This window comes from Oryza glaberrima, chromosome 11 (assembly GCF_000147395.1).
Source record: "Oryza glaberrima chromosome 11, OglaRS2, whole genome shotgun sequence".
Lineage (NCBI taxonomy): Eukaryota > Viridiplantae > Streptophyta > Magnoliopsida > Poales > Poaceae > Oryza > Oryza glaberrima.
Genome location: NC_068336.1, coordinates 215,848 through 266,631, shown reverse-complemented (window position 1 = coordinate 266,631; position 50,784 = coordinate 215,848). Strand labels below are relative to the sequence as shown.

General features: G+C 41.7%; 4 protein-coding genes across 4 annotated transcripts; 1 reads left to right on the top strand and 3 right to left on the bottom strand.

Annotated features, from left to right (window-relative positions):
• Nucleotides 1–393: 393 nt before the first annotated feature.
• LOC127755573 (clathrin heavy chain 1) lies at nucleotides 394–10,706 on the bottom strand. The gene is made up of 30 exons (XM_052281253.1): nucleotides 10,510–10,706; nucleotides 10,205–10,409; nucleotides 9,132–9,220; nucleotides 8,945–9,023; nucleotides 8,704–8,831; nucleotides 8,398–8,496; nucleotides 8,199–8,307; nucleotides 7,880–7,959; nucleotides 7,569–7,796; nucleotides 7,427–7,492; nucleotides 7,174–7,290; nucleotides 6,525–6,722; nucleotides 6,295–6,411; nucleotides 6,143–6,202; nucleotides 5,944–6,030; nucleotides 5,758–5,841; nucleotides 5,503–5,637; nucleotides 5,361–5,423; nucleotides 5,177–5,281; nucleotides 4,974–5,086; nucleotides 4,634–4,886; nucleotides 4,409–4,545; nucleotides 4,012–4,290; nucleotides 2,906–3,908; nucleotides 2,325–2,810; nucleotides 2,067–2,237; nucleotides 1,791–1,976; nucleotides 1,319–1,441; nucleotides 1,127–1,237; nucleotides 394–1,036 (listed from the first exon to the last, which is right to left on the bottom strand). Exons 1-30 carry the CDS (start codon nucleotides 10,552–10,554, stop codon nucleotides 866–868), a joined length of 5,127 nt encoding a protein of 1,708 aa, XP_052137213.1. The 5' UTR covers nucleotides 10,555–10,706; the 3' UTR covers nucleotides 394–865.
• A 2,243-nt stretch (nucleotides 10,707–12,949) lies between these two features.
• LOC127755079 (xylan O-acetyltransferase 3-like) lies at nucleotides 12,950–17,535 on the bottom strand. The gene is made up of 4 exons (XM_052280715.1): nucleotides 16,863–17,535; nucleotides 16,412–16,783; nucleotides 16,130–16,285; nucleotides 12,950–13,620 (listed from the first exon to the last, which is right to left on the bottom strand). The coding sequence occupies exons 1-4, from the start codon at nucleotides 17,360–17,362 to the stop codon at nucleotides 13,233–13,235; spliced, it is 1,416 nt and encodes a 471-aa protein (XP_052136675.1). The 5' UTR covers nucleotides 17,363–17,535; the 3' UTR covers nucleotides 12,950–13,232.
• Nucleotides 17,536–33,739: 16,204 nt separating this feature from the next.
• Nucleotides 33,740–37,481, top strand: LOC127754012 (fatty acid desaturase DES3-like). Its single transcript, XM_052279466.1, has 8 exons — nucleotides 33,740–34,234; nucleotides 34,340–34,429; nucleotides 34,846–34,912; nucleotides 35,738–35,830; nucleotides 35,972–36,157; nucleotides 36,288–36,365; nucleotides 36,554–36,691; nucleotides 36,808–37,481. The coding sequence occupies exons 1-8, from the start codon at nucleotides 33,933–33,935 to the stop codon at nucleotides 37,006–37,008; spliced, it is 1,155 nt and encodes a 384-aa protein (XP_052135426.1). The 5' UTR covers nucleotides 33,740–33,932; the 3' UTR covers nucleotides 37,009–37,481.
• A 347-nt stretch (nucleotides 37,482–37,828) lies between these two features.
• LOC127754010 (protein DWARF 53) lies at nucleotides 37,829–43,285 on the bottom strand. Its single transcript, XM_052279465.1, has 3 exons — nucleotides 41,627–43,285; nucleotides 40,221–40,467; nucleotides 37,829–40,094 (listed from the first exon to the last, which is right to left on the bottom strand). Exons 1-3 carry the CDS (start codon nucleotides 42,805–42,807, stop codon nucleotides 38,136–38,138), a joined length of 3,387 nt encoding a protein of 1,128 aa, XP_052135425.1. The 5' UTR covers nucleotides 42,808–43,285; the 3' UTR covers nucleotides 37,829–38,135.
• Between the last annotated feature and the right edge of the window lie 7,499 nt (nucleotides 43,286–50,784).

Here is a 50,784-nt window from a genome sequence, read left to right as displayed (position 1 = left end):
CAGAAACTTATTGTTTCATCCAATTTTTAAGCCAGGAAAAGGATTATCGAGCAACTTCGACGAAAAACACCATCCTCTGCCGTCGTAACCCTCTCTACATATCGATTCGTGACCAAGCGACATGCAAACGCGTAGATTTTGTTCGGATAACCAGCTTCATAACAAACCCAACTAGCAAATCACATGCAAACGCGTCGATTTTGTTCGGATAACCAGCTTCATAACAAACCCAATTAGCAAATCAGTGAATCACACAGCATGCAGTGCAAGGGTGAAGGCTGCAACAAGGCAACCGATCGAGGAACACTTGCATTGTTTTGTTGTACACCACAGCAACCAGGGTTGGCAAATGCATTTATTTACTCAAAGAAAAACCCATATAATACTGTAGAATACACAAGTCACTGGCAAGAGCGAAATATTCAAATACTCCATCTTTTTGTCCAAAGAAAAAAATATTTCAGGTACAAAATTCAAACAGCTGGACATGAGACCGTAAACAAGTAACATACAGACAATGGTGTTCCTGTTTATGGCTGCCAACGCCAACCACTACGGCAAAGTGTACATGCAAAATGTCTACAGGCTTTTTTATCACACAACCTATACAAATAATGGTACCAGCCTTTGCAGCTCCCGCTCAACCTAACAACCATCCCTCATCCTATCCCATCGTAATATAATATATATAGCAACCAGCAATTAAATCGACCTGGCTAGAGATTTCACTCGCCAAAATTGTCCTGGTACCAAAAGAATCAGTTTAAACAACCAATAATAGCACATCTACAACTTGAAAGATGCCTCCTCTTCTCTGTAAATTGAAATTCTCATCTAAATGAACTCTTCACAAGTGGATGATAACTCAGTAGCTTCCCATTGGAGGCATCCCATATGCTGGCATAGGTCCAGGACCCATCGGAGGCATCCCCATTCCGCCCATCGGAGGCATGCCCGGCATCCCCATTGGCGGTGGAGGACCGCCCATACCAGGAGGAGCAGGCAAGGCAAGAGGAAGCAATTGGGCATACATGTTCTGCACCATACAATGTAATACCACTCGTCATGCTGCCTACTAAATAAAAACAGAATGATAACCAAAAGAAGAGCAATCTCTATAGATTACCTGCTGAGCAACAAGATCTTTTTCTTCCTTCTCTTTAGCCCTTACTTCATTCTGTGATTCAATCCTGTCCTTCACTAGCTCATCAACCTTGCTTGTGTACTCACGAATGAACTGCACGCAAAGTAAGCTTTGTTGTCATGGCAAACTGTACGTAAATGAATAGTCCCAAACACATGAACGGAAACAAGATACCTGTAACAGATAGGGGAATGCAAAGTCCACCATGTTGTTCATCCATGCAAGCTCAAGAGCAACATCCGCACGGATCAAGTCATAACAAATAAAGAGACAAGAAGCAAAGCATTCTTTCTTTCCCTGCAATACACAATTATAGATGTTACTCATCAGAATGCAATACAGATTATGCCTAAATAATAATAAAAAATCAGGTGAGCTTGCTTGTTTCACTTCAATTGGAGTACAGCTTGTCTATTTTTAGATGGCAATGCTACAGAAACTGGATTTCTGGATGCATATTTCCACACACTACATTGCTAGCTCTTAGATATCATCGAATAGAAAATTATGCCACTAAAAACAGCAATAAAAATGCATGGTCTGCATATAACTAGAAGAGATGGCAATGTTACAAGTTAATGCAGCATACTACATGCTAAATATTCAACACAAAAATAAGATAGAAATTTATGGGCTTAAATCAAACCTGTTCAATGAAATAGACAAGCAAATCTTCTGACAGCTCGCGGTCACCAGACTGTGAGCATGTCTCCATGCAATCCTTGTACATGTTGTCTTTCTTCGACAGGGCAATAGATTGCTTCCATCTGCCAGCCTTCTTGTAAATGTAGGCAGCGATCCTCCTCATCTCAAGCAATTCATGCTTCTCAAGCTGATCAAGGCATTCCAGCCATTAGTTATTCAAAATAAAAAAAAAGGAAAAATAACATCAATAAGCGGTACAATCATCTAATCGCTTTACCTTCTGGGCAAGACCTATCTGATCAAAGTTGTCATGCATATCAACCGATTCACGGAGTCTCTCATAATCCTCCTCTTCAACATAAAGCTCATTCAAAGCTTCATTCACAGCAGAGACATTGTTGCTCTGAACTGCAACCATGTATGGTTTCACAAGATGCAACTGACCAGCCTGTACAAAGAATAATGAAACAGTTCAAAATTTTGAAACGGAGCAAAACTGATAGACCAATAGAAGGCCCTGCCATAAGAAACAAACCTTGCGCATTATGTCCACGACTCTTGTATGATCCAAACGAAGCGCGAGTACATTGAGAAGGTCATTGATGAGATCAGGATGCTCTTGCAGATAGAAGTGCACTGCCTTGTAGTATAGCTCAACATTTGCAACTTTAACAGCAACATCCTTAAATTGCATATGATCCCATGCATCTGGAGAATGGTTCATAATAGTGGTGGCAGCATTGTCAAATTCATCATACTGGATGTATAGGTAAGTAAGCTCTTTCCAGTGCTGCTGTTCATCACAAGCACGGATAAGCTTAGGAATGTTGAGACGTGTGGAGAAAAGTTTGATGTGTTCCATGAGCTTCTCAGGGCGATATCTAGCATAGAGGACTCCTAATTCTGTGAAGATGCCCATGTGAGCACGCTCCAGTCCTAGACCACTTTCCATGAGGGAAATAAGTTCATTGAAACATCCTCTGTTCTGGTAGTATTCACTTACTTCCTCCAAATCATCAACCTATACAAAAAAAAGGGTGTTAGAAAAAATCTAGATAAGAAAAGACTTGTACTGAAATATGTTTTAGTTCTAACAGGTTGGTCCTGTATATATACCTGGACAATAATATTGAGACCACATATTTGTGCTAGCCGGAACTCCTCGGCATCAACACAAGCAAAGCAGACTTCCTTCCATGTTTTAGCACTGTTAGCCTTGCGAGCAGCATCCACAGCACCTTGGAACTGCTTCAGCTTAACAAGGGTAACAGCCAGCTTAGCCCAGTTTGAGATGAAGGCATAGATGATCTTTGCTGCTTCATAAAGTTCTTCATCATACAGACGATCACCAACATTTTGAAGATTGGCAACATTTGGCATGAGAATGAACTCTTCAATATCACTGAGTCTATCAATCTTAGCATACGCAAAGATGAGTTCTCCATCAACTTTGGGTTCCCTTGCCTTCTGCCTTACCATAAGCAAGTACTTAACTAGATCATCGTATACATTAGCTTCCTCAGCAGCACGGATGACGTCGAGGAAATGTGTTGCATCATCTGCACGAATGAAGGACTCAATTGCTTCACTAACCAAACCTTCACGCAACTGGGCCTTGGCAACCTGGCTCCAAACAGCATCTTCTTCAACACGGAATGCAAACTCTTCAGCTCTTTCTATGCTTCGGATGTTGTCCAATAGAACATTGACAGCCTGCACATTTAAGTTGAACTTCTTGAAGATAGCGAAAGCCTCCTCAAACAGCTGTGCTTCAACTGCTACTTCTCCAACAGCAGGCCCATCAAAGTTGTCCAGCCTGTTGACATAGTCCATGACCCTGGATGGGTCAGCCTTGATGGCTGTCAAGATGAGAAGGTTCTGCAGATTGAAGTTTCCACTGAAAGCAGAATTCTGAAGGACGATCTTTTCAAGAAGTTCAATCAGTTCATGGGGAAGATCAGCTGTCATGAAAGCCTTAACGGCAGCAGACACTTGCTCGGGGCTCTTGCTTTCAGGCAAAGCCGTAGAAACCACTTGGTCAATGAGTTGCCTTCTATATTCATTTTCAGGCTGTAGAACTTTATCCCACAGATCACCATCCATTCTTTCAACCACATACCTGGCAATTCAAATCGATTTCTATGTAAGCAATCAATCAATGGATTTAAAGATTCAGAAAAAATAAAATTAAAAGGTATGAAGAATAAAAACAATTTGCATACCTAGCTTGCAGCTTGAACAGTGAGTTTTTATTGGTGACATTAATAAGTTCATCATCACACTGTCCACGTCTGTAAGCAACAACAGCAAGGGTAGGATCCCGCTTTTCACAGTATTTACCGACCACGCGAGAGTCATAAAATGGATTGGTGGTAAGGAAGTGCTCAGGATTATTGTTGCTGTCAATGATGATTTTTCCAAGAGCATTGTGCACATGGACATCTTGGCTACCCTCGCTCACTAAGTGCTCCAAAAATTGTGTCAGCAACCTTAGGCGGTTCCTGAAAAAAGAAATATAAAAGATGAGGTCAGCAACAAAACAAAAAAGCATATGTTTGTGTGCGTGTGCACATGCCCTTAAGCTGGCTGTGGAATACAAGATAATATAAAGAATCATACCTCTTCTCGCATTCATCAACTAGTGGCTCAACAGGAAGGAGAGAACGGACAGACAGAATCAAACCCTTAATGAAATCTTCAGGGCACTCATCATCAAGTAGCTGTCCAACAACTAATGGAGCATTTCCAGGGTTCACCTACAATATAAAGGAAAATAAGCATTTAAATACATAGCACATGAGAATGATGATACTCCAATAACACTGAATTGGAAGAGTTGCATACTTTCTGTACATAGCCTTCAATATAACGAAGCATATTATTTGTATATAGATAGTGGGTCAAATCTGGAACAAATCCAAAGCGGTCGCAGACATTAATCAGCGGACGGGCATCAGGCAGTTTCGCTTCCATTAAAAAGTTCTTTGTCTTCTCCGCATCATAAAAGTTGGATTCCCTGGTTACACGTTCAACTTCTTTGATCTGTCCAGTCCTAGCAGCTGCCTCTATGTATTTGAAATGAATATCTGGATCCTCACTGTTGAATGTAAAGAACGATATTAAGGTGCGCCACGTTAAGGACAAAATTGCTTCGCACATATCAACATCAGGAGTAATTAACTACCTGGAACTCAAATAAGCTCCCAAGAAAAAGTAAAGGCCCTCGTAAGATTTGAATTGCTCAAACAGTTTTATGCAAGCATCAACCCCTAGCTGCTCAGAGTATTCTTTGGCAGCCTGCAGATATGACACATGTTTCGATAATAATCAGAACCAATGTGAGAAGTGACAAAAAAGGGAAGGTCAAACTAAACGTAGCAAAAATACCTGTACAACAATTTGAAGATTCCCTCTTAGATTGACCAGCAGAAGGTCCTTCATGCACTCCAAAGCCCACTCTCTTGAAAGAGTGCCAAAGAACTCAACAAGTGCCTGTTCAATAATGGTGTAAATGGACCACCCCAGCCAGTAATAATAGACAGGCAACAAAGCATAACTTAAGATAACAAACCTGTGGCTCAATGGCATGGGTATTCACCATGACACGCTTGATATCTGGTAATTCTGTGTAATGCTGCATCACAATATAATGTTAATTAAACAGACAGGCAAAGAAAAAAAAAAGTAAACCAAAACAACAAAAAGGTACTGACCTGGAGGGCTCGCAAGTACAAGCCAGCCTTTTCACAAAGCTGAGCAACACGAGGGCGATCATAATGACTGAACATACCATTAGCAAGGATGGCATCAGCAACATTTGGGTAAGTGACCAAGTTGATCTCTAAAACCTACAATCAATTCAAACAGAAACTACTGAGCAACACAACAGTATAAAGGTAAAAGAAGCCACTGAGCAACATGGCAATGCAAAGTTAAAAGGCCAAACTTATTGGGAAAAAACTGCTAACCTTGGTTTGAAGAAAAGCATGCTCCGGCAAGTTTGGCTTTAAAACATCCAGCAGGAAAGCTGTTGCCTCACGTATCATGTTTCTCTGTTAAAAAATGGGCATGGTAAGGCAAGACAACTGAATTTCATGGTAAAAAAGCAAAGGTATTACATACCGACTATGCATTGAAATGAATTAAAAGGATACCTGAAGGAAGAGATCAGTTATAGTATTGTAATCAACTGGACAGCCCCCCTCCATTTGTGACATCATGAGTGCAAAGTTGACAGCTCCCTGGTAAAAGAGATATACAGTAAATAATTAATTTTGCAAATAAAAATCAACAACCCACAGAACAAAGCAGAGTATTTCACCCTAGCCCAAAATAGCTTAACCAATAAATTACCTGTGGATCCGTACGTAAAATGGTCTGGAGGAGGAAGAGGTAGTCAGGGGTGTATCCAACCTGAAACAGCAAATGTATTAGGCCAACAGTTTACATCAAAGCTGAACTCTTACAGCTGAAAATGAGGATTCATCAGTACTGAACAAATATACCTGCTTTGAATATATAAGGATCTTGTCAAATTCCCTTCTTTCAGCAAAAGCGGCAACAACTTTAGGGGTTGCCCTAGCCTTTATGTATATTTTCAGAGCAAGATCATTGTCCACAGTCTACACCAAAAAGAGTGCAGGTATCAATTAATGAACAATCCAGACAGTCAAACAGGACACAGTGTAACAAAATCGATATGTGCAATCAACAAACAACTTAACACCCATTTTACCTTGACAAGATCTCCAAGTTCTTCACTGCACTCCAATTTGTCTTCAGCCAACCAGTTTTCCAAAAGGTTCTTTTTGTTCTGATTGACAACAAGTCGAGATAGCTCAAGAGACTCGTAAGCATTGAGCTTCCCCCGAGTTAGCAATGTGCCAAAGTACTGCAAGAGTGGAGGCGTTTGCCCAGCTTGAACAGGAACACTCTGCATTTTAAAGCACAGAAACAAAAAAGCTAAGTCAAGCAGAAGAGCATAAGCATTAAGATTAGTTGTACAGTCCCAACACAGGAAAGTAAATGAAAATAATAATGGTAATGCATTCACTATGTTTGAAGCATTTATCAAATAAAACCTCAAGAAAGTAACGGTAAGTAGTTACCAGGTGTTTCCATTATGCAGTAAAACAGAAGGAACATTTTTTTTATTCATAAAGCCCAATGATTTTATAAAGAAGTCACCATAGTAGTCGCATTGCTGAAATTGCTATGGTAAGAGTCACACTAATCTCTATCATCTAGGGCCAGCATAGTAAACATGATGCATCATCCATCAGTTCACATAATTTTAAGCTTTTAACAGTACAGAATGTGAAAAATAGCTGTAAAATGGAGGTAAAGAAGTGTTAATAGCTCTGTAATCAAGAGCAGAAATGCACCTGAAATTTTGCAACAGTCTCAGGAGTTCGGAGAAGACCTTGAGGAGATTCTGCAGCCAACTCAGCTGCTTCCTTGTATTTTGTTTGTGCAAACAATTCTTGAAACCTTTGCACAACCTGCAATATAAAACATTAAACTCGCTATCATATCTTGCAGGAAAATATATGCCACTGATAAAACCAGCATAGGTAACAAGCGTAAATTGCAATTGTAACAGCATCACAACAAAAGCATAGAAGTAATGGAACTTACCAAGTTCTCTGCCCCAGGAAGATTAGCTCTTTTGGCAAGATTTACAGCTAGTTCAAGGTTATTTAACTGCATAAAACAAAATGTGTTAAAAACGATAATAGCAAGCACATAAGCCAAGTAATTTAAGAGCAGGAGAACATACTTGACTGCTGACAAAAGGCACAATGGTTGCATCATTAACTGTGGCATGTAAAACCTGTCCTCTCCTATTGATGGCATAAAAACCACCACTTGCAGAAGACTCTGCTGTCAAGAATATAGGATCTGGACTAATTCTATTTCTATAGACCGCTGCAGCTGTTTCCAAGTCATATACAAATAAAAGGCCAAGCTTCGTAATTACATAGATAAGGCCATACTTCTGAGAGATCTGTAATTGACAGAAAATTTTAAAAAATTAGATCTATGCGGTATCTAACAGGGTATACTTCCTTTAGAGTGCAAGATATTCACCTGCATGGCCACAGGAAAATCATCCTGAAAATCTGGGGGGAAGAAGAGATCAGCTTGCTTCTTGGAAAACCCTGGTTTCCCTGAAATAAATGATAGGAAGAACGAGTGAACAGAGGAATGATTTATCCATGAACATTTATTCACTGTTAATGGCCTACAAGGAGAAGAATGGGGTGGAATATAGAACCATTTGCAGAATAGCACTGACTACACTAAATGACAAATGTGTGTTTGATAAAAGGCATTCTACTTATTTCTTACTCTGCTAGAAACTTGAAAATAGAAACAAAACAAATCTTGAAAATTTCCAGAGACAAACCTGGCTGGGCACCCAATTCAATAACATGCAACTTAGAAGTGATCTGCCCAGCATTAGTTGTCTTTGAGGCAAAGCAGATGAGAGTTGAAGGGTTCTCGTTGCCCACGACCTGTGGAGGAAAAATAAAAGGAAAATTTGGCAAATAGTAGAACAAAGAATATGTAACCAGCACAAATATAACTGGAGTACCGGACATTACCTTAAATGATGCAAAGGATGCTGCATGGGCTTCAAGTGCCTGACTACGTTGCTGATCCACAGAAAAAAGTTGCATATTTCCCTTCACCAGTTGTGGCCTCTGATGGGTGAAAAAGAGAGCACATCAATGTTAGGATGATATAGAACAAAGCATTACGTAATAAACTTTTAAGAACTGCTCCAGCATAGGTGTAGCATATTTCCTACAACTTTCGAAAATATATGTAGTCTTTTACACTATGCCCAAAAGGATTTTGATCTTTACACCATTGCAGCCTGTTATATCGGCACTTATTAACAAACATACCTCTGGAGCACCAGGTGCAATTCCAATAAGCACAAGCCACTTCTCAGATGGATCACATCGATAGTTGATAATTTGATTGTTGGCCAAATTAGCCGTCCTATCGAACATCTTGGCCGGTTCAGAATCTCCTGTATTACAACAAATACATGCAAAAAAAATCATTGGTTTGTATGGATATGATCCAAATAATGCAAAGCAGCGAATAATAATTGGACAAAAGTTCAGATCAATAGTTCAATACCCTCAATTGACCAGTGATAAACTGATGTTTGTGTTACCAAACCCAACAACTTTGGGGTGATCCATTTCCAAAACACAACCTGTGATTGTGAAAAGAAAATAAAATATGCAAAGAATACATTAAGATTATAGGATACAATTTAAACAAAGTGGTTACGCATACTTTGGCAAAACTTCAAATTTTGTACCTGCTCAGGCATCTGGTGGGACTTAATTTTTGTTTTAGCCTCAATGTTGAAGATTTGCAGGTGATCCTGTGTTGTCCCAGGTATTTGAGCTGCAAATTCCAGCAACAAAAAAAAGTTAAACAGCTGGTAAGTTGCAAAAGTAAAGACATATCATTCTGCTTCTACGTAAGCAATTAGTAAGCTAGCCAGACACCATGATGTCAATGTATAAACTAGGCATTTTAAATTGAATGTTGAATGTCAGACAAACACTGGTGATGGTAAACATTAGAAAAATTTATTGCCAGTATGAATCCAATCTGAAGCAACCTAAAAATAGACATACAAAAGCATGAAGCATGAACAAATCGTGACAATGGTATGAAACAGTATAACAAGTGAACAATTGCCTGGAGAGGATATATTATAAACATCAAGTGCAAGACCAGATGATCTGTACGTCATGTATTCAATTAGGAAGAACAGCATGGAAATATCCATGTAAGCCCAATCCGAGGTTAAAATTAAGCTTAACTTATGGAGTTATGGGAGAATAAGTTGATGTTGTGGCCATGGCTACAAATATAAGCGAAAACCGAAATGATAGTCGACTCCTAGTCAGTAGCAACTAGCAAGGGCATGGAAACTGTGACTAGGAATGAGCAGCATGAGAATATGAAAACTGTTGGTTTACTATGGAGTAAGTACTCTTGAAGTTGTAAAATGCACAGTTGATCGAGATTCATCGTGAATTTTTAGATAGTAGATCACGAAGCTAAATAATTTGTCAGTCCTTAACATATTGTTACTGGAAATTATACATGTGCGCGAAATTATAGAGGTAAACCACAATTAGCATACACATTTCTGATGAATTGAACAAGATGAAGCAAATGGTAAGAATAACAGTATGGTTTCCAGCTATGGTAGGATGGCAAAATGAATGTGCTAGGTAGTACTAGTACTAGATCCCAATCTATGGCTCCTTGAATTAAGCAAATAGTAGAAAGATTAGGGAGTAGGAGAGTAGATCGCTAGGAAATAAGTGAAGATCCGAAAGAGTAGATAGCAGGTAGATCTAGGTAGGAAGGAACCTTTGAGGGCGAGGATGCGGGTGTTGGGGTTCATGAGGGCGGAGTCGGCGGTGATGGGCCTGCGGAGGGGCTGCGCGGGCATGGCCATGTCGACGATGACGACGCTGTTCTGCGGGGAGGTCTCGCGGACGCAGATGTATTTCTCCGACTCCATGGTGACGTGGGTGAAGGTGACGAACTGGGGCGCGATCCCCAGGCTGGTGAGCTGCATCGAGCGAGGAGAAGAGATACGAGTCAGGCGCCATTAGCTCCGCCTTGGTTACAAGGGAGATCTCGCGGGGAGGAGTAAGAGGAGAAGAGGATACCGTGAGCGCCTCGCGCATGGCGATGGGGGCGTTGGCCGCCGCCATGGCGAGAGACGGCCGGCGGTGAGATCCCCTCTAGAGCGACGGGGAGGAAGAAGGCGGCGGGTCGTGAGACCCCAACCCCAGACCAAGAGAAGAGAGATCGGATCTGAGGACGAAGCAGATGAAAGAAAGGAGGAGGCACCCCAACCCAATTTAGTGCCTTCTCTTTTGCTTTGCAACAAACATATGGCCTCTTTTTCCTTAATAACCCCCCATCATCCCTGTATTCACTCTCTCACCCACTACTCCCATCAATTTTATTACTAACACAGGTTTACTTGATGACATAAATCACCCTTAACTACTTCACACCAAGTTATTAGTTTCCTAAAAGCATCTCAAAGGGATTTCGTACATTTTCACAGCAACATCTCCCCCAAAACTGTTCTGCTCTCCAACCCACTCTTCAAGTCTTACCGTCTATATTTAGGCCATGTTTAGTTGGCAAAAAAAATTTACCCATGCATGTTATATCGGATATACGGACACACATTTGAAGTATTAAACGTAATCTAATAACAAAACAAATTACAGACTCCCAGGAATCTGTGAGACGAATTAATTAAGCCTAATTAATCTATTAGCAAATGTTTACTGTAGCACCGTATTGTCAATCATGGCGCAATTAGGCTTTAAAGATTTGTCTCGCAAATTCCTAGTGAACTGTGTAATTGGTTTTTCTCTACATTTAATACCCCATACATGTGTCCAAACATTCAAAGCGACAACGTGAGAAATTTTGTTTGGGAACTAAACATGCCTTTAACTTTCTCATCTAAAGTTATTATAATATGGAACTCATGGTCAAAGGGTCAAAAGTTCTGGTGCCTCTTGTATAGTTAACTAAATGTTGTCCAAGCTACATTGTTTAATTTATTTAAGGGGTGATATACTACCATCAATAATATTTAGAGTTGCCCCGTCACTATTGATGTAGCCAACTAAATATTGTCCAAGCTAGATTTCTTTTGTGCTAAATGGCTGATTGGATGGATGATTTGTGATAATTATAAATTTTACAAACGAACAAATTAACTATTATAAAGTTAAAAATAGTGTTTAAATGGTTTTCTAAAAAGTTCATATATAGAAAGTTTTTTTCAAAGTCACATTGTCTAAGGGTTCGAAAATCATGCATATTTATCTATAAATCCGTTAAGAATAAAAGAACAGAGAAAAAAGGTTGTTTCAAAATGATTTGTGCCTAATAACACCTAGCGGCTCATAGTTTTCACCTACGCTTTCTCATCCGTATGGATTATTAGCAAGCAAAAAATAAGAGAGTAAAACTTTTATATGCATAAATTTAACGATTAAAAGCAAATATTGTAAAATAAACTAAATTTTGGCTTATAAGCATATGTAATGGGTCTCATTATTTAGGTTTAGACTTTTAAGTCAGTTTTTTTAGTTTATATAATTTATAAGCAAATAGATTTGAATTTAGTTTATATAATTTATAAGCAAATAGATTTAAAATCCTTAGTTTAGTGGTAGAGTTATATCTCTATCTCATATAAGCCAAAAAAAACTTTCCCAACATAGTTTTTGGCTTAATAGTGTTAATGTAAAGTGACTTATGGTTTTTAAAAAGCCAAACGAAAAAACGTTTATGTATTTAGACTTAGACTTTTGGGCTTGTAAGTGCTTATATGCCTTAAAAAAAAGAGCATGACGCTGCTATGCTCTTCAACTAGCCAACTACCATTAGAGGGCAATTTGCAAATACCAACATTTGCAAAGGTACATGCTAGCGGTAAGTATTCGTACAACATGGGAGTTGGCCTCATCTTCTTGGTTTAGCACTACTACTGCTACTTCACTTAGATCTGATAACACTTATCAGAGCAAATCTCAGCCGCATAAGGTGAAGCTGAGCTGTTAAGCCCATGTGAACGTAGGTATGATCTGGAAAGAGATGCAGGCAGGCTACTGCGAGTTGTTGCATATAGAGCAACGAAAATGCATTAGGAGAACTTTGTTTTGAGGTTGACTGTTTCTTTTCTTGCGAGTAAGTTAAACTCTCCGGGTTAAAAATACATTAGACTTGCTAAGATCGCTAATGGCAACTGATATGTTAGGAGTTAGCTGACTCCAAGAAAAGAGATTTATCGTCTCGTTGTAGGTGATTTCTTCGGTTAACTGAAATGAGTAATTTCTGAGACAAGATTTCTCGATGAACTTCAGAATACATAAAAGATTTCTCAAGGAGCTATATTTTTCTCAGGAGCTGGATCGACGTGAAATTAATTATTTCCATGAGTGAATACATGGAAGTTAAGGTGGCGTGCATGGACACATATGGCCCAAATACATAAGGAAGGCCATCTGGGCCATATCACACCGGCTGCTCTTCTCAGACAGCATCACGCCATCAACACATAATAACAAATTGATCTCAGATTAATCACTGTGCCCCCCCTGTATATATGTATTGGCAGCTATTTCACAGTCCAGAGTACCAAGTGTCTACAACAGTGCTGTTTGCTCAATTGGTTAGCTCAAAACTAATTTACAATTCAATTGAACGATTTTACATGCCATCAGTAAACAGCCCACTCCATCCTTTTTCTCTCTATAGCTTGATTTTCTTCACCAAACTACCAAAAAATTGAATAGTAATGGTACATTTCCTATATAGTATACGATGGGGCAAAAAAAAAAATCATGCTCCCTGCTTCTCATTGTGGAGGGAGAGGGGGATGTGGGGATGGAGGGGAGGATTTGGAGAGGATCCTGGTGTAAAGTATCTGGTTCCAGACGTCTGGTACCCCAGGAAGGCACCAATGGATGCAGTCAGCGTACTTCTGTGGGTCAGCCTTCTGCTCCGGTGTCAACAGTTTACCCTGACGGATGGAATACAATGATGTGTGGGCGTCCTTCCTGTAATCTGACATCCTTGTGATGTCGATCAACGACACTGGAACATTCTTCATGTTTTTAGCAACTTTTGCTACCAGGTCGTACATCCGCATGTCGTGGTTGAGATCCAGTGGCTTGGTGTAGTTGAGGACTGGAAGTGTCTCCTTTACGCATTTGATCCCGTTCGGGTTCCCCCATTGTGCTGGGCTGTTTTTAAGATAGCATCACAAGAGGGGAAAAAATGCTTCAGCGATGTAAATAAATTAGAAATGCATGCACCAGAATGTTAATTCAAGAGCAGATATGATCGGTTCAATACAACAACAAACAGTAGCTGGTCTTTTGCTGACACAAACACACGATTGATTTAAATTCTATCCTTAATTTCAACCGGTACATGAGTGCATCAGAATGTAAATGTCCCGACATGTCAAGAGAGTAACTTGATTTATAGGCAACTGTGCTCAAATCATTTGCAAATCAATATCTGTACAAATGATGTGGAATAAAATCAAAGCCTAAAGCACCAAATGATGTATGCTTTATCTCATGGTTGAAGGGATTTGGGTCAGGATGTCAGATGGAGATGAAATATTACTATGATTTGGCACTGACACTAACTTCACAAAATATACTAGTAGTAATACTTTGTTTTGCACAGGTCATGACGCACAAGGCTCACAACCACCTCACATGATGCCTATATTTTAGTATATTCCACAGTTCCAGTCTTCCAGACTTCCAGTAGCACTAACTTCAACAGTAAGGTGGTTTTAAAATGTCTTAGCAATGGATCTGGACAGAGTGCGACTATGAAGCTCACTGCAGGGCTCGTCTATATTAAATTGGCAAAAGGTGATGACAGCATCAGTGTTGAACCAACGGCTACCTATACCGATCTTACTACTGCAAACATCAGATTTTGACATCAAAGAGCATACATGAGAGTTTCATGTTACTGTTTATATAGGATCTACTACCACAGCTTCTTTTTTCTGGCTGGTCCAGGTAACATCGACATAGACTAATCTTTCTATGTAAATTCTCCTAGCAAAAGCATCAGAGTTTTGTTGGAAGTAACACTCCCCCAAATTTATTGCCATCTACCAACTACCAACCTAACTCAAAAGATTGCAAATTCAACTTTCCAAAAATGGTACCCAATATATGCACTCCATCCGTTTCATATTATAGGTCATTTTGATTTTTTTTCTTAGTCAAACTTCTTTAAGTTTGACCAAATTGTAGAAAAATTTAGCAAAATTTACAACACCAAATTAATTTTATTAAATGAAACATTAAATATATTTTGATAATATGTTTATTTTGTATTAAAGATGTTGCTACATTTTTCTATAAACTTGATTAAACCTAAAAAGTTTGACTAGAAAAGAAGTCAAAGCAACTTATAATATGAAACGGAGGGAGTATCAAACAAAGACTTATTTAAGAAGCATATTCAGCCTATTTTTACACTGCATTTAGTTTTGCAGATCATTATTCTTAACAGTAGAAACTCTTCTTTCAGGCAAAGCCAATATCAATATTTTTTAATAGTGAGATTTGTGTATGTGGGTATGGTAGTTATCCACATCATTGCAGTTTCTCTGAGATTGGTGAACAGATTCCTTGAGGTACAACATTTCGAACATTACGTCATTTTATGTTTGCTGAAAATTGTCTTGTCAAAATGGGCCAGAATCACTAAAGCATGCAAAGTCTCGTAGGCTATACTGTGCCTATCCCAAATGTTCCATTTGAAATTTAAATTGCTTGCCCACACCCACAAGCACAGAAGCATTTTTGTTTGAAGAAACCATGAAAACTCACTAAAAGAATCGCCAAGGGTGCACTCCCAGTCTATATATCTATGTGTCTATATACAATATAAGAACCCAACAAATTTCTTGGTGGACCATCTGGTACAACAAAAGGAGGGTTGTTTTCACATGGGGGCGTGCATAGTGTGATGGAATGGTGTGGCACCTTGTGCTTCACAAGCAACAAACCAGAAAAGAACAAAGAGCCTTTGAGAATCACACAAAACAAGAAATAATACTAGTGGTTCCAAACTAAAGTACTTAAAATTGGTTCACTTGTTCTTAAATATTTGGAAATAATATATATAAAAGGTGAGGAATGGGGTGCGTTAATCCAGTAAGTTCATAGCACCACGCCTTCTGATTTCAGACATTGGTATGTTCCAAAGTAACTAGTTTGTGCATAGCACCATACTTTCTGTCATTCTGATGCATATACGGATACAGGAGTGATTATTCCAAGACCTACTAGTGAACTAGTATGGAATTATTCCAAGACCAACTAGTGAAATATGGAATTTGAAAGACTCTAAAACCCCAGAAAGTTAGGCAAATTTGTTCCTAGTTTATCACGTGCAAACCTAACAAACGGGTCCAACTGACCTCATTTTCTGGTGGACAATGACATAGTGGCTGTGCTCTGCAGACTGGAACAAGAGGAAGCTTGCTTGTACAGAACGTAATTATGAGTAACAAACCACTTTATCAGGGATAGGTAGGGTGTCCTATTGCAAACCGACAGTGGTCCACAACATTAAAGGTTTCAAGGTTGCCAAATTAAGTTTTCCTAGGCCCTGCCCTGGAGGAACTAATTGATGTTCGTAACGAACCGCCATTGCTTGAACTAGAGAGGAGGTAAGAGATAGAGAAATCAGAAATGCAAGCGTTATGATCACCTGTTGTGAAGAGGAGAAATCGTCATGAAGAACACCGAAGTCCTGGCAGGATCAACATTTTGTTCCAGCCATGTCGACCAAGTCTTGAACACACGGCCATAGGTCTCGATCCTTGGCATCTCGTCGTGCTCTGACCAAGAAGTTGAATTTGGCCTCCTGCAAAAATAAAAAAGAATGAAAGAAATTTTAAACACACTAGAAATCCCAGCTAAACTAAAAATTGGTTAAAATAAGTAGTAACATCAATGCATGAATATATCTGAGAAGTTGGTGGGTACAGACCTGACTTTGATGTCTTCGTTGTTCATCCACCAGATGTAGGTGTTGAAGATGAGGTAATCAACGTCCTTCCAGTTGTTGGCATGGCTCTCGATCCGCTCAGGGCTGATGATGCGCTGGTCGATGTGGTGGAAATTGGGGTTGTCGGAGTTGGACTCGACGAGGAAGGGGGCCCAGTAGAACTCGAGGGTGGCGCGGTACTCCTTGGCGTAGAAGATGTTGAAGGAACCGCGCTTGACGATCTTCTTCCTGCCCTTGGATAGGATGGGCTGCACCAGGCACACCAGCGACTCCCACTGGTTCCGATTCAGCGAGTCCCCCACGAACATCATCCGCTTCCCCCGCATCTTCTCCATGAACCGCCGCGCGTCGAACCTGTAATTGAATCAAGTCAAATCGATCCATCTGGAAGAGATGAAATGGCAGATCTAGAACTAGAAGGAACGGGAATTACGTGGGGAGCGAGCAGTTGTTGGGCTGCCATCGCCAGTATTGCCAGAGGTCGTCGGGGCGGCCATTGGCGAGGCAGGAGACCTGCTTGGTGAGGAAGGTGCATTCCTTCTCCCTGTAGGCCGGGAGGGAGGTGTTGTCGAATACCCATCGGCCGCGGGAGAGGTCGCAGGTGGGCGGGGGGAGGATTAGCGGGGGTAGGCCCGAGACGTTGTAGAAATCGGCGTCGGGGTAGAGGTAGTCGTCGATGGAGAGCTCGGCGAGGGTGCGGACGTCCTCGCCGTACATGAAGAGGGCGAGGAGGAAGAAGGCGGCGACGAGGGTGGTGACCGGGGAGCGGCGCAGCGCGGCGAGGAGCGAGCGGGAGGAGGAGGCGAGGGTATCCAGGGCCAGAGGGCGGGTTGGCTTGGCTGAAGAGGAGGAGGCGGGGGGCGGAGTGGAGGGCGGTGGTGGAGGAGGTGAGGTGGTGGTGGAAGGGGGCGATTGCTGCTGTGGCTTGGTCATGGCCGGCCTCGCCCCCTTCCTTCCTCGAGAAGGCTCACTCACTTGCGCGCGGCGGAGGCGGAGGTCGCCCGCAATGGGAGGGGAATGGTGTTGGTCGCGTCGCCTGTCCGCCTCCGCCCCTGCCTGCCTGCCGTCGTCTTCTTCTTCTACTAGGAGTTAACTAGTTGTTGTTGTTGTTGTTGGTTGTTGGGTTTGGTAGCAGCGTCTAGACTTGGAGCGACCCATTTTCAGATCTGTATCGGGTGATTGTCAACAACACAACACCAGTCGGCTGTGTTTGATTGTGAAGCTTAGGAATCTCTCTCTCTACTAGCATGGAAACACACTACTTTATTACTAGCGCATAATTAATTAAGTATTAGCCAAAAATCTTAAAAATGTATTAGAATAATTTTTTAAAACAACTTTGCTATAAGAAATTTTGCAAACAAAAACAAAAAAACATATCATTTAGCAGTTTAAAAAAACGTGCACGCTAAAAACAAGTAAGTGAAGGTTGAAAACTCTAAGAAACGAGTAAGTGAAGATTGGGAAATCTAAAACACAAAAATCGCCACTATCCTATGATCATCAACCATCAAACATCCCACCTACCACCTCTTACATAACACTCTTTTACTGATGATTTCTTACTAGCCACTTGCCAGATACTCAAAGTCAGGTGACTTAAGTATCTAAATCCCTTTTATGTCTCATTTGCTAACCATCTTTATTTGTTTTCACTTTTTGACAAATGTAAGGTATGATATTTTTTTTTAAAGTAAGCTATTCACTATGGCACTCCTATTTTTCTGGGCCAACTATAATACTCTTATTCTAAGGCTTGCGGCTTGTTTAGTAGAGCTACAGCTCTACCTCTTCTAGAGCTATAGCACAACCAAATGGTTTCAGCTTCATCCAAAAAAATGAGTGAAGCAAGCTAAAGTGCTACTAGAGAGGTGCAGTGAGAGTTAAGCTGCTTCACAGCTCTATTCCAGACCAAACTTTGTAAGTTAAATTTACAAGTTGAGGGCTGCCAAATAGGCCCTTAGGCATGTTTGTGTAGTAGTGGTGATCAACTTCTTCGTATACCATGAGCATGTTTCCTAAATTATTAAACGGTATGTCTTTTGCGAAAGGAAAAAGTATGAATTACCCCTCCTCCCAAACTATCGTGGTCGACCGAATTACCCCCTAAACTCAAATACCAGACATTTTACACCCTAAACTATTTATACCAGACTAATAACCCCCTAACTACTATTATCAGCGGTTTTGACTTGAGCTAGCACACGTGGTGCCAACGTGATAGTCCAGTCAGAAAAAAAAAGTTTTAAAAACCCCCCTAGCCCACCTATTATCCCTCTCCTTCAGCCCAACCTCTCCCAAAACCCCTGCTCTCTCTCACGCGCGCACACTTGGGCGCCCAATGGTGGAAGTGGGCGGAGCTAGCTCCAGCCAGGCGCGCAGAAGCGGGCGGAGCTCTCTCGGGCGGCCAGCGGCGAAGGCCCTCTCATTCTTCTTCCTTCTTCTTAGCTTCTCTCCTACTTCAATCTCCCTCTCGCTCCTCTTCTCACTCGTGCTGAGCGCGGCAAGGCGGGGGCGGTAGTGGCGGCGAAGAATAAAGGACAACAGGCATTAGCCGACGACCGGCCCTAGGGGCAGAGGGAGCTCGAGTTGTGGGGGTGGGGGAAGAAAAAGACGGATCTTGAGAGTTGTTGACGTGAATAACACACACTGGTTTGGGAGATCTGCTTAACTCCAGTGCAGGTCCAAATCTTGATGAAATGCGGGCGTGCCAGTCAGTTTGATCCTGCAACTGATAAGATAAACAAATGGCACATCACTAGGCCGATCGGCTGTCAAGCCGATGGAGTAGTTCCAGCCGATGCCGATACCAGCCGATAGCGATAGGGTTTTGAGCTATCGGCTATATGTTCAATGTAGATAATGATATAAAGGCAATCGACTGATGATAGTATAGTATAACAATATAATCGAGTAGAAACCAATCGGCTAGCAGTATGATATAATAGAATAAGCACTGATCTGAAGGTTAAAGCATACATCGGCTGGAGATCCGATGTCATAAAATCCACAATATTAGATAAACAATAAAGTCTTTGTTGTCATCGGTTAAATCCAACTTATATGTATATGCAATCCTTATAAGCCGATGCAACGTCCAGATAACTTATCGGCTAGCACCCCGATAAAACATTAGCATGAACCTATCGGCTTAACAAGGTTTATATTATCAACAACAATCTAGTAGGTCGAACCTAACCGATGCAGCACGAGATTGTATATGATAATCTAATACTCGATGAGTCGATAGATCTGTCTAATGTGATGGATATAACAAATCTATTTAGAACAACATTGTGATTGTAGAGATATATCGGCTAAGACAGAAGATCAAACCTAACCGAGACAGTCCCAACTAAACCGATGCGTCTCTAAACACAATGCAATTAGAGATAGAATTGAGATATCAGGTAGGCAAATATATCAACCAAACCAGAGCGATCAAGAGATCGAAGCGATGTAGCCTTGAACAACACCAACGTAGCCGATAGATTCACCAGGGCCAGCAGAACATAGGACTTACCCCTTCGCTGGAGATCGAACTGAACCGATACAGCCCCGCGTCAGGTGCCAAATTCCGACGGATGATAAGTAAAAACCTCGGTAAAGAGGGTGGCGATGTGCCGAGAGTAGTTGTATTGATCGTGAGATCATTTACAATGACCCCAGGTGTACATATTTATACCCATCGGGAGATACTAGTCCTTGTAGGACAAGAAAGAAACTTTCCTAAAAGATAAAAGGGAAACATAAAGTCATTATAGGACACTAAACACACTTTTCTAAAGATAAAAGGAAACTAACAAACTATTTCTAATTAATAGATAACTTGCCATGCCGCATCCTCCTTGAACTCGGACTCTTCTTGATAAATTTCCTTTAATTGATCCGACTCCACCAAGAACACAACTGTTGGCGATTCGACGACTCCCATCGGCCAATTCCAAGACTCTGAAGCCGATATTGACTCTAGGGCGATGATGACTTCGGGCTTACCAAAATTTGGCGTTAACAGCAGTGGCTTCGTTCGAGTTCGAGAAGAGGACGGCATCGACCAGATTTAGGGAAACCGGCTCACCTCAGCCGCCGCCCGCCCGCCTCCGCTGACGGCCCGCCTCGACTCGCCTCCCCAAGCGAGCTTTTGCTACCTCCTCCGCGGGTGGCCAAAGAGGATAAGAGGGTGGCAGCGGCCGGATTTGGGGGAACCGGCTCACCTCAACCGCCGGCCACACGGAGAGAAGCTTGCTCATATGGAGTGAATTGATTGGCATATGATGTCGGGTCCAATGGGGGTTGGACGATGGGGTCGGATGTATAGCGATACTCCATATTAAAGCATGACAATATGAGATGTCGATGTCACAGTAGGTAAATCCCTAAATGTGAAATAGATGTTCCATCTGAGGCTCAAGCTTAAACTAATCAATATTATTCCACACTGCTAATTAAGAGAAGATGGCAGTTAGCAAATCTTTTTTGTGGATGACATCTCGCTGTCCCGTTTTCTCACAGAATGCAGCTTCTGCTTTAATTCATCTTTTCTTCGTACTACTACTCCTACCGGCTGGAGCAGATAACTAAATCATCGACTCCTTTTCTTTCAGGATGCAACCCCCATTTATGTACTTTTTACTTGCAAGCTTAATTAGTTGATGATTGGATTTTTTAGGGCAATTGATTGGATTATTGATAGAGCAAATGGTTGATTAGCACATAATTTTTCAACAAGCTAGAGATGAAAAACATTCCTTAAATCTGATAAACCAAAAAAAAAAAAGAGACAATCAATAGATAGATAGTTATTCATGTCGGAGAGAAATAGATCCGGATGGAGACATATCTGACCATCTATGCATTCAGGAGCAGAAAAAAAAAAATCCAATTCAACTCTCTCGGATATAGGCTGGATTTAATTTGTATTCTTCAACCGTAATATTAGGTATAACGACTCCTCCAAGTATCACAACCATTATAAACGACTCCCTCGACGGTATTGACAATGGTTTTCAGTTTTCACACTTACATGTCGCCTACGTATCACATTGATCTGGTCTTCTTGTGATGTATACGGGCCTGTTTGGTACAGCTCCAACTCCTAAATATAACTCCAGGAGTTGAGTCTGGAGTGGAGTTGTGGAGCTGCCTAAATCCAGCTCCATAACTCTAGTATATTTTGTGAGAGAGCTCCACCCAACTCCACTCCCAGTTTTGGTGGAGCTGAAACTGTTTGGCTGAGCTTCAGCTCCAGGAGGGGTGGAGTTGGAGTTGGAGCTGTGCCAAACAGGCCCTACATATCATTACAATCATAATAAAAAACCAAAATAAAAATAAGACCCATAGGTTAGTGCCCACTTCTTCCTCTTTCTCCTCTCTCCCTCCTCTCGAGTGGGTCATTGGGATGGAGAAGTAGGCGCCCACGATGAGCAGGTCGCTTACCTTCTACCACCTTAAGATAGTGTCCATGCTCCAGAATCCGCCATTGCTATCAGGGTGGCAATGATAATACTCCACCTCGGCGACCGCGCAAGAGCAAGCAGCAGCAGAGGCAGGAGGCGACTCATGATGGTGGAGATTTGGTAATCTAGGAAAGTATTTTTATCCTTCGAAAGAATATCCCTGTTTCTTACATGTTATTCAAACAAATATATTTTTTTAAGAAAATGATAAGATAGATTAATATGAAACATATCGACATAAACATGCAAGTTCAAATTCAACATCTACAAGTTATAACAAAAATAAAAAATATAACTGCGAATGTACATTAATTATTTTCAGTTTGCTCTGTTTTCGGCATTGCATATCTGTGAAGTGATATATTTTATATTAATCTATATTGTTAAAGTTGTTCTTTTTTAACCATTTAAGTGGCATGAAAAAAATGAGGGATGTTCCTCGAGAGATGAAATTAAATCCATCTCCTAATCTAGCGAAACCGCTAATTAGCGGTCAGTCCCCCCGCCCCCGCAGCCCAGCCGCATGGCGCACACGGAGAGGAGGGCAGCGGGAGAGCACAACAGCTCTTTTTTTTTTTCGGTTTTCCCCTTTTTTCTGTGGTATTTTCCGGTTTTCTTCCTTTATTCCCTGCGTTTTTTTTCCTTTTTGCTCGGTTTTTTCTTTGGGTTTTCTTCTGTTTTTTCAATATATAAGTATCTTCCGTTTTTTAAATCAATAAGTATACAAATTTTGCATACAACGTATACAAACTTTGTATACATCATACAAAGTTTGTACATGTATATATACATATACGAACTTTGTATACGACATATACATAGTTTGTACATGTATATATATGTATACAAAATTAACATATGACGTATACAAAGTTTGTATACGTACGCATGTAAAGTTTGTATATATGTATATATTTTTTATACATCAAAAGTGACTTGGTATGTATATATTAAAAATACATATACCTGTGTATAATATACTTTCTCTATTTCACAATATAAGTCATTCTCTAGATTTATTAGCATCAATATAAATATGAGAAATGCTAGAATGACTTACATTGTGAAATAGATGGAGTAGTATATTAGTATAAGGAGGGGTATAGTATATATACTAGTAGTATATATAGGGGATAAGGCTGAAAACTGACCGTGCTCCTGCGGCCGCGCGTGGTCAGTCGCTCATCAGCGTCCCCTAATCTAGGCATCTGAATCTTGGAGCATGACGGCGCAAAGAGCAAGATCGCCTTAGCTTTGGTTGGTTTAAAACTATATGCGATTAGAAAATAACCTTCATATTCTAGTCTATGTATTGGTTGGGGGCCTTTTCTCCTTTCAAAAATTCTCCAAAAAGATCAAAACTTAAGAGCAGAATTAGATCCAGGGATCGATTGATCAAACTGGGCAGCCATTCTGAATCAACATAAAGTGAATACATTATCAATTATTAATTAATCCCTGTACTGTACCAGCGGGTAGGGATGAAAATTGATCGAATACGGTTGAAAACCAGCTCTATCTTATTCGTTTTCATATTTTTTCGGGATCGGAAACTTGGATATAAAAACGGAATCGAATATTATCGAATACAAATACGGAGCGAATACGAAGCGAAATGAAAACGGTGTTGAATATTAATCAGAATATAAAAAGCCCTCAAACTAAGCATCACAAAACAACGAACAAATATAACTCGTTATTTTTTCTAATAGGACATATCAACATTTCAAAATTTTAGCAATTAATAATACCATAACGAGAGACCGCCACAAACTTGCACACACTGATATAGTCACAGACTTCACACATGAATACACGATCATTAGCACAAAAGACGGCTGCACAGGCTTGACGGCGAGGAGGCAGTGGAGGTGCTGGCAGTGATGGGGTGCGGCACCGATGTGGCAAGCCATCGAGGGCTCGAGGCGACGGCGATGTGGTGGGCTCGAGGCGATGGGGCGCGGCGGTGGCGGCGATATGGCTGGCGAGGAGGAGATGGGGCGCGGCGGCGGCGGCGACTTGCCCCCGCGGCGACAGTGCGGCAAACGAGCAGGCGTCGGCGGTAGTGATGCGGCGGCGCCGGAGGCTATGGCGGGCGAGGAGGCGTCGGTCGCGGTGGCGGCGACAGGGCGCACCGGCGGCGGCGCCTGCCGAAGGAAACCCTAGCCGCCTAGCGTATCGTGGCGACTGTGCCGTGCGGTCTGCCTCACTGGAGTGTGGAGAGTAAGACTAGGGTTTTCCTTGTTGTTGGGCTGGGCTGGTTTATGGGCTAGAGTAGCCTTATGTGTAAGTCGGATATCCGGTGGAAAATACCGGATAGTTTCCGACAGATATCACCTATATCATATTCGTTTTCATATCCGAAAAAAAATCCGAATTTGTTTCCTATTCGAAATTTTCCGAATATATCCAAACAAAACTATCCGTATAAAAAAAGGTCCGGTCAGACGGAAATTATCCGAATCAATTTCAACCCTAGCTAATTCTGAAACTGCAAACTGGAATCAATCAAGCAATGAAACACTAGTAGTACCTATCAAGTTGAGAAGCATACGTTGTTGGCTGCAGCAGCGAAGCTCACAATATTGGGTTCTAGGGAAGGGCACCATCCAATTAATCTGCAGTAGAGATGAACGAATAAATCAGTTAGGCTAATAATGAAAAAAAAAGCAGAGAAGGTACCAATCAGGGCATTAGCACTGCGTCGTGTTTTTCTGAGGAGCCTAAACAGCCACGAACGAAGAAACAGCGTGAAGCTCCTCTCTCTCCACAATGCGGCGTGGGCGCGTGTCTTTAGGTGGACCCCACCAAACTGTTTCTCATGCGGGCCCCACCACAAAAATTTACTTTTTTGGGTCAGCTTCTCCCCCTTCTCTCTCTGTGTCCTGCTTTCTCATGTGCAAATACGATTAAAAAAGCTGTTTCTCTGACGAGGCTCTCGGAGCCAAATGAGGACGCGCGGAGCTGGTGAATACATGGGCCCCACCTTCTTTTCTTCTCCACGTATATAATCTGCTTAGCTGGACAGTTGAGGCCAAATGCCATGTAGATGCATTGTGAATGGCCTCAGTGGATGGACAGGAGAAAGGAGAGGAGGCGACGACGAAGCAGCAGTAGGAGCATAAGCTCGGCAGCTGGAGAGCTCACTGTCGGCCCTATCGTGATGGCGTAGCTTGGCTTGCAACTCAACTCGTCGTCGTTGTGTGTGTGCGCTCTCGTTCTGGGTTAAAATTTGAAAATATATCTTTTTTTTTTCGTATTTTGCGTTTATACAGACGGGCGAAAAAGAATTGTATGAATATACCTCTTCCGCAGAACATGAGTGCGGTACCGTCGCTCCGCGGCTTGGCGGCGCGGGACCACCCGCTCGCCGCGCGCTCCCGCGGCTTGGCTGAGCGGCGATGCACAGGAACGCCGCTCGACGCGTCCCGCGGGACCGAAACGGTCCCGCGTCACCGTCGTGTGGGAGGCAGCAGCTGCCGGCGATGCATGCATGCGATTTGCTTGTCACTGATCAGCTCGCATGCACGTCTCCGCAGCACCGTTCGGCGGGACCGGCGCTCCCGCATGACCATTCCGCGGATTTGGTATATTTTTACAAATTAATCTCACACTGTATATAAACGTAAAATATAGGAAAAGAAAATATATTTTCAAATTTCCCCTAAACTAGGTTAAAATTTGAAAATATATATATATTTTTCGTATTTTGAAGTGTCCTTTCTACCAAAATCTGAAAGTTTCAGTGTTTGATGGAAATGCAGCTTATCCAACAACCCAGAAGTCATATCCATCGAGATGCAAGACTGCAGCTCGTTCTCCGTGTTCTGGAACACCACCTCGATGAACTCGTGCAGGTTGAGCCTCACCACCGGCGTCCCCGACCGCCGGGACGCTGTCCCAGCCGATGACATTGGCGATGTTGTAGTTGTCCACGAGCTTGAGCGGCGTGTCGGGGACGACGAACGACACGCCGTTGACGGCGTACCGGCGCTGCCCGGCGAGCACCGGCGCGTCCTCGACGTCCCGATGGTAACGACCCCTGCGGGTTGGGCCTCGCCGCGCTCGCCGTCAGGTTCCACCGGAACGACCTCGCCTGGTTCATCGACCACTCCGCCTGGTATTATGCTTTATTATAATATCATGTATTATGACGGTGCCTTTAGGTTAGTTAATACAAACCGCAGCCGTTAATAAGGTGTCTGTTACTATGAGCTACTCCAGCAGAGTTGATTATATTTTTCTTTATTAATGTATATTTTCAATTTTTTTCCTCTCGTTCTGTGCTGCCAGGTTGACCGCCTGCCAAACCCCCCCTCCTTTGGCTTCCTCCTACATCGCCAGTGCCGACGGCGTTTGCTGCTACCACCAAGAACACGAAGGCCACTTTTTTTTCTTTCATTTTTCTCCCTTGCCACTTATATGTGGTCCCAAGTTTATTTTTTAATATCTTTGATGACTGAACTGTCACATGAACATCACGTTAGTAAAAACTAAAAACACTGTCAATACAACCATTTGAATGGTTTTAATAGTTGGAGAAATCATGATGTGGGTATTGCGTTTGAGGAATATAACCATTTGAACGGTTTTAATAGTTGGAGAAATCATGATGGCGGGTATTGCGTTTGAGGAATATGAGGCAAATGCTAATTGGCGCATACGCGCCGCCGGCGCGTACGCTGCCAAAAGCAGCCCAAAACCCATATAAAGTACGTGTGTTTCTTTCTTTTCTTTTTTTCTTTTTTATGCAGCCACATTTCTTTTTTTTCCTTTTTTCATCTCAACTATTAAAAACTTTCAACTGAAATTTAAAACTTTCAACTCAAAATTTGAAAACTTTCAACTCGAATTTTAAAATTTTTGAAGTCAAATTTTGAAAACTTTCAACTTTTCATCTCAACTTTTAAAAACTTTCAACTGAAATTTGAAACTTTCAACTCAAATTTGAAAACTTTCAACTTAAATTTGAAAACTTTCAACTTTTCAGCTCAAATTTTAAAAACTTTCAGCTCAAATTTAAAAACTTTCAACTCAAAATACAAAAGCTTCTAACTCGGATTTGAAAATTTTCAAATTGATATTTTTGAAAAACGTTGCAAATCGTATTTTGAAAATTTACAAAATCAATTGTTTTTATTCTTTTATTGGAAAATTACGGTAGCATTCTCACTAATCACCATGATTAATGCTACTTGTTAGGATTAGTGACGCGCGAGCTAGCCATGCCCGGAATATGACGTATTAAATCCCAACTATACTTAAAGGAGTCAAGGTGGACTTTTTTCTTGAGGAGCCGTATATATTCCTTGGGCCTTTCTTGTTGAGAATTGAGAAGTCCTCATCAACTTGGGCCTACATTATGGTCCATATCCACGTGTACAGGCTATCTCTTATGTGCGTGTGGACTATTATTTCTTGACACTTGTATTCACTGTTGGGCCTAATGGGCCTTATGTTCCCCATATATGTCTACACGTCATGGCCCTTCCACTAATTCTTCTTCTTCTCGGCTCAATCACTCAGACAGTGGGCTGAAGACATCCATCGTAGCAAAACAACCGCAATCGTTCACGTCAGGATCTCGTTCCGTGTTACAAGTGTACCGAGCTCTGTAACATTTAGGTTTCCTTTCCAATGTTTAAACCTTAATTGGATGATCTTTCTAACAAATGACAAATTGAGAAGCACCAAATATGGATGATGAAACAATGATCTTGCAATTTCCGATATGGATGATGATATATATTGTTTTGATGCTTAGATGGATTAATCGATAGGTTGGAGTATAAAAAAACATCGATAATATAACTATTAAGACTGAATATGTTCCATCCAGTGACTTTCCTCTCTTCTCCTCGCTCACACGCAAAAGGTATGTCAAGTGCATGCTTGTCTGAAGTTTTAGCCCATCACGTAAACAGGCTGCTCAAGTACTGTGATTCTCGGTTATGTATGCATCAAGTTTTTATATATATATATATATATATATATATATATATATATATATATGTTGCCCAGAAATGTAGGCCGGCCTAGCTAATTCTAGAAAGCACTGTAACTTGTTTTTCTTGTTTATGACATTAATTGTTAGGTCTATACACACTACTAGAAAAAGTATTTTCGCAGGCGGACAAAAGTGATTTTTACAAGCGGAGGGTTGGACCGCTTGTAGCACAACGACGGTGAAAATCAATGATTTTCGCAGTCGGGGCAACAACCCGCCTGCGAAAATCCACTAATCGAACAAAAAAAAAAATCACGGCGGCAGCTCGCCGACGCCGCCACGTGCCTCGCCACCGCCGCCCTCCTTCGGCCAGATCTGGGAGGGGGGAGGGGAGTCGCCGCCGCGGCTCCGCACGTCGTCGTCCCCGCCGCCCCGACCCGTCGTCATCGCCGCCGCCGCCACCCCGCGCCGTATTCACCGCCGCCGGCCTCCCCCCTCCCTCCTCCGGCCGGATCTGGGAGGGGGGAGGGGAGCCGCCGCCGCGGCTTCGCACGTCGTCGTCCCCGCCGCCCCGACCCGTCGTCGTCGCCGCTGCCGCCGCCTGCGGCCTCCCCCCTCCCTCCTCCGGCCGGATCTGGGAGGGGGAGGGGAGCTGCCGCCATGGCTCCGCGCGTCGTCGTCGTCGCCGCCGCCGCCGCCGCCCCGCGCCGTAGTCGCCGCCGCCGGCCTCCCCCTTCCTCCTCCGGCCAGATCTGGGAGGGAGGGGGAGGGGAACCGCCGCCGCCGCTGCCGCGCTCGCCGGCCTCCCCCCTCCCTCCTCTGCCAGATCTGGGAGGGGAGCCGCGCCACCAGCCGGACGCCGCGCCGTCGCGCCGCCTTCCGCCGCCACCCCGCGCCGGCCGGGGAGAGGAGGAGAGGTGAGAGGAGGGGAGAGGAGGAGGCGTGAGGGGAGGGGAGGGTAGAGGCCGTGAGGTATGGGGAGGGGAGAGGCCGACCGTGGGTGAGGAGGGGAGGGTGAGGTGTGGAGACTTATAAAAAATCAACCCCTACCCAAGTCTATTTATATTTAAGTCTATTTTCGCAGGCGGACCACTTAAGTAGCGGCGCCACTTAAGTGGTCCGTCTGCGGAAATAGATTTTCGTAGGCGGACCGACCATTTCACCCCGATATATATTTTTGTAGACGGTCATTAGGCTTTAAGAGTCATATCCGTCTGTGAAAATAAGACCCCCTACATCGAGAAAAATGCTTTTTACAGTAGTGACACACATGATTAACCTAGATTTTCAGACCTAGAAGAAAAAGACATCGTCAACGACAATAAAGTCAAGTGTACTCTTTCACCCATCGGAACTCCAAACTAGACATATATATACACGTTCGATTGTCCGAACGTGGGCCAAACAGTGTAATTTTAATTGTTTAATTTATGATCAATTGATCGTACGGTCGTACCGCACTAGTGCAGATCGATCGTGCATATATATGCGCACGTACGTGCGTGTCCATGCAGTGCAAAGTCGTCGATCATTTTGGACGATTGATAGGTATATGAGGGACCTAGGACCTAGGGTGTGTTTAGTTCACACTAATTGAAAGTTCGGTTGAAATTGAAACGATGTGATGAAAAAATTAAAAGTTTATGTGTAGAAAAGTTTTGATGTAATAGAAAAGTTGAAAGTTTGAAAAAAAAACTTTAGAAGTAAACTCAACCTTAATTCAATTATATAGTATATATAAGTCTCGCTATGTGTGTGTGGCACGTATACTTACGACATCCATCTATATACTTGTAGCTAGCGAGCTGTCGATCGATCAATCGATTGTGTACGTGGCCATCCATCTAACACGTCTTCACACGAGTTCTATTTATCGGTGCATTGCCGACATTTTTAAGTTAATTTATTATGGCCACCGCCTTATCGAGAAATACTATCGGCCTTATCTTTTCTCTTATATTTTATTTATTAGCTAAATTTTAAATTTTCAAACATTAAATTTGATTGATTTTAGGGTTTTCTCATCAAAGTTTATTTTTTAACTATTACTTTTAGATCGCTAAGAACACACATATAAAAGTTTTATTAGCAAATTATTTTTCATTTGCAAATATACATTTGGTTTATTCCCTAAATAAGCCAAATGATAGGGCCGTGTATCGCTTAGGATTATGATTGAAGATGTACGCTTATCAGCTTACGTGCACATACGCATATTTAAAGGTGCAAGTGACCAACTCATGAAACTCACTTATAGACTACCACGACGTATCTAGTAATTTTATATGGGTTGTCCAACTTATATATTTTTCTTAAATATATAGCCTAAATGTAACTACGTTAGAAATATAAATTGATCAAATATGCCTCATAATATATTAATAAAAGAGCTTCTTTTTTTTCAAAAGTTTCTTTTCACATATGCATATATATATGTATTGGGCTAGGATCTGCCTATGATAGAATAAAATAAGCCATGAACCTGTTTTTTTTTTTTTTGTCTATAAGTGGGTTGCTTATTTTGATCTACTAGATGAATACCCCGCCGTGTTGCTGCGGGAAATTAAGTTATATAGTATGTACAAATAAGCTATATCATATTTTATATTTTGTAATCCAAAATAAAATGACTTCCTATGTTTTATATAATAAACACATGATTGCAAATATAATGCTAGGTGAACATATTTTATGTAATTGATACTTATGAATTTTGAACGAAAAACAATTGAGATTGTATGGTTTTATGAGAGAAGAAAGAAGAGACTATTTATACTATAGATCTATCATCCAAAGGTAAAAAATAATTAGGATGATGTAGCTTCATGAGAAAAGAGAGAAATAACATTAACTATACTTAGTGGGGATGAACTATATAAGTATACTAGTTGGTACCCCGCGCCTTGCTGCGTGATTTGTTAGTTTTATCATCGAATAAAATCAATGTTTTAAATGATTAGATGCAACTCTTTATATATACAAAATAGATGATAATGCGGCTTCATATATATATATATAGCTTCTGTTATTACAATACAATTCATGTTTTATTTTTTAAAGCATCATCGTGTATTATTATGATACATGAAAGAAAATGCACAATCTGGACATCATCACAATTAGGTAGTGCAACACTTCTCTGCTTCATCTCAAGCTTGTTTCAAAAAATGAGTTTGGATTAATGATACCTAATTATTGAATGTTATCCAATTGTTATAACAAAACAAAGCTCACATCTTACGTAATAATTGGAATTGTATTTAGAAAAAAAATGATAGTATTATCTTTGAGGATTTGGATGTGCAGAATGGATAACAATGTCACGCGTGATTATGAGCTAAAGGGAGGTGAATGGATGAGTAATCAATGATTAAATTAGATGGATGAGTAGCTAGCTTCTTGATCCATCGGCTGATAGCTCTATACTAATGCGATCCGATGGCTTACAATTATCGATGATGTGGCTTCTTGCATGTCTTGCTTTATAGGAGTAAGTGCTTCTTAGTGGGTACCAACTATATAGGAAGATAGGAATAGGATATGATAAGTAGATTTCATGGGTTAGCCACTTATATCCCTAAATATGTTTACATCCTAAGTAAGCTAGCTTAGCTACATCTCAAGCCTAATTAAGGTTGTGTTCTTTTCGTGGTGTTGGGAGCTAATCTCCCACACACACAAAACGGAGCGATTTATTAGCGCACGATTAATTAAGTATTAGATACCCTTTTAAAAAAAGGATTAATATGTTTTTAAAGCAATTTTTCTATAAAAAAACTTATGAAAAAAACACACCGTTTAATAGTTTGGAAAGTGTGCGCGCGGAAAACGAGGTGATGCGACCATCAAGTATAGGCATACAACCAAATATGAGAAATATAAAACATTGACAAAGAATATATTGGATGAATGGATGATTTATAAGATATTCAAGCCTAAAGAGTTTTGGAATCCAGTTCGGCCTCTGGAGATAGCATTGACTTTAAACAGACCTAGCACCTTCGTGTCAACTCTAATTTAGGTGATGTTAGACTTGTCGGAAAGCTTACATCATCACCTTTCAAACGCATGTGGCCTCACATTAAAATTTATCCTGAGTCAACAAGAGTCGTCAAAACAAGATAATATTATTGCTGAAACCGAACTTGGGCCTTAAACCTTTGTAATAGACTAGGCCCATCTCGAAAGTGCCTCTCTCCACCTCCACGAACTAAAACCTAACCCTAGCTCTATTTTCCTCTATAAATGTCTACGTACACCCTCTACAGCAAATGGGTTTTGTTTAGTTGAATTTTGCCAAGTGCCATTCAACTTGTCTCTAGTCCTCGCTCAATTAGTCGGCGACTCCAGTTTCAGAGCCCCCAATAGTTGGTGTGTTGATTAGATCTACTACTTCAATCGCAACTATTCATTTGTGCCTAATTACTTATTCGCAATATTTAGATTGCATCTTATCTTGTTCTTGCAGTGTTCTCTCGTTTGCATTGTAGGGATTATTAACTGCACATCACGGTTGGTACGACACCATTTGTGGTGTAGCAATTGCACGGCGTCCTAGACTTGTTCTGGTTGGTAGCCATGTCGCAAACGTCACACTCGTTCAAAGCGAGAGTTATCCCCTCACTAGAAGATCGGGCCACAAGAGAGAGCATCATCACGAGGGAGATGAGTTGGAAAAGAAGCGAAAAGAACACAACCTAAGCATTGTTAGCACTTCAAGGGCTTATCTATTTGCCAGTGTCGCTTTTAAACGTCGAGATTGTTTCAAATTTGTTAACACCCGGAAATATAACCCCACCTTTGTTCTCTCACGCTCTTGTGATCGATTCCTCCCCGCCTCCCAATGTCCCAATGCGCTGCAGCCTGTCATCTATGCATCGTTGCCCTTTGTCTTACCGGCATTGGCACGCTGGCATCGGCCAATGCACACCCAATTGTTCCCTTCTCATCATATCACCTCCCTCCCTCCTCTTCCACCGCGTTCACCACTCCCCTCTTCTTTAGCTCTGGTGAGTTCCCTTTGCTCTGCCTCTCCTTCTCGTCTTTGGAGGCTCATGCATGTTGCCAGATCCGTAACCACCACCATTGGCCCACAAGGTATCCCTCTAAAACCGTCTCCTTCATCCAACATTCCACAATATTAGGGGTTCAAATATGTAATTTTAACATGGGTGAATATCCAGTGAAAATCATTGAATAAGTGAAAACCTTTAAAAATTGGATCTAAAAGTTTTCTAAATTTATAAAATAAAACTATAGGAGGTAGATATTAGCATGAACTACATTACCACTAAATCTCAAGTCAAAACTCAACTTATCTTAGAAGGAAAAAAAATAAATATCAGGTGACTAGTGTAATGTTACTATTGATCAAAAAATTGTTTTTTTCCACATGTCACCATTGACATGTGGGGGCCACAGAATAACGATGCGGATTGAGTGATCAATTTTAAAGATGTGGCAAAGATGGGGAAATTATACTTGTTTACTAATGTAAAAGGGGAGTCACCTTGCTGCTATCTTCTCCTACCATCCACGCACAGCGCTAGAGAAACCAAGCAACCAAACAATTTGGTCCTCCTCATGTCTATTTCGGTCCGCTCAATTTTTTTATATATTATATCAGAGCTTATGAGGCTGGTTAGTTGTGATGCACTGAATAGTATATGTTATTAGTATTATAGGTAAATGGGCATCGAGTAATAAGAAATAGTAGTATGGAATTTGTTGAATAGAGATGGAGGGAGGACTGTTTAATTGAGGAGGCAAGAGAATAAAAAAAAGTAAGGAGTCATGCATGCATAGTAGCGTGGTGATGAGATGGGAAGGAAGGAGGCAAGGAGCAGAGCAGAGGAGGGAGGCCTATAAATAGAACGCAAAGCAAAGGGGGCAGAAGGCAGGCCGCACACAACACAGGAGGAGGAGCTTGCTTTCCTTCCTGGGTTGGGTTTGCGTTGCGTTGCGGCCCATCCATCATTCGCAGGCACAAACCAAACACCTCCCCTCAAATTTTCTCTTTCTTGTCTCTTCTCCCTTTCCGCCTCGCTTCGCTTCACAAATCACAAATCGGAATCAGATCCACCACGACACGGCGGCGGCAATGGCGGCGTCGGCGACCCAGGAGGCGGACTGCAAGGCCTCCGAGGACGCCCGTCTCTTCTTCGACGCCGCCAAGCCTCCGCCCTTCCGCATCGGCGACGTCCGCGCCGCCATCCCCGCCCACTGCTGGCGCAAGACCCCCCTCCGCTCCCTCTCCTACGTCGCCCGCGACCTCCTCATCGTCGCCGCCCTCCTCGTCGCAGCCGCTTCCTCCATCGATCTCGCATGGGCGTGGGCATGGCCGCTCTACTGGGCGGCGCAGGGCACCATGTTCTGGGCGCTCTTCGTCCTCGGCCACGACTGGTATTTCTATTCATTCATTCATCGCTTCCATTTTTTTTTCTCATATATGCATCAATCCATCGAGATCTCCATGAAAAAACAAATTGAAAATGCATGCAAACACAGTGGGCACGGGAGCTTCTCCGACAGCGCCATGCTCAACAACGTCGTCGGCCACCTCCTGCACTCCTTCATCCTCGTCCCCTACCATGGATGGTACCAACTCCTCCTATATACTCTCTCTCTCTCTCTCTATATTTCACCTACCTACTTCTATTGCACACCTACCAAATTAATGCTCTGAAACCAATTAATTAGTTAGAAACTAAAAAAGTTTTGCTTCACCACACGCGCGGCACACGGCAAAAGCATAGTAGATGCAAGCGAAGCAAGTTGAAAAAAGAGCACATATATATTCGGGTCTCCATCCTATATATGTGGAACTAGCTTGTCCTGTCAAATCGAGAATCTCTTCACATGATATGTGCAATTAGGCAATGCTCAGTCTTGGATTAGCATAGCAACTGCTTCATTAATCTATCTACCATCTTGGACCATCACTGCTATGCTAATTCATCTCGTTGACCCATCCGATCTGACCATCTGATTGATATTAATAATGTCATATGCAGGAGGATCAGCCACAGAACACACCATCAGAACCACGGTCATATCGAGAGGGACGAGTCCTGGCACCCGGTTTGTCACTCCTTCTGATCACCTCCTCTCTTAATTTCTTCTCATCTCTCGCCCATCCTACAATTGCTTGCACTTCTCAACTTAATTCCACTCCTAGTACTATCCTTAATTATGCTTGTCTCAATCCATCGCCCGTACAACAATTACAACCCTTTTGAAAAAGATACACCAATTACATTTGCTTAATTCGCGGTACTACTAGTACTATCATATATATGACTTTCGCAAATATACTCCGTATTCTTCGCTAGCGTGTCCAACTGGGGCGTTTGGCAGGACGGGAAAGGACAGGACAGCCAAACGAACAGTAAGTATTATGCGACATGCTCACCTGCAATTGCATTAATAATAATAATACAGATGGAGAAGGGCACATGACCCCTGCAGCAGACCACAACGATCCACCCTGCTTGTTGCAAAATATCAGCTAGCCTTTGTGGTCCGTGAATGGTAATAATACCAACAAGATTGAGACAGTAGATCTGGCTCACGTGCCTTTGCTGCTAAATTATTCACCAGGGATCCCAGATGCGATTCGGATCACTTTTTGATTCGTAGCTCAGCGTCAGATCGAATATCATATTACACATCACGTGATTTGATTCATAACATATATATGCTAATTAAGTTGTAGGTTCATTTGAATAAGGCCGCCCGGGTAGCATAAGCATCTACGATCAGCTTTATTGACTGAATAAGAAAATAACGAGAGGCTGAATGAGTTTTTTGCTTGTCACCTGTATATAAGCTGCCTCTCAACATATAGATACGTACTCTATGATCTGCTTAAATTTTTATATATGCTTTTGCAATTTGTTTGAGCAGATCACCGAGAAATTGTACCGGAAGCTAGAGACACGCACCAAGAAACTGCGCTTTACATTACCATTTCCATTGCTTGCCTTCCCTGTCTACCTTGTAAGTCTCTGAATGTCCTCACCTGGCAACTCCACGCAATTGTGCTGAATGAATGACTCAACTGAAACTGAACTGAATCTGTATCCCCAAAAGAAAGAAAGACAACTGAATCTTCTATACGGATGCTTGAATGTGCTGCAGTGGTACAGAAGTCCGGGCAAGACCGGATCTCACTTTCTGCCGAGCAGCGATCTGTTCAGCCCCAAGGAGAAGAGTGACGTGATTGTCTCCACCACCTGCTGGTGCATCATGATTTCGTTGCTCGTCGCCTTGGCGTGCGTGTTTGGCCCTGTTCCAGTGCTCATGCTATACGGTGTCCCATATCTTGTAAGATACACTATTCACTATTAATCCTCTGCTTTTGCTTCTAAGAAACTCCATCATATTTATGGGATATCTAACTGAAACTGAACCCAAAAGCTAGATATCTGATATGTGTTGTCTGCATTCAAAACAGGTATTCGTGATGTGGCTTGATTTGGTGACTTATCTGCACCACCACGGTCACAATGACCTTCCCTGGTATCGTGGAGAGGTATATCTTTTTTCTGTATTGATTGAATCATAGTTTTTCCAGAATAAAGCATGAAAAGTTGCTGTAGGTTATTGAGTTGGGTGCAGCCTATGAGCACTCTATACTTCCTCTCACTCTATACTTCATTAAGTTCTGCTTACAAACACTGAAAATAGGGTTGAACATCTGGCAATGACCACTATTTGCAGGAATGGAGCTACCTCCGCGGTGGCCTGACAACGGTGGATCGGGACTACGGGTGGATCAACAACATCCACCATGACATTGGCACCCATGTCATCCACCACCTTTTCCCTCAAATTCCTCATTATCACCTCGTAGAAGCAGTAAGTACACTGCCAGCATTATTCACCTCTGCTAGATAGTATGTATGTACAGTGCACTGTTACCAAGTTCACTGAATACTGAAACAATTGCCTTGTTTTGATGGGAAAAAAAACAGACAAAGGCAGCAAGACCAGTGCTGGGCAGATACTACAGGGAGCCAGAGAAGTCAGGTCCGCTGCCACTTCACCTGTTTGGCGTTCTGCTGAGGAGCTTGAGAGTTGATCACTTTGTCAGCGACGTCGGGGATGTTGTTTACTACCAAACAGACCACAGCTTGAATGGCACTGACTGGGCCGAAGATGCTAAGCACAAGTGAAAAATTAACTTGAAAATTATTGGAGTCACCGTGTACTAGTAGCTTAGTAAGTGAAGAATGGATTGTTTTCCTGATAGATAGCATATCCATCATAGCATGAACTGCTGAAAGAAAGAGAAATAATAAGCAGCAAGGGCTACTTACCTGCTCAAAAGCATGCGGCCCTGCAGAACACAGGGATTCATTGATCTGTTGGATCACCATATTCAGATCACTAAACAAGCATTGTCCAATTGTTGTAGCTAGCGGGTCGTTCAGTTTTGATTAGTTCTGAAAGTGTCCAAGTTATACCGTGTAACCCTTTGGTGTTTGCCAGGCAATTCAATGTCTGGAGTTTGTATGTGCCATTGAGCAGACAATTATGAGCCGAATTAAGCTCTGCACCTTAATTTTTCCAAACTGAATCACTCACAATGGAGTTTATTTGCATAATCATGATGATCAAAACTGAACTACTATTGGGATTTCACAGCTTAGCTCATCTTTTGTTGATGCTGACTAGTGTGACTACGGATGCATCCATCAGATTGTTTGGAATCTTCTGCATTGGAGTCTAGCAAATCACAAATCTGCTACTACTAGCATCCAATTCGAGTTCGCTTCTAATGCAAGTAGGCGCATCAAGTACTATGCTGCCATGCAACTTTCTATGGACCATTGAACAACTAACTATAAGGTCTCTATAATATCATCGGCACCCTACCGTACATGATAGCATCATTCAGGAATAATAAAAACGTAGTTATTGGAGTAGCAATCAACTCCTGCCACAAATTAAGACGAGATGAGAGCACATATACAAGTTGGCCAACAAAATATGTAAGCAACCTTGCAGTTGTGGATTTCAGCATGAACCACACAAGTACACTGACCGAGCACCATGTGTCCATGTATACATAGAACAATCAAATATTGACAATCCATAGTAGTTACAACCAATATACATTCGGATGCCCATATATCTGGAAAAGGCCCTGAGGTAGAAAATGATATGACAGTACTGGCAGTAGCTAATTAGAGAACCCAAGGCAATGCATCAGCTAGACTATAGCTTATTTAGCCAACAAATAATGCTATACTATTGTGGACTACAGATAATTACAGCGATCCCTATACAGATAATATCATCAACAATCTAGAATTATTCTTGGCGGGAGCAAAACTCCTAAACCATCTCCTTTCACTGTTGGTACTGTGTCCTCACAGGCCACTAGTCTAAGGGTAGAGCTACTCACATGCTTACACTTGAGCTTCAGCTCGTCAAGGCTCCTGGCAAAAACCTGCTCCAGCCAGGTCGGCACAGGTTTCCTGTCCTCTGATTTCCATGCTGCGGCAAGTATTTGTTCCATTGCACCAACATCAATCTCCAACATGCACTCAGAACCCAGATTTTTCCTGAGTATGTTGCTGAACTCCTGCAGCATGTCATCAGCAAGTTTATCAAAGTCAAACGGCTTAAAGTTGATTGATCCATCAACCGAATGCAAAAGGGCATCAATGGATTTTTCTGTGTTGCCATATGAATTTTCATGGCTACTACTGTCGTCATCAGCATCAAGGGGTTCATCTTCATCAACAGGGAGGTTCAGGTCGAATGGTACACTCGATGTTCTGTGCAGTCGCTTTGAACTGCTTGGCGACTCTTGTAGCTTTTCCTGATCATCAGAAATACTGAGCTTTCTCTTGCTGATGGAACCAGAGCACAAAGATGCTTGAATTTTGGTGAGAAAATGCCTTGGGGAAACTACCACCTTACCACTAGGGCATCCACTGGTGATTGCCCTACCCGGTTCAACCAGGATCTTCAGTCGATGTCCACGAGTTGCCAGAATCTTTTCTTCAGAAAATGAAAGGCCCTCTTCCAACCCATTTTTGCTGCCCTGTATCATGCTTCTTGACAAAACCACAATCGAGTCATTAATGTCAACCACCTTGCCTCGCATGTCTTGGAACCTGCCAGACTTAATAGCATCAGATAGACTATCCTGAACAAGGCAGTCAGCTCTATCAATGTTGTCAAGGAAGAGAACAGATTGCCGTTTCTTGCTCAACTGCTCCACAATGCAGTCTATGCCAGTCTTCCCTCTGAAACTGGAGTCATCCCAATCCTGAAGGTTTAGGTCCAGATAAATCAAGTTCTCTTTGCTGCCGTGCATGAGCTCTGCAAGTGCCATGGCGATTCTCTTCTTGGCCATGCTGTCAGAACCATGAAAACACAACCAGATGTCATTCCTGTTAGGACCACGGCGCGACTCTGTTGACCGGCACCGCACAATGGATTCACAAATAGCACTCAAGGCTTCCTCCTGCCTTCCAACTACCTTGAACAGGCGTTCAACAAGTAGCTTGTAATTGCTCAGATCAGAATTTTGTGCAGCAAGGGGTGACCGTTTCTGCCATTGGCCAAAGGCAGAGAAGCCTCCTGAAGCTGAGTGTAGTGTACTGTGTGATGTTTTCCCAACATTTATGGAACTCCAGGAGCAGGAATTAGGTTGAACAGAGAGTTGTGGATGCTTCAGATTTAAATCATCCACCTTCTTGGGTACCAGATGGACAGACCTCTCTGAATCCTCTACACGTTTACTGCAGGTGGAACTTGAACCTTTCGAACTACACTCTCGAGGGGTGCCCAAAACCAAGTCAGTTTCCACAGGTGCAGCAGATGATGGTGAGACATGATCATCCGGATTGTCAACATTCGACAGGGTGCCATGTTGGGATTGCATGCCCCTTTCTTGAAGGTTTTCATCACTCTTGGAATGCCTGGCTTGAAGGTTCAATACAAGATCTTCATTTCTTTTGTTGGTGACAGATGGAGATGAAATAGGCCTTGCAGTTGAGCTGGAATGTACAGCAGACACCGCACAAGGTTTAATAACATCCTTTTGAACCCCAACTGACTCAGAACCTTTGCTTGAATTTGCTGATCTTTCTTTGTCAGTGGGAACACCAATATAGCGCGGAAATGGTTTGTAAGGATCTCTGTTGATCCTCTGGTGGTCTTGGTGGAGCCGCAGGCAGTACTCATTCCACTTCTTCCGTAGATTCAATATTTTTGAATTCAATACCATCTGATCATCTCTAGCCTGCACTGAAAAAAAACTGTGCATCTTTTATACCAACGACCAAAAATTATTCATCTATCAACAAGCAGTGCTTGCTGCGTTCAGTACTTAACATAAATGTTCCAAAAGACATAGGTAGCTTCACACCTTGACTGGATCAAATCCATTGTTAGGACCCATCATGCTGCCATTCTGCAGCAGGGAAGGAAGACCTCCCTGGTGATGGTCTTCAGCTGTAATGCCACCTGCGCTAATGATAGTTGCAACTTCTTGCTCATATTTATCATTGCACTGCTGGCACCGCAGGGCCTGTGGGCATGAATTTGCTGTCAGGCTGTTCTCTTCGTAGTTATCACAGAGAAAGCCTCCAAAAGGAACAAAGGAGTCCATCAAGCTGCAATAACAAGTTTGAAACTATGAGGTCAAGACACAAGCATATCGTTGCTTTATATTGGAGTTATGTATATGTCACTTTGTCATTAATACCAGCAACGCTTAAGCATTAACATTTCTACAGCTGAATAAAATGCCATACAATACTATGTTGTGACAGAAATCACTAGCCCTATGCATCAAGGTAATTCACTAAAGGTGATACTGCATATTAATGACAAATAATCTCTGCCCACATATATGACCCAAACTATCAGCAATTTGAGCATTACAGCAGTAAAGAACAGATGTGCTGCAGCAGAAGCACCACTCTTTTACCATGAAATTGCATCTCTTAGTACACAAGCTGTATTATTTTACTTTTACACTTTAGTCTCTCTTTATCAAGCAGTTCAAAATGTGTATGCATATGGATTCTGCACCGGCAATAGAACCTCTCCTTCATGGCCACACATATGTAGTAATAAAATCCAAAAATATTACAAGAATAGGACTACAGAGAAAAGGCTTATAAGAAGAAAATCCCATTAAATATCCTAAAGGCAAAAAAGAAAAAAGAGCTGAGAAATCAGTAAATAACACAGGTAGTGACTAACAGCAGAGCATCTAGAAGGAAGTTGGTCTGGAAGGTTCTGATGACAACACATTAGGAACCCACTTCTGAGAAGAGAAAATTTCCAGCAACTCCTTTCGTACTTAACAGAATTGAATCGGTCATAACTCAACAAGAACATAACAGGAGTAACATGGCACTTAGAACATAACTCAACCATCGCATTAAACAAAAACGGTTGTACATCATTGACCGTGTAAAAACATTTTTAAAAAAATGCAGTGGAAGAAAACAAACCTTTCTAGATTTATGCCTTTTTAACAACCTATGCTGCTTCTAATTACAGTAGTACACAAATCAATTGCACAAGTTGAAAAAAATATCCATACTACAATGGGCAAAGCACACAAATCAACACTTAAAAAAATGAAATTAGTAAAGAACATAAGCAAATCGTACTAGCACACCTAATCAGATACACTACTATCCAAGAAACATTCTGACAATAAAGAAAGCACGGCAGTCAGCAAATGGATGGTAATAAAATCTTATGCATAAAGAATTCATGGATACAAAAGTGAAGAGAAGAGAAGAGAAAAGGCTTGACCTTGCAGCTGGCTTGGAGAAGGCAGCAACAGTGGTTGCCGGAGGCATGAGTCCAGCAGCAGCAGCAGCAGGGCCAGCGGTGGCGGCGGCATGCACCGCGGTGATTGGCAGCAGCTGGAGGTCCCAATCCTTGTCGACCAAGGGGAATTTGGAGAGGAAGGCGAGGTAGGTCTCGTACGTTGCCGACCACCCCATCACCCAGACGCGGCCGACCTTGCTAAGCGTCTCCAGCACTCGCGTCACCTCCGCCACCACCCGCCGCCCCTTCTCCTGCGCCTCCGCGTCCTCATCGGGGACCAGCTGCTTGAGGTCTCCGATGCTTATGATGAGGCCGGAGGTGGCACTGGCCATTGCCGCCGCCACGCCGAGGTCTGAGCGGTCGATGGTGTTGGGGTCGACATGGATGATACGATACGGGGAGGCGGCCGCGAAGTCGTCGGCGGCGGAGGCGGCCCCGACGCCGACGAGCATGGGGTTGCGGCCGCGGGAGAGGATCTCCGCGATGCGGCGGCAGTTCTCCTCCCCCGCGCCGGCGAGATTCCCGGCCGGCGAAGGGACGTCGGCGTCGTCCGCGGCGGCGAAGCTGCAGAGGAAGAGAGGCGGCGGACGGGTGCGCGTGGGGAGGCGGCCGAGGAGCGGCATGGGCGGAGCCGGGCGGAGGATGGCGAGCTTGATGTCCCCGCTGCGGAATCCGGCCTCGGCGAAGACGCGGCTGACGATGGGGTCATCGAGGATGGCGAGGACGAGGTGGGAGAGCTCGACCTTGACGGCGGCGGGAGTCTGGGCGGTGGCGGCCTGGTGATAGAAGTGGAAGGTGTCCGGGTTGCGGCGCTGGTTGGCCTGGGAGCGCTTGATGGCGGCCATGAGGGAGTTGGAGACGGGGGGCTCGTCGGCGGCGCCAGAGGAGGAGGAGGCGGAGACGGAGGGGAGCCTGTCGAGGGAGACGGCGAAGCAGAGGTCGAGGGCCTTGAGCTGGACGCGGGGTGAGTAGGCGGCGCTGCGGGCGCGGGCGAGGGCGTCGCGGAGGAGGGGAGGTGCGGGCGGGGCGAGGAGGGAGGAGATGAGGTGGAGGGAGGTAGTCTGGGCGTGGGCGCGGCGGCGAGCGGAGGCGACGGCGGCGTCGAGGGCGGGGACGGCGGCCGGCGAGAGGCACTGCCTCGCGGCGGCCACCGGAGTGGGCATCGCTGACCGGTGAAGGACTGGATTGTAATTAGTTTTCACAGGGCATGGGGAGCGGAGTGTAAAAAATGCGAGGGTTGAAATGAGAATAACGGAAAGTGCAGGGTGGCAGGTGGGTTGGTCGAGTAGCTTTTCGCGGATGGAGCCTCCTCACCCTCTTTCTCTTGGGAAAATAAAAGAAAATAAATGGAAAGAAGGAAGGAATTGAGGATGGAGGAGGAGCTTGTGTCTGTCTGTTTATACTTCCAAATTTCCCTCACTGCTCAACATATATTCTTCTTTCTTTCTTTTCTTTTCCCTTGAAAAGAGAAATAGTAGTATAGTAGAAAAATAAAGATTTGACAAATACTAGTGGAGTATAAAGAGAGGAGGAGTAAAAAGGAATAGGTAGATAGATATGCTGATGCTGCTGCTGTACTCGGCAACTGCAACAGGAGGGGGAAAGCAAGAGCAGTGCAGTGCAATCAGGTGATGTGCTGCAGCTGGTGAGGGGCCACCATAAATACTATCGCTGGGAGTGGACGAGTTTGGTGAGTGCTTCTTCTTCACAGTGCACACATTGGCAACATACACAGCACAACACAAGTGGAGTGCAGCTTAGATTCTTCTCTTGGTTATCAACAGCTTGGGTGTGTTTAGTTCTAAAAAAAAAGTTAAAGTTAGAAGTTCGAAGAAAGTTGAGAGTTTAGAAAAAAGTTGAAAGTATAGATGTGTAGGAAAGTTTTTGATGGGATGGAAAATTAGGAATAGGGAAAACTAAACACGGCCTTACCGTTGTGCTCAACAATAGTCAATCTACTGTTGCTGTGCTGCTTGTGTTCTTCCTTCCCCCTGAATGAATGAATACATGCATCATTGTTCTTTTCTCATGAAAGATCCTCAGTAAAAACTTAAAAAAAAAAAGGGGGGCAACATGTTCTACCACCAATTATTATATATCTTCAGACTTGAGAGTTCAGCCAATGAGATTTTAACTTTATCATGGGATAGACATCTAATTATAAATCGTAACGCTTATTACTAATTTATGAATAAAACTATTTATACTTGTGTTTTTAGTGACTTATAAACTAATACTGAAAAATAGTCTACAATGAAAAAACACCAAAAGTAACTCTAAAACTAAGTTTTAATACTCAAATTTTGGCAATGACTGAGGACCAAACAATGGAGCTGCTATTTTCCCTAAAGTTATATTCCATGTACCTTTTTTCTTTTATTCGACAGCTGCACATCACGTTCTGTTTTTTTTTCTATTTTGAAATCTATGTAAGCAAAAGTTTATCCTTTTTTTTTTTCAAAACTTTGGCAATGATGGTGACAACAGTTTTGCCTAATGCCTATATACTTTTAGACTACCATCACGCCATTTAAACCACTACTATATACTACAAATAGTACTTGTTCTCGTTGTAGCGACTATGTGATAGTGCTATATGAATTCATGTATATCATTTGACTCAATTTCTGATCCAACTATAAACCAACACATCTATTGCTCCCTTTGTACTATAACTTTTGGCAGTCAAAATGTGTCCATTCTACACATATTTTCTCTTCTCGATCAATCACAATAATGCACTTATTTAATTTCTCCACCTATTTTCTTATGTGAACCAATCACAAATAATCACATTTAATTCACCTATATTCTTAATCACGGTGTAAATTTCAGAAATCTTCATATTTTAGAACAGAGCCAATATAGTTTTTCCATGTGCTACACGAGTGCGTAGAGCAATAATCAAGGTTGGGCAGAGAGAGCGTTAGATGGATCCGGCGATGAGAGATAGAGAGAGTACGTCCACTTGGCAGCACTATGCATCATGTGGGCTGTGGCCCCACCAACAAGTGACACTCTCAAAACAAAATGAGAAGTTGGATCTTTGTGCGTGCAATGAACCACGTTGCTCTCTGCCGGGAAAAACTAATCTAGAACTAGATGTGATATATTGCAATACAACGAATCTGGATATCCAGTAGATTTTTTCATAGGACGGAGTATGTATATAATTAATTAACAATGTGGACATGGGTACATCACCAGATATAGGTATAGAATGCTCTCTCATTTTCTTATTTTCTTAGCACTGCTGATAAATGTTTTCTAACATTTGGCAAACAACTTTTAACATCAACCTTACCCTTCAAGAAAAGAACAATGAAATTTAGGAGTAATTAATATATTTTTCTGAGTTCTAACAAAAGAAAACTCAACCAGTTTTGAATTTCAGAATTGATTTATGGGTTTTTTTTGTTGCTTTCTACTTTTTAACCTAGCTTTTTTGGTTTGTTAAAAGTAGAGTGTTGACTTTGGTTTATAAGCCGTGACCATAACAATGGCTTGAAAGCTGATTAAATTGTTCCCAATTGTCTGATCTACAACATGTTTTCTCTTTTGTCAATTATCCAGTTATGACTTTTCAACCGTATGTTGTCATAACTAGATTAAACTTAGGGAATTTGAAACTCACTAGGTCTTTAGTATAGGCTCTTAACTAGAAGAGTAACACTTTTTTATCGTAAGCTATTAATATATCTATTGAGAACCCAAGTTATATTTTGGACGGGGCTAGTGAAACTAGATCAACATTATGTTGATAGCTAAAATAGAAATAAACGGTTTGTTGCGATCCAAAATTCTACACAAGGAGGATAAAACCTTTGTAACATTTTAAGATATAACAAAGCAATTGCCTTGTTAATAATTATCACATGCCACAAAAAAGTTGAGATAAGCATCTATACAAGATAAGAATGGGTTGGACAGAATAAGACAAAACCAGGTATGCTCACCTTGAGTGCTTTTTATTGGCATTGATCTAGGTATAGAAGCATATAAAAGTAATAATTCAACTTGTAAATATATAGCGGCAACATAACCTTTGAGAGAGAAGATCCAGATAACGTACTAGTTATTGTTTATGAGTGGCTGGTCGACACGAGTCGATTGGAGGCTAGGTGACCCCACCCGAATTTAATTTAAAAGAGGAGAAATTAGTTTCTGTCGGAAGGAAATTAACAAAAAAGGAGAAATAAAAGGCCAGTTGAAAGGAAAGGGAAAGGTTTGCTTTTGAGTCACCTGTCAAAGGGGCCTTTTCACGGATAAGCATCTTTTGTCTTTTTTCTTTCTTGTTAGTCCAAAGTCCAAACCGAATAATCAAAAAAATTCTTGCTTGCTCGATCAGTAGTAGCTTAACACTAAATCTTTTTGGGCCCCATCATGATCAAGTTTAGTGTAGCAGAAAGATATAGTACTATCAACTTGGAGTAGCTATTAACCGGCAACCATCGCTGCAACTGCACAATGGATGGCATCTTTAAATAGTTTCGTCCTCTCAAACTAGCAGTTTGTTATCGGTGTAGCTTATCTAGATACATCATCCAGCCATTTAAAAAAAAACAAAGTGACACATTCAAATACTATAAATCTAAAAATAATATCTCGTATTATGTTTATTTATTTTAGGATAAAAAGAGTAGCTTAAAAATTAAGGGTCTCATCAATTGCCCATATTTACTAATAAGTCAAAACAACTTATTAAGGAATAAAAACTAATTTACATGTAAAACTTTTATATATGTCTTCTTAGCGATTTAAAAGCCAATACTTAAAAAAATATGTTGAAAATATCTTCAAATCAACTTTAAAATTAAATTTAAAAATTAAAAATTTGATTTTTCTTTGGTTTGTTAGGGCAATCTATAGGACTCTTAAGTGGTACTAGTAGTATTAGTGAATCATGATTGACCAGATATACCACTTATCCAGGGTCCATCATTCATCCTTGGAATGGAATTAGCCGGTGGCGCATCCTCTTTGTTAATTGCCTACATCCATCTTCTTGCGTATCCACCTGGCAATCCATAGTATGAACCAATTGCATCCTCCACATATTTTTCTTCCACGCACATCCTCCACTTACATATCCTTTCATCACGAAAATGACACCCATCACATAATCTCTTCTTTTTAATCTAATCTAATTTATTCTCTTGCATAATTTTTAGTATTGTTGCCTGCCTAGCCTTTTGATATAACAAACTATATAGAAAAGGATGTATACTTAAGTTATTATTCGATCCCACACTAATACAACTTTTGTGGTAAAAAGCTAGGCTACCGATGTGATTCCATCTATCTGTATATATTCTCTTACCTTTTCAAACACGCACTTTCACATCAACAACACAAAATATCGTAAATCTTTCCGAGTCTATAGTATACGTCATATTTTTGTTATATTCAAATTATTAATGTGATATATATTGTCAGGTTGGGACATACATACTCATACAACGGAACAACAAGATGAATGTGAATGATTGGGCAAAAGAAGTCATCCCACTCCCACCAATTGACCGCTCACCACAAGCGTCGCATTCACATCTTTATAGTCCAAAAGCCATCGATGTTGACATGCATTTGGCCCTAGCTACCTATCATCCTCTTCGCATAACATGGACAACCTCTTTTTAATACCAAAATAAATGATGATCAATTAACTAATTACTAGTAATTTACCAAGGTTATAATTATTATCAGTTTCATTTATCTTAATTACCAAAAATACATATATAAGAAGTTGAAAAAATATATGCTAATATCCTTTTAGGAAAAAAATGGTATTGCTTGCATATATATGACCGAGACAATAAAATATATCGTATTTGGCTATAGAAAATAACAATCTTTCCATGAGATGAAATTAGCTCAACTGGTTATATTTCTTATGATTAAACCTACTCACCTGATTCTAGTTCTAAACTTGCTATTATTTTTCATTCTGGCAGGCAACGTATTCATCAACTAGTCACCGTGATAACTCCTTTAATCTCAAAATATGTCAGCCTTGTCTTTTGAAGATGCTCGTATCAATAGAATGTACGCGTGCGTATTTATAGAGGTGAAAAAAATAACAATCTTTCATAGAAAAAAACATAACGATACAAACGATTTTAGCAAGGACGTTGGGCCCTTGGCATAAAGCAAATATCAAAACTAAAAATAATTGTGGTGTTGGAGTACTCCTTACTGGTTGGCTTCTCGTGGTTTGATAGAGGCACACGGCACCGTCAGGTTAGAATCTTCACCCACTACGCCGCGGCGCATTTTACATGGTCAACATGCATGGCAGGTATTTTGTTTCAGAAATTATTTTTAAGATAAGATTTTGGGTTTTTCTATGGTGCTTAATTAGGAGGTATTTTGTGAGAGGTTAAGCTTGATAAAACTATGAAACTGTGTGATCAAGGTGAATATAAAATGCACTAGCTAGTATGATAGAGGTGGTTAACTAGCGCTATACCACAACACTAAAAGAAGACAATTATCTGTCGGTAAAAGTTTAGATGCTACTGTGTCTATCAAAATATGTTCTACCGCATAGGCTACTGTATTACTCCCTCCGTTTCACAATGTAAATCATTCTAGCATTTCCCACGTTCATGTTGATGTTAATGAATCTAGACATATATAGATGCAGGTCATTTGCAGTACTGCTCACTTACATGTGGGCCTCACAGCCTCTCGGATCCACCTATCAGTAAGCGGTACAGCAGGGGATCTCAATTGCGCAAAAATGTTTTCACGAAATAGACACGCACTTTTGCTTGAAGGTGACATATATATATATATATATATATATATATATATATATATATATATATATATATATATATATATATATATATATATATATATATATATATATATATATATATATATATATATATATATATATATATATATATATATATATGCAGCTCGCTAGTGATCACACATGCTTACACACTACTCCCTCCAATTTCCATTTTTATGTAGTACTAGTTGATTAGGTCAAAATAGAATCAACCAGCTTTAAACATTTGGAAACAGATGGAGTACATAATAATGTCTCCAATCAATATAAGTCAACGTACATACATGTGTATAGTACAGTACGTACGTATATATGTACTGTGCCAGTGGCGGATCCAGGAAGAAATAGCAGCGGGGTCTGAGCAAATTAGATAGATTTACAGTCCCTCTCCCATCTACTTACGGTAAAAAATTTTAATGCGATCTTCGTGGGGCTCTCATAGTCTTCACGCTAGTAGTGGGGGCTCGAGACCCCGCCGCTTCCATGCTGAATCCGGCCATGCTGTGTGCGTATTATTGTTGCTACCTGCAGGGCAGCTTCGTGCATCGGCCGGCCGCGGCCGGTCGCCGTTGGTCGAACATACAGATCGTACACAGGCATGCACACTGGTTAATTTAACGTGCATACGTATCTTCTAGTTTCAGTCCGTCGTACGAACATACTAAGGGTCTGTTTGGTAGAGTTCTAACTTCTAAATTTAACTTCAGAAGTTGAGTCTGGAGTGGAATTGTGGAGCTACCCAAATTCAGCTTCACTTCTCTAGTTTATTTTGTGAGATAGTTTCATCCAGCTCTACTCCCATTTTAGGTGAAACTAAAATTGTTTAGCTAGGCTCTAACTCCAAGAGAGGTGGAGGTAAAGCTGTGCTAAACAGGCTCTAACTTTAAGCTAACTACCTACGGAGTACTAATTAATTAATTAATTAAATCTACGGATCGTATAATTTGCTGGCCATGTAAATACATACTACTCCTACGTACTTAAGTTTCTCTGATTGTGACATGAGTACAGTGGACGTCCCTGTACATGTTGAAGCAATTAAATTTAATCAACTATACTTTGTCAACTCGAGAAGGACGGAGGATATGCATAACGCACGCAATATATGCATGAGACGGGGCTAGCTGTTGGATTATATCGTTGGACCTGACCCCTCCGATTCGAGCGTGCGAATTGCATGCATATTCCAAAATTACTTAGCTTGTTTTAGCTTTTTGTTCTATATATGTTAAATATACTTAATTTTTACTATCAATTTTCTATATAGTTTCACATGTGAATTATAAATTATTCTCATGCTGGATTTTAAAACATATTGTGGTGCTGAACTATATAAAATTTTAAGAAATTAATGATCAAAATCTTGATATACCGAGCCGGCATATCTTTATATTAGTGAAGTCACACAAACGTGCCTTGTTATCGCGATGTTTACCGCTAAAAAATAATTAGTGTAAAAGAGGGTATCTGTGTTAAACCCGCGCGCGGACGCATGTTTCATCACAAGAAAGCTCATTAACCAGTTGAGCTAAGGTGATCAATTAGCACCTTGCTATTGCGATCTGCTAAGGTGATCACAATTCGCTCATGAACTTAATTTGTAGTGTTACTATTTCCTTTCCTCACTTTATATATGTTCAACTAATTTGCAGTTATTATGAAAGTGACCGAAAGTATGTAAGCGGGTTTGCTTTCAGCACAATTGACCATACACATGGAGCTAGCTATATAATAGTATAGTACACACTAGCTAGGAAGACCTCCGCACTGTTCATGCGGCGGTTTATTTCTCTCTGAGATCTCATCTGCGTGTCGTTAATTTGCTACTTAACTTAATTAACTAGTACTACTGGAAACCTAAAGTGTAATCATATTCACAAGATGTACACACTACTATAAAAACCCTCATAGAAATCGGCTCATAGGTGCCGGTTCATTTAAAACCGGCACCTATAAAGCTTTTCTCACCTCTCCACGGTGGAAAAAATATAGAACCGGCACTTTTAAGGATGCTAGAACCAGCACTTATACTATAGGTGCCGGTTTTATAAAAGAACCGGCACATATTATATTATAGGTGCCGGTTCTTTTAAAAAACCGGCACCTAAAGCATTGAGCCGAGCCCATCTGCTCACCACACCCACCGCGTCCTTATCTATCCCTCCCCTTCTCGATCTCTCACATCTCTCCCTCTGCTCTCTCTCTCTCTCGTTGTCCTCTCTCTCCCTCCCTTCTCTCGCCGTCTCACGGCGCCTGCCCGCGGTTGGCGGCTGGCCAGCGGAGGCGGCAGCGGTGGCCGTGCCCTCCCCTCCGCCAGATCCGGCGGGAGGGGAGGCGG

Bases quoted from the DNA above. Each gene is read 5' to 3' on its own strand.
- LOC127754010 (XM_052279465.1), bottom strand. From the start codon at position 42,807: ATGCCCACTCCGGTGGCCGCCGCGAGGCAGTGCCTCTCGCCGGCCGCC. The intron at 40,468-41,626 runs GTCAAGCCTTTT...TTGTTATTGCAG, and splicing joins TTCTCCAAGCCAGCTGCAAG to CTTGATGGACTCCTTTGTTC. The intron at 40,095-40,220 runs GTGTGAAGCTAC...TTTTCAGTGCAG, and splicing joins ATGGATTTGATCCAGTCAAG to GCTAGAGATGATCAGATGGT.
- LOC127755079 (XM_052280715.1), bottom strand. From the start codon at position 17,362: ATGACCAAGCCACAGCAGCAATCGCCCCCTTCCACCACCACCTCACCT. The intron at 16,286-16,411 runs GTCTGTACCCAC...TTATTTTTGCAG, and splicing joins AACGAAGACATCAAAGTCAG to GAGGCCAAATTCAACTTCTT. The intron at 13,621-16,129 runs GTGATCATAACG...TCTTAAAAACAG, and splicing joins ATTTCTCCTCTTCACAACAG to CCCAGCACAATGGGGGAACC.
- LOC127754012 (XM_052279466.1), top strand. From the start codon at position 33,933: ATGGCGGCGTCGGCGACCCAGGAGGCGGACTGCAAGGCCTCCGAGGAC. The intron at 34,430-34,845 runs GTACCAACTCCT...TGTCATATGCAG, and splicing joins CTCGTCCCCTACCATGGATG to GAGGATCAGCCACAGAACAC. The intron at 36,158-36,287 runs GTAAGATACACT...CATTCAAAACAG, and splicing joins TATACGGTGTCCCATATCTT to GTATTCGTGATGTGGCTTGA.
- LOC127755573 (XM_052281253.1), bottom strand. From the start codon at position 10,554: ATGGCGGCGGCCAACGCCCCCATCGCCATGCGCGAGGCGCTCACG. The intron at 5,424-5,502 runs GTCAGTACCTTT...ATTGTGATGCAG, and splicing joins TGTACTTGCGAGCCCTCCAG to CATTACACAGAATTACCAGA. The intron at 2,238-2,324 runs GTTTGTTTCTTA...TTCTTTGTACAG, and splicing joins TCGTGGACATAATGCGCAAG to GCTGGTCAGTTGCATCTTGT.